The 72089-nt window shown below is 46.5% G+C and overlaps 2 long non-coding RNA genes across 19 annotated transcripts; one reads left to right on the forward strand and one right to left on the reverse strand.

Moving 5' to 3' along the window:
• Nucleotides 1–41198: 41198 nt before the first annotated feature.
• Nucleotides 41199–52894, forward strand: LOC123053533 (uncharacterized). 5 transcript variants are annotated; one of them, XR_006425674.1, is made up of 8 exons: nucleotides 41199–41659; nucleotides 41779–41915; nucleotides 42364–42523; nucleotides 50430–50580; nucleotides 50702–51740; nucleotides 51826–52028; nucleotides 52102–52179; nucleotides 52664–52894. It is a non-coding gene; the product is annotated as an uncharacterized lncRNA (long non-coding RNA). The 5 variants fall into 5 exon arrangements; XR_006425677.1 differs by lacking the exon at nucleotides 52664–52894 and having other exon boundaries at nucleotides 50702–51480; nucleotides 51662–51740; nucleotides 52102–52342; XR_006425672.1 differs by lacking the exon at nucleotides 52664–52894 and having other exon boundaries at nucleotides 52102–52342.
• On the reverse strand, nucleotides 42440–50985 carry LOC123053550 (uncharacterized). 14 transcript variants are annotated; one of them, XR_006425695.1, is made up of 6 exons: nucleotides 50752–50985; nucleotides 49884–50006; nucleotides 49686–49757; nucleotides 43949–49618; nucleotides 43576–43652; nucleotides 42440–42570 (listed from the first exon to the last, which is right to left on the reverse strand). It is a non-coding gene; the product is annotated as an uncharacterized lncRNA (long non-coding RNA). The 14 variants fall into 14 exon arrangements; XR_006425697.1 differs by lacking the exon at nucleotides 42440–42570 and having other exon boundaries at nucleotides 42926–43652; nucleotides 43949–49112; nucleotides 49541–49614; nucleotides 49909–50006; XR_006425699.1 differs by lacking the exon at nucleotides 42440–42570 and having other exon boundaries at nucleotides 42926–43652; nucleotides 43949–49112; nucleotides 49541–49618; nucleotides 49909–50006.
• Nucleotides 52895–72089: the final 19195 nt, after the last annotated feature.

The raw sequence follows: 72089 nt of genomic DNA on the forward strand, positions 1-72089 counted from the left end.
AGCCTTTGGACCGTATGAAGCCTTTGGTCTCAGGTTTGTCTTCTTCACGTGAGGTGTCATGATGACATTCACAAGAAGACTCTCCAGACACTTTTTCGGAACCCAGATCTTCTTCACCGGCGGTCCATTCCTGCAGTTAGTACCAATATACCTGGCAAACACTTCACCATTCCGATTCTTAAATAGTATATAGTTTGCATCAAAGGATTCATCAATGATAACGGGGTTAGCACAAGTGAAGCCAGATATATTGGATGGATCTACTGAAGGTTCCTTTGTAGCAACCCACATGGTTTTGGGGTACTGCTCAGGTTTCTAGTAAGAGCCATCTGCATTCATTTTCCTTACGAACCCTACACCCTCTTTCCTATGGTTTCGGTTCAGAATCTGCTTTTTCAGGACATCACATAGCGTCTGATGCCCTTTAAGGCTTTTGTACATCCCTGTTTCAAGCAATGTCTTCAACTTAGCATTCTCATCACCAATAGCGGTGGTATCCTCAACAAAGGGGTTAGTTACCGCATCAACAATTGAAGATATTGCAACAGCAATAGCACTAGAACATTCAGCAACAGAAGTAGCATTATCACGCTCAATGCATTTAAGACATGGTGGTTCAAATCCTTCCTGAGCGGGACTGATCTGTTTGGCGCGAAGTGACTCGTTTTCCATTTGAAGATCTTCATGAACCGCTCTCAATTTCTCAAGATCTTGCTTCCTTTGAAGATAATCATAGCAAAGCTTTTCATGAGTTGTTGAGAGAGTTTCATGACGACTTTCAAGTTCCTGATACTTAACGTGAAGATTTTTTATGTCTTCAATTAAGGATTCATATCGAGTCATTTCAGCACCTAACAGATCATCGCTTCTGTCTAACAGTTTTTGAATATGTTCCATAGCTTTGTGTTGTTCAGTTGCAATTTTAGCAAGTGTTTTGTAGCTAGGTTTTGAACCACAATCAGAGTCATCGTCACTGGATGTTTGATAGTGAGTAGTGCGTGTGTTTACCTTGTCACCGCGTGCCATGAAGCAGTAGGTAGACGCGGAGTAGTCCTTGTCCTTTGCATCGGTGTTGGTGATGAGGCCATTGTCTTCAGTGTTGAAGATGGACTTGGCAACGTATGTTGTAGCCAGACTTGCGATGCCTGAGTCGGATTCCTCCTCAGACTCCACCTCCGCCTCCTCAGAAGCAGACTCCTCCTCTGAATCCATTTCCTTGCCAACGAACACACGTGCCTTGCCAAATGAGCTCTTCTTGTGTGATGAAGACTTTGAGGAAGACTTGGAAGAAGACTTTGAGTATTTCTTCTTCTTCTTCTTCTTCTTGTCGTCAGAGTCATATTCCTTGTTCTTCTTCTTCTTTTTATTCTCATTGTCCCACTGTGGACACTCAGAGATGAAGTGGCCAAGTTTCTTGCACTTGTGACATGTTTTCTTCTTGTAGTCATGAGCAGGAGCTTCATCATTCCTTGAACTTGATCGGGAAGACTTTCTGAAGCCTTTCTTCTTGGTGAATTTTTGGAACTTCTTGACAAGCATACCAAGTTCCCTTCCAATGTCTTCAGTATCATCAGAACTGCTGTCAGATTCTTCTTCAGATGAGGAGACAGCTTTTGCCTTCAAGGCACGAGTTCGCCCATAGTTTGGACCATAGATCTCTCTTTTCTCCGAAAGCTGATACTCATGTGTGTTGAGCCTCTCAAGTATGTCAGACGGATCAAGTGTCTTGAAATCAGGACGTTCTTGAATCATCAGGGCCAGGATGTCAAACGAACTATCAAGCGATCTCAGCAGTGTCTTGACGACTTCGTGTTTGGTAATCTCAGTGGCGCCGAGGGCTTGAAGCTCATTTGTGATGTCAGTGAGTCGGTCAAACGTGTGCTGGACATTCTCATTGTCATTTCGCTTGAAGCAGTTGAAGAGGTTGTGAAGGACACTGATTCTTTGATCTCTCTGGGTTGAGATGCCTTCATTGACCTTGGAGAGCCAGTCCCAGACCATCTTGGATGTCTTCAAAGCACACACACGGCCATACTGTCCTTTGGTCAGATGACCACAGATGATGTTCTTGGCAGTAGAGTCCAGTTGAACGAATTTCTTGACATCAGTAGCACTGACACCTTCCACAGCCTTGGGAACGCCATTCTCGACGACATACCATAGGTCGACGTCAATGGCTTCAAGATGCATGTGCATCTTATTCTTCCAGTAGGGATATTCAGTTCCATCGAAGACAGGGCACGCAGCGGAGACTTTAAATATCCTTGCAGTTCACATAGCTAAAACTCCAGGTGGTTAAACCGAATCACACAAAACAAGGGAGCACCTTTCTCTGATACCAATTGAAAGTGCGTTATATCGACTAGAGGGGGAGGTGAATAGGCGATTTTTATGAAAGTCTTCAAAACATGGAAGTTATGAAGACAAACAGTAGAGATATGCCTATTACTATGCAGCGGAAGGTAGACTACACTAGGCAAGCCATGGTCAAGTATCAACAGAGTGAAAGCACAGTGACAAATAGATGCAGTGTAATAAGGATCAGGTAGGAAGATATTATGAAGCCAAACAGATCATACACTCATGTTGTGAAGACAAAAGATAGAACAGACATGCAATGACTTCACAATGAGTAATCAGTAAGTAAAAAGAAGTGAAGATGAAACCAGTGACTCGTTGAAGACAATGATGTGTTGGACCAGTTCCAGTTGCTGTGACAACTGTACGTCTGGTTGGAGCGGCTAGGTATTTAAACCTTAGGACACACAGTCCCGGACACCCAGTCCTGAACACGTAGCTCAGGACACCAAGTCCTCACCGTATTCTCCTTGAGCTAAGGTCACATAGTCCTCGCCCAATCACTCTGGTAAGTCTTCAAGGTAGACTCCCAAACCTTCACAGACTTCGTTCACTAGCAATCCACAATGTCTCTTGGATGCTCAGAACGCGACGCCTAACCGTCTGGAGGATGCACAGTCCTCAAGTGTAATAAGTCTTCAGATCACACAGACAAGAAGACTTAAGTGATGCCCAATTTTCTATGGCTCTGGGTGGTTAGGGCTTTATCCTCGCAAGGAATTCTCTCTCTCAAAGGCTTCGAGGTGGGTTGCTCTCAAACGAAAAAAGCCGTACTCTCAATCTGAGCAGCCAACCGTTTATGGTTGTAGGGGCTGGGCTATTTATAGCCACTTGGCAACCCGACCTGATTTGTCCGAAATGACCCTGGGTCACTAAGGAACTGACACGTGTCCCAACAGTCAGATTTAAAACTCACACGACAACTTTACCTGGGCTACAAGCAAAGTTGACTTGTCCGACTCTGGACAAGATTCACTCTCATTGTCTTCACTCGAAGACATAGGTTTTTGGTTTAGGCATCACTTCAGTCATTCTGACTGGTTCTCCTGGACCCCACTTAACAGTACGGTGGTTCCTATGACTCAACACAAAAGAAAAAGAACTACGAAAGATCTAAGTCTTCGAGCTCCATAGGCTTCATATCGTGTCTTCTCTTGTCATAGTCTTCAATGTGAATATCTTCATATACCACCGTTGACTTCAATGTCTTCATACATTTTTAGGGGTCATCTCTGGTAGTAAAACTGAATCAATGAGGGACTTCTACCTGTGTTATCCTGCAATTCTCACAAACACATTAGTCCCTCAACTAGGTTTGTCGTCAATACTCCAAAACCAACTAGGGGTGGCACTAGATGCACTTACACCAATGTATGGTAGTAACTGATTCTTGAATCACACATACAGATCTCAGTTCTTAAGGACGGCCTCAATGAAACAACCCACCATGTACTCCTACATGGCCTCTCATCGATACCTTTACCAAATCATGTTCAACACACTTAGCTCACACACAGAAGGACATGTTCACAACTTTCCAATTCATCCCCGATGAATCAAACCTGACACAACTCTAAGCAATAGCAGGCATGACAAGCGAACATGAATGAGTAGACACATCAGGGCTCAAACAACTCCTACTCATGCTACTAGGTTTCATCTATTTATTGTGGCAACGACAGGTCATGCAGAGGAAAGGGGTTCAACTACCGCAGCATGTAACAGTTGAATCGTTGTTGTCCTAATGCAGTAAAAGAGAGCAGGAGCGAGAGAGTGGGATTGTATCAGAATGAACAAGGGGGTTTTGCTTGCCTGGCACTTCTGAAGATAGTAAAGCTCTTCATCGGTGTCATCGAACTCATTGTCGAAACCACGTCTATTGAGAGGGGACAACTTCCGGCAATAAAGAAGGAAACACAATCAATGCAATGCAACAATATGATGCATGCTCATGACATGGTAATATGCTGTTGATTGAACTAATGCAACTAGCAACCATATTAAATGAAGTTGGTTTGAACCCTAGGTTCAAATTCAAACCCCATATGTGCTTTCTTAAATGCCATGTAATTGAATTGTCCTAAACATAGGATATAAGTTTCTCTAACATGCATGCAAATGCCATAAGCAGATTCTTTGGATTTTTCTGATCATTTTTCATATATAATTTATTTCATTCTGAGCTATGGTTGATTTTCTATGATTTTTTGAAGTTTTAAACATTTTCTGGAATTTTCTGAATTATTTTGAATCCAGAAAATGTTTAACTATGTTAGCATTGTGCAAGCATGACGTCAGCGAGTCAACTGACGCTGACCAGGTCAAACCTGACAACCGGGTCCCACATGTCATTGGCTCACTGTTAACTTGGAGTTAATCCCATGTTGACTAGGATTTGACCCACTGCAGGGCCCGCCCTGTCAGTGTCTGTTAGGGAGGGATTAGTGGTGATTAGCGCCAAACAAAGCGACCACGTCAGACCGCCGGGGATCGGCTGGCGGCGACCTCAACTATGGCGGAAGCTCGCCGGAAACATGCTAGGGGCTGCGGTTTGTCGCTCGGGAGGCACCGGGCATGAGCTCTTTCTCTCGCGCATCTGATGGACCAGGCGGGAGGCCACGGGGTGGCCGAGATCTTGCCGGTGACGAGGTTCAACGGTGACAGAGCCACGACATTGTGCGGGACGAGTCTATGGTGCACCATTTTCACCACTGGGCAGTGCTACAGACACCTATGAGCTCAACTAGCACGGCTACAAGCTCAAAAGCGGGCGGAGGCGGCTGTGGCTAGGACAACGACATGGCAGGGTGGCGGCAAGCTTCCGGCAAGGCGGCGCTAGTGCTAGAAGACATGCGGGGCGACAGGGATAGGGGAGAAATGAAGAGGGGCTCATCCCGCATAGTTTGGAGACGTCGGTGAGCACGGAGGAAGCTAGCCGGCAACTAATCGACGTCGGCGATCCAGGGCGGCGGAGGAGGAAGATGGTGATGTTGCCGGTGATGCAGGGCATCGGGGCTCGCGTGGTTTGGTCGTGAAGATGAGGGGGACGATGGGGGAGCTCTTGAGCCAGTCAGGGAAGCGAGGGGGAGGCGGTGGCTGCGGTGGTGCACGTCGGCGGCGGCGGGCGTGTTCGGGTGGTGAGAGAGAGAGAGCCAGGGGAGGGGAAAGGTTGTGGGTGAGAGAGAGAGAGAGGTCAGGGGGTCTCTGGGGGTGTCGTAGCGCTCGTAGTGGCATCGCGGAGGCAGCAGGCAGGAAGGAGGTGGCGGTGCGCATGCGTGCGCGCCGCGGACACGCGCCCCTGTCCTCCTGGCGAGAGGAGAGGGACGACTGGTGTGGCCAGTCAGCTAGGCCGAACTACTGGGCCGGCTGGTAAGTGGCCTAGGTAAGCCTCTCCCCCCTTTTTTTCCTATTTTGTTTTCTTTTCTATTTCTGTAATTTTGTTTATGATTTAGTAAAATACTAAACCAATTTATTTTCTTCTGAAAATTAATATAGGAACTAATTGGATTATTCTAGAGCCCCACAGTAAAAATCAGAATTACTGGACATATATAATATATATAACACATATATATCCAATGCAAATATTTATTGGATTGACTCAAATGGCCAAAAATATATACTTCTGAGCTCCCAAAAACTTTGGTTGGAATTTTAACTCTGGCCAATATTATTTCAGAAAAACAGGAACGTTTTCTTCGGCCAAATGGAAGCAATTTTTATCTTGATCATTTCCAAAATGATTTCTGAGGCTTTCACAAGTCCCCATTTCAAATTCATTGAATTTTAAACATGATGCACACATGACTAGCTAGCCCCGAGCAAACCAGAACTAGGGATGTGACACGTGGACCCAGCTGTCAGCCTCTCCACGTACAGTACTCTTTCGATGGAATGTCATTGACCACGTTGACCATGCGGCACCGAGAGCACCAAGGCGGTGGACGACGGTGAGGCCTAGGAAGGGGACGACGCGGAGCCGGGGAAGACGCGGCAGTGGATGCCCACACGGAGAGGAGTACGAGGGTTCACTGGTTCGGCTGCGGTGTGAGGCTGCCGTCGTTGTAGGGCCTGGCTAGCGGTGGGAGTAGTAGGGGGCGATGAGGCCTCATCGGGAGCACAGCCGGCCACTGGAGGCAGGAGCCGGCGGTCTCCCCGGCACTGGTTTGGGCGGCTGGTGCAAGAAGAGCAACGATTGAAGAAGCAGCAGGATTGTTCGATTCAAATCAAATGGTTACTGCTGCTAGAATTGTTTGTTGACTAAGTTGACAAGCCCTGCGCACGCGTCAACTTAGTAGGCCCACAGGTCAGCCTCCCAACCGGTGCGCCCCAGATATCAGTGGGAGGATTCATTTTTTCGCGTAATAAGGAGGCAGTTGATTGCACGCTGCCAGGCCATCAGAAGGAGTAGGGTGGGCCAGGGAAGTCTGCGCGGCATCACAGCGGGCCACAAGAGGAGGGAACAAACAGTCCCGCCGGTGCTAGTTTAGGCGGCCGGAGCAGGAAGATCAGAGATTGAAGAAGCACGTCGGCCGTTGGATGGAAATCCAACACTAACTGCTGCTAGAATCGTGTGTTCACTGACAAAGCCTTGCGTAAACAAGTTAGCCTCGAAATCTGTGGCGTGTACATCCCATTTGCTATTATTTTTATATTTTTTACTCATTTTCTAACTCATATGGAATTTATTGCAGCCCATTTTCCATTTTTAGAATTGCTGGCCATTTTCTGGTCAGTACCAGGGTCAAAAAATTAACTAAATATGTGGGAAATTTTGAAAATTCGCAATTTTTTGCTGGGGAGCGAAATATTCTTAATACGAAAATTAATAGCCATACTAAAACAAATTTAAAAATAAATTAGTACTATGTCATGTTAAATCCAATGAAATACGTATAAGATATCAGTGAAGAACAAAAACAAAAAAAGAAACTTATATCCCATTTGCTATAAATTTTTTGGAATTTTCAACCCCTTTTGATATTACTTTTAACAGACATTGACCATACTCTTAAGCCAGGCCGGAATGCATCCCTCCTCGTATTCAAAGATTTGCAGCCCAGTAATTCGGAGAAAACAAATAGGCCTAGCTTGGGTATTCTTCAAAAAGAAATACTGGGCTACCTATTTTCCCAAAGAACTGGTGCATGAGCATTTAGCTTTATTTATTTATTTACTTATTTTTGTTTAGGGGACCATGAGCATGTACCTGGGATGGATTCATGTGAGAGTCTCCCTTCCAGTTAATAATGGGCTTCTCTATTGGGCCTTCATCAGTGGGCTGCATGTTATCAACAAGTGGAAAATGTGTTCCGAGTTTCAAAAAAATGTGTTCCGTACGATAAATAGTATGCGCTACGTACGGTATGGGGCACTAAAGGATCGAACCGTGCAACGACTTCCAAAACATTGTGTTTGTCGTTCTAACAACACATTTATTCAACCAACAGATGAAATATACTACTGATTGTACATTGAAAATAGCAGCAGCAACCATGGCTGGGCGTGCAACAGAAGCAGTAAGCAGGCCAGAACAGTGAAGACGCAGCTCTCTCTTCCAAACCAAACATCAACCATCATTACAAAAGGGCTACCAAAAAAGAACAAGTGTGTGCATCAAACTAAATAAAGATCCTACTACACAAAGTGTACGCATCTAACTAATTGGATCAGTTAGACATTACTATTTATTAAGCTGTGGAGATTGGCCAACGGCTTGAACCAGATGGGTGCCTGACGGGGGAAACTCCAGCCAGCAGGTCAAAGTCTGATATTTGCGACCCTCTCTCCTACTTTGGGCTGCAGAGCGTGGCGGCACATATCAGGGTATGGTGCATGCAGAGACCCATGGTACGCTGTGTACACACAGTTTTGCCTGATGAACGAAACCACGCTGCCATCATGATCCTTGCCATCGGTTATCTCCTGGTTAATCGGATAATTCAGTCCGACAAACAGAGAGCGTGTACCAAGGCTACTTACGAGCCTCCAGTCAAAAATTCCTGAAGGCCCAGAGAAGCTGGGATCTTGCTCAAAGACCTTGCAGTGACTGTGATTGTATTCCACGAAACAATACGTCCGGTACATGCAAACGATCATCAATCTTTCACCGTCGTCTGATCGAGCCAGGTACCACCTGCAACTGCCATGCCACTTTTCTTTGAAAGGTTCTGGGATTGGGAAGGGTAGGGACAACAGGCGGCCTACAACATCATATCAAGTTGGAGTCAAGTAAAAAAGGGCTCTTTGTTTAGTCAATCTTAAGAACACCATGTTATGAGCATGAATATTTTTTCAGCAAATGTTGACAGTAATATAAGAAAGCCATCATGATATCATAGGAAAGTAACATACTGCTGTAACAACCGTTTGTAGTGATGACTGGAGTAGGCCAGCAATATGTCCAGCCATAGAACGAGTCGACAACGTAAATGAAGCCCTTGTGTTCAATGGCATCAGAGAACCATGGAGGATGTATGATCCTGCGATGGACGTGCAGATTTATCCACTTATCGTAGTCACCTGTCAGACAGGCGAGACTGCGGTTGAAGAACGTAATTAGCCTTAAGTCTTTATAATTCGCAGATCTTGTGGGCACTTGGCAGATTACAACCTTGAGCAAACCACACATGGTATCATGTTGGCTACTGTAAGATTCCGAGTATTCTGGGTCGCGGTGCCAAAGCATTGCAGTGTTAATCGAAGGAAGGGGGATCAATCGCCGGGTGTAGACCTCAACGAGCATCCAGCTGCCGCGACCGTCGACGAGCACCATTCAAGGCATGTTCATGCCGACCCAGTACATACTGTTAATGTAGTTGAGGCTGACGGGGATCGGATCGCAGTCAAGGGGGTTGATGCTCACCATCCTACGATCGTTATGCTGCGTGACACGTCGTTTCTGAAGATCAGGCGGCATCAGCAAGCAAGGAGGTGGCTTAAAAAGCTCCGGCCTGAGGGCTTTGAGTAAACGGTACAGCCCCGACGAGCACGCGGCGAGCGGCATGGTACTGAGATTGTCCACACGCGAAACAATGAGCTTGATTACCTTTATGTGGTGCGAATTCCAGCCACTCTTTCAGCGGACACTGCTCGGTTCTTCCATTGTTAGTGCTTGGGTTTCGGACGAGGGGGGAGGCGCCTTAGCGGGGATGGAAGATTGGACGAGATTATGCGCGGACAAAGATGGAGAAGCGAATATGTGCTGCGGGAAGTGGACAGGTGATGATGACTACATCACGCCGCTTGACTTACGAGACACATACCAGCAGTGTAGGGTCATGTCGATGCTAGACAACTTGCTTGAGTGATCATAGTACTGGTACTCCCTACAATGCTATGCCCTAACTTGCTTGAGTAGAGTAGTAGAGTACGACTCTGCTCTACTACTAGCACCAGAGGAGTAGTATATTCTAATCTAAAATAGTTACAAACTTTAATGCCTGAATGAGGAACGACTACGAACTGTGCTCAAAGACCGTGTCTACGTGGTGTTTGGAATGGGCGACAACCTCAACGCCAACGGTGCTGCTCCCGTTGCACCGTATGTGTTTCTGTCCTTCCTTTTCGAAATCATGATAGAATTCATGTTTCTACTCTGTATCCTACTACTATGCTAGTCCACATTATTAGTTTCATCTCTGTTATAGCCGTCATGATTTATTTTGTGCTTATTCGGATTCAATCTTGTAGTAACTTGCTCACATATTCAACTGGCTCAACGTCCCCTACAGCCACTCCCGTTTCATGGACGGCACGGTCGATGTTGAAATTTTGCTAGTAGGCCTACACGCGAAGAGGAGACCTACACGCACGCTCCTCCTCCTCGCTCGCCTCGCCACGCCACACCTCGTCACGACGCGCCGCAGGTTGCCGGATTGAGCCGAGCCAAGGACAGAGCTATACTCCCACGACCTACCCGGCCCGCACTATATAGTTTCTCACCACCGTTCCAGATCATTGCGCCGCCAAGCAAGTCTTCTCCATCCCTCCTTTCGGTGTGCACTGGGAGAAGGGACAACAGGCCTATGAAACCCTGCCTCTCATGATCCTGTACGGGAGAGTGGCGATCAGGTTTTTGGGGAGCGCACTCGCGCGACTGCTGGCAGCGACGACTTCGCGAACGACAACTTCTTCCCTGACCTCGGCAACCTCATCCTCGACATGGGCGACAACTTCAACACTAGCAACTAGTGAGATACAGGGTGTAGGAAGCGGTTTGGGAATTTGCATGCCTTTCGAACCAGTGAGATACTCCGTACAAAGTACGACAGAGAAATAACCACAGAGAAGGAAGCTAAAAGTAAACAATCAAACGAGCATTTTTGCATTTGTTTTGCATTGAATCGTTTCACAAGCTTGACTAGTGCTGTTATTCTACTTTTACAAAAACCGCATCGTAATGTTAAAACATGCATTTGCATGTACATAAGTAATAGTAGTAGTCCCTCCATCTAGGTGTATAAGTCTTCCCTCCTTCTTGGTCATGGTGCACAACCGAAGTTGACTTATTGACCTGGACGGAGGGAGTAGCAAAGTCTGCAAGCATATATCGAGAGAGACGTCTAGTGCGATAGTATATAGTAAAGTTTGTGCTATATGCACGTACTTGGAAAATGTGTATGAATACACAAGGTTTCCAAACTTTCCCTTTTACATACTTAATTAAGTACGCTAAAAATTCCTGAACGCTTGGGATTTATAATTTGCGTCCCAAAACTTATGAGATCGCCTTACGAAACAAAAATTATACTCCTCGTAAAAGCCATGGCGCTCGCAGGAGCGCTTGCGGCGCGCCACGAGTGCCCTGGTGCGCGGCCGTTTCCCAGCGCGCCGACACAACGCCTCTTCTTGAGCCTCACAACTCGCGAGGTGCTGATTGGCGGCTTGCCGGCGGGCGAGCGCGATCTCACCAGTGTGGTGATCTGGCGCCAATAGGTACTCCCCCTCGCTGGAAGCGTGCACCTAGTCCATGTACCACCAAGCGTAGATGAGGCGCTTGGGCCCGACTGCACTCAGAGCGTCGGCACGGGCGTCCTCCGCCACCCTCACGGCCCTCACACGAGCATTCTACCAAAGAACCAATTGCCTGACTCTCTCGAACGCGACATAGGCCTCCCAGGCAGCTTGTTCTGTGGTGCGCTTCTCTTCCTCGGCCTTCTTCTCCGCCTCTATTTTGGCGCGCTCTACTGGAGGCAAAGCCTCCCACAAGGCGACATCCTTTTCTTTCCAAAGCTCCTCAAGGCTGGGGGCTCGGCGGGCAGGGCGGTGTTCTCCTCATAGCGGGGAGCCGACCCGTCCTCTGGTGCGCGTGCTGGCGAGATTGGGAACGCCGACGCATCCACCTCGACGCGTCGCGGCGAGGAGCGGAACACCGACGCGTCCTCCTCGACTAGTGGCGGCGAGGAACGGAACGGCGATGCGTCGCGTCACGGCGAGGAGCGGAACACCAACGCGTCCTCCTCGACGAGTGGCGGCGAGGAACGGAACGGCGATGCGTCGCGTAGCGGCAACGAGCGGAACACCGACGCGTCCTCCGCGACTAGTGGCGGCGAGGATGGAACGGTGATGTGTGACCGTCCGCGCGGTGTAGCGAGGGGCTCCTAGGGCTTGGGAGGGGCGATGCCATGGTGGTCGGCGTGAGAGGGAGGGGGAGGAGATAGCGATGAACGTGAACGTGAGGGGGAGGACATAGCGATGTCGTGGGAGGCGCAATATTTATAGCGAGCAATGGCACACCTACATAAGATATGGACTGAGCTGCACTGACTTAACTGCCGGTCCAGTTGCGTCACTGACATGTGCGCCAGACCCCTGTTGGGCCCATATGTCAGTGACCAAATGCACCTGCAGTTAAGTAACAGCTACGTGGGCATATTTGTTAGAGTAAATTACGGGGGAGCGAAGGGGTGGAAATATTGTTGGTCACAACGGATTGGGCGAGCGTGGGGGGAGGAGAGTCATGCATGCAGATTTTTTTCACACGGGGTGGAGTGGTGGGACCGCCGGAGGGAGAAGGAGAGTTTGCCAGGCATATTGTTTCCACACATGGAGAGGAAAAAATTTGGAGACGAACGGGCTTCCTGCAGCTATGGGAAACGGTGCATAATATGTCATCTTGCATGCCGGGCTAGGTATAATCTCAAATCATTAAAAACAAACACGCCCCACACATGTTTATATTTCAAGGTGCACTAAATTATTGCATGCGATGATTAAGGCTGGCCATAATGGTGGTATCTTAGCTGGTATCATGCACACGAGAATACCAAACATGCTGATGTGGCAAAGAATTAAAGAAGAGAGGGGGGTTAGAGTAACTAGTGTTCATGCATGCATTGGTAAACAACTTTTTTGTGGAGAACGACAGCACTAGTTGAGTACTTTTGCAGACTTCAAAAACTATTCCACAACGTGTCAACATTCACAATGTCAAATCAATATTTTTACACTCATTATAAAACGTAGTTCTTATACTCCCTCCTTCCATCTATATAGGGCCTAATGCGTTTTTTGAGGCTAACTTTGACCAAATGTTAGAGCAATAATATATGACATGCAACTTACACAAAGCACATCATCAAATTCGTATGTGAAAGGAGCTTTCAATGATATAATTTTCACATTATGCATGTCATGTAGTATTAATTTTATCAATAGTCAAAGGCGGTCTTGAAAAATGCATTAGGCCCTATATAGATGGAAGGAGGGAGTACTCATTATAATCAGTACTCCCTCCGTCTAGGTGAGCAAGTCATCTTAGATTGTGCACTGTGACCAAGGAGGAGGCGAAAACGAGATATCTTAATGTTTATTTGCTAATTAATAGCATTGCATGCAATGAACTAACCACTTCATGTCGTGTTTGGTAGTCTCAAGTCATTAAAAGCATGCACACCCACATCTCCTGTTGGTTGATATGTCAAGAAACAAGAAACGAGGTAGAAGTTAATGCACCGCGCCTAAGTGTTTTTGGAGTATTGTAGATATTGATATTTTTAGTATAAATTTGGTCGTGGGATTTCATTGATGCCTGTCAAAGCGTTGACGGGTCTAATATGCGTGACCTGAAGATGAAAGCGTTGAGCATCTCGAAGTTGATCAACAATCTTCAATTGTCAAAGATTAGCCGTTCTGCCAGTAAGGTGGCACACTTAATCGCTAAGGATGGCACACTTAATCGCTAAGTAAATAATGTACCGCCCTGTGTGGTGAATATTGTATCGAATGAGTGTACTAGTGCGGCTGGTTAATTAATATAAGGTGGTGTTCAAAAAAAGTATAAATTTGGTCAAACACTTTGCAAACGGTTGACAGGAGTAAAAATGACCAGAGGGAGTATCATGCATGCGGAGTATGCAGAAAACTTGCTTGTCTAAAAAACGGCAAAAAATTGCTCATTTATAGTCGGTCGAAGTCTCAAAGGGTGCGACCGCGCGAGGGAGGCGAAGGTCGTGGGAGGCGTGACGTTTGACGAAATTAAGTGACGTTACATCCACGCGCCAGCATGGCGTGCAAACAGGCAGAAGCTATATCATCAGGCCTATGATATGGGTCTAGTAGACATGACATCTAGTGGGTCCCGCATAGTTCTCTAGAACTCTTTGGGGGCTTGCAGCCGTTTATCCACCGGGCAAGCCAGCAACCCCACATTGTTCGCACGCCCTACTCATACCCGTCTTCTACCTTACAACAATTGGCTCCCAGTCGTCTCGTTCTTTCACATTAGTTCGCTCCCAGTTTTTTTTGCAGGGTACAACAATTCAACTTCTCCTAACCCGCCTCCAAAATCCATGGCCTCCCAAATCTCCATGGTCGCCGCTGAGTACCAGGTTAAAGCCATCACCAGCGATCAGTTCATCGTCATCTACACACGTGTATCTGAGACGGTGAAAGCATGGCTTGCTCGCTTCCTACGCATGTTCAACAGTTTAACGGATGAGTGGGTCGCTGGGCTAGATGTTGAGTACACCATAGTCCTGGGACGAGAGAAGGACATAAAGGACGAAGAGAGGAAGAAGCTCGCCGTGATCCAGGTTTGCGTACATAATGTTTTCTTGGTCTACCACATATGCCATGTCGACGTTGAGTGCCAGGATTTTAAGAACTTCCTCAAGGACAAAAGAGTGAAATTCGTTAATTTAGGCTTTAAGAACGACAGTGACGTCCTGCATCGGATAGGTCTCGTTGTAGGCCAACCCTTCGATCTCCAGAAGGCAATCCTGGTGAGGGAGTCCTGGATTAGGGGGTCTCCGGACGACCGGACTATATTCTTTGGCCGGACTGTTAGACTATGAAGATACAAGATTGAAGACTTCGTCTCGTGTCCGGATGGGACTCTACTTGGCGTGGAAGGCAAGCTAGGCAATACGGATATGTATATCTCCTCTTTTGTAACCGACCTTGTGTAACCCTAGCCCTCTCCGGTGTCTATATAAACTGGAGGGTTTTAGTCCGTAGGACAACATACAATCATACCATAGGCTAGCTTCTAGGGTTTAGCCTCTCTGATCTCGTGGTAGATCTACTCTTGTACTACCCATATCATCAATATTAATCAAGCAGGACGTAGGGTTTTACCTCCATCAAGAGGGCCCGAACCTGGGTAAAACTTCGTGTCCCCTGCCTCCTATTACCATCTGCCCGAGATCCGCCGGTTTTGACACCGACATTGGTGCTTTCATTGAGAGTTCCTCTGTGTCATCGCCGTTAGGCTTGATGGCTCCTTCTATTATCGTTAGCGATGCAGTCCAGGGTGAGACTTTTCTCCCTGGACAGATTTTTGTAATCGGCGGCTTTGCACTATGGGCCAATTCGCTTGGCCATCTGGAGCAGATTGAAAGCTACACCCCTGGCCATCTGGTCAGGTTTGGAAGCTTAAGCTACACGGCCGATATCCGCGGAGACTTGATCTTCGATGGATTCGAGCCTCTGCCTTGTGCGTCACGCGGTCATGATGAGTACGATTTAGCTCTACCATCCGATAGTGTTCAGGAGATCGCACCGGGAGCTGCTCCGACCCTCAATTCGGAGTCAGTTGCGCCATGCATGGACGAGTGGATGGACCCCACCATGGAGGCCTTACCCCCATTGGCGATCGAGTCAAACATCGACCTTACTCTGCATGAGAGCCGTGTTGACAAACTACCAGATCTCTCTCTGACCATGGACTCCGAAACGCATGCGCCCGTTCCTAGCGAATCCAATTGGGCGCCGATCATGGAGTTTACCTCCGTGGATATTTTTCAGCACGTGCCCCTTGGCGACATACTGAAGTCATTAAGGTCTCTCTCCTTGTCAGGAGAATCTTGGCTGAACTATGTCCGGCGGGATTGGGATTGGGATGGCGTCAAAATTCACCGCCCACCCACCACCCACTTAGTAGCCAGTGTCGATGACCTAACCGACATGCTCGACTTCGACTTCGAAGACATCGGCGGTATGGACAACGATGCAGGAGACGAACAGGAACCACTGCCCATAGGGCACTGGACGCCCACTTCATCACATGACGTATACATGGTGGACACACCAAAAGAAAACGACCACGAGGAACAGAAGGACGCAATGAAGGGTTGTCCCCTCGAGAAGCAGTCAAAGCGGCGGCGTAAGCGCCGCTCCAAATCCCGCCTCGGTAGAAACAACGATCATACAGACCTAGCGTTAGAGCAGGGTGAACCATCACCAGACCACAGCAACACGGAGGATCAAACCGAACAACCCGATTCTGTCAAAGATAACAGTCTGGATGAGATCACACCAGACAGACACCCGAAGCAACAGAATACCAATCAAAGGCTCGTTGCCACCGCGAGGAGTCTAAAAAAGCAGAAGCAAAGGCTTAAGGCTACGCAAGACACACTTAAAATCAGATGGAGTAAAGTACTCAATACAGCAGCGAAGTACGGCAGTAATTGCACCACCAAGAGCTACCCGAAGCAGAAGTTGCTACCTGAATTTGATGAGGATGCTTTAGATCCCCCGCAACCAAAAATTAGAACAGCCACCTGGCCGGATAGACGATCTCACGGCCAACATAGAGCGGCAAACAACGCCGCACATAAGCCAATACGCGATCCACGCAAGGGCTCGCATCAAAAGGACGGCGCAACCAGATCCATCTATGGACCACGCAAGCGTGCTCCAGCATACGATGCAACACAACAAACATCGGAACAACACGGTAAACCCAGATACAGGGGTGCCGCACGCCCCCTATGTTTCACCGATGAGGTGCTGGACCATGAATTTCCAGAGGGATTCAAACCCATAAACATAGAAGCATACGACAGAACAACAGACCCTGGGGTCTGGATTGAGGACTATATCCTCCATATCCATATGGCTCGAGGAGATGATCTCCACACCATCAAGTACTTACCCCTCAAGCTCAAAGGGCCAGCTCGACACTAGCTTAAAAGCCTCCCCGAAAACTCCATTGGAAGCTGGGACGAGCTCGAAGATGCTTTTCGAGCAAATTTTCAAGGGACTTATGTCCGACCTCCAGATGCGGATGATTTGAGTCATATAACTCAACAGCCCGGAGAGTCAGCCCGAAAGCTTTGGAACAGGTTTCTTACTAAAAAGAACCAAAATGGTCGACTGTCCGGACGCCGAAGCCTTCGCAGCTTTTAAGCATAGCGTCCGCGATGAATGGCTTGCCAGACACCTCGGCCAAGAAAAGTTGAGAACAATGGCAGCACTAACAAGCCTCATGACCCGCTTTTGCGTGGGTGAGGACAGCTGGCTAGCCCGATGTAGCACCAGCGACCCAAGTACATCCGAAGTAAGAGATGAAAACGGGAAATCATGATGCAGCAAAAATAATAAGCACCGGAATAAAGAAGACAGCCCGAAGAGCACAGCAGTAAACGCCGGCTTCAGAAGCTTTCGGCCAGGTCAGCAAAAGCCGCCCCCTAAAGGCGTCAGAGATGAACTGTCCAGCCTGAACAAAATTCTAGACCAGATATGTCAGATCCATAGCACCCCTGTTAAACCCGCTAATCATACCCATAGAGAATGTTGGGTCTTCAAGTAGTCCGGCAAGCTGAATGCCGTACACAAGGGGGAGGAAACACCAAGCGAAGACGAGGATGAGCCTCTCAAGCAAGACACTGGGGAACAAAAGAAATTTCCACCAGAAGTCAAAACAGTAAACGTGTTACACGTGATCAAGGGGAGAAATAAAGCGGCACTCCTAGAGAAATATGCCCTAGGGCCAATCACCGCGGAGTCCTGCCACTGGTCGGCTCAACCGATCACTCTCGACCATCGGGATTACTCGGCAAATATCCGGCATGCAGGATGGGCTGCTTTAGTATTAGACCCAATAATTGACGGATACCATTTCACACGAGTCCTGATGGACGGTGGCAGCAGTCTAAACCTGATATATCAGGACACAATTCGCAAAATGGGGATAGACCCAACAAAATTTTGCCACAACAATACTACCTTTAAAGGAATAATGCCAGGCCTAGGGGCTTACTGCACGGGCTCCCTGCTACTAGAAGTTATATTCAGCTTCCCCGATAACTTCCGTAGCGAAAATTTAACCTTGCACATTGCTCCTTTCCAAAGTGGCTATCAAGCACTACTTGGACGCGAAGCTTTCGCTCACTTTAACGCAATACCACTCTATGCTTCCCTCATGCTTAAGATGCCCGGTCCACGTGGCATCATTACAGTAAATGGAAATATGGAGCGATCCCTGCGCGCCGAAGAGAATGCGGCTGCCTGGGCAGCCGCACACTAAAACGGCCTCACCAACTGAAGTATTCGATAGGTCGTCAAGAGCACGGACACGGTTAGACGAGTCCGGCGCAGCTGTATGTAATTCATATAGGTTTGATGGCCACACCCCTATCACAAATACAAGGGGCTCAACGCGCGCAGACAAGTGGCAATTTTTACTCATCTTGAATTATACATGGTTTTTTCAAAAAACCTACTTTTTGCACGACAACTTTTCACCTAAGTTCCTCTCTTTTACAGATGACCACCGTGCTACACCCGTCAAGGATACGGCACAACGGAGACACAGGCGTAGACATGCAGCAGGGACCCGTTCCAAGGATTCTTTTTAGATTAAGACCCTGCGTCAACGTTTTTTACTATCTCTTGTTGATACACATCCCTCGGATTCTCATTACAATTGAGAAGGATGTTGGCGTCTTGGCATGTGGCCACGTCAGAATAACGCACGTACCTGAACACCAGGGGCTTCTTACAGAGGGCACTGATTAGGCCTGGTTCATACCATAAAGACCGAATACCTTAGGGAGTGTTCGGCGTCGCGAGTTTGGCCCTATATGCATCAGCTCCGAATCATGTCTTGGGTCAAATGTTGGGTTTGACCGGCTCCTATGTTTTGGTACCTTACGTTCCACTCTATCGGCTAAGGTAGCACTAGGAGAACTACTGCGATTGTGCCCCGGGTCATCCGGACGAGCACCTCAGTAGAGAAAGCCGAAAACTGACTGTCATGATATAGCGTGAGACTGGTCAACCACTCGATGACCTATCGGAATGTTAGAATTCCTCTGCCTTAACAAAGGGCCGTTTCCTGGCCAGGCATGTACGCAGCCCGAATTCGGGAGAGTGCGGAGCCACAAGGGGCTATATAGTAGCCCCACCGTCAAACTCCAATGGCTAAGTGAAAGTGTTAAAGCATTATAGTTCGGTTGCCTCGTTCGCTGCGCCATCACCTCCTTAATAGGACCAAGACGTTGGGTTAAGTGTGAACACGCATCTTCTGCGAACACCTCTGCATTATATGCGTGAGGGCTGAAGCCGACGACTACAATCTTTCAGGTTATACACATGTATACATAAACGGGCGCACAGGAGGCATCATATTACTTTCAGGCAAAAGTATAAACAGAACCTTAATAAATTTCATAAAAACATTGTGTTTACAATGGGAATACATGTCACTCAAACATAATATTCTTTGAGCACTGGGCCTCTATCAAACGAGCACCCTCGAGAACCTCTTCAAAATAGTGCTCGGCAGCCACTCGGCCTATGGCCGAACCCTGCGCCGCAACAGTGGTAGCATCCATCTCTGCCTAGTAGGCTTTAACACGGGCAAGGGCCATCTGCGAGCCTTCTATGCACGCCGACCTCTTCATGCCATTGATGTGCAGCACCGCACCAAGGAACTGCTGCACTAAGCTGAAATAGCTGTTCAGCTTCGGCTTTTTCGGCCACAGCTGATCCACGACAGACCTCATGGCGAGTTCGGACAACCTATTGAGTTCGGCGCATTCGGCTAGCTGATTAGTCAATGGAAGCGGATGCTCTGGAACATTAAATCGCGACAAGAACAGCTTGTCCACTTAACGATCTGTTTGATCTCGGAAGTATTTGGCTGCATCGACAGCGCTCGCCGCCAAGTCCATATATGCATCTGCCGAACTCAACAGCCGATCCAAAGGGGCATACCGTGGATCTTTGAACTTCCTCCGCAGCATAAAGGGCTTCCCAGCCGCAATATCCCCGACTTCACGTAGCTCCTCCTTCTTCACTCTCATAGCTGAGCGGGTGTCTTTGTTAGCCATCGTGGCCTTTTCAAGGTCCATTGCCTTCACTCGGTTTTCTTTTTCAAGGAACTGACAACGGTCGGCAGTGTCTTTTAACTTTACGACCATCTTGGCCATCTTCTCTTTGCTCTCGCAATGCGCGGCCTTCTCGTCTTTCAACTCTTCGGCCGTCTTCAAAGCAGCCGCATTACTAATCCTTGCTTGTTCTTTGGCTCGGGCAAGTTCCGCCCGCAGGGTTTCCACGATGGCAGATCCATCTACAGTCACAACATATTAAAGATACTGGCATCATGCTGCTCTTACTATGTGGCATTCACCAAAAAATACCACTTACCCTGTGCCTCGTTAAGCCTCTTGTTTACAAGCTCGATGTCGGCATCCGCCGCATCCAGTTGCCGCTTTAGTTCGGCAAACTCATGAGTCCGGATAGCCACAGGAGCTCCCTCTACCAGCACATTAAAGTGGTATGGTTATTGCCTAGGACTACGATCCTCTGTTTGCTGCCGTTCTCGGCGACAACCAGAGTCTCAGGGGCTACTATCTACACAGGGCACACCTAAAAATGTGCGGTACCATCACAAATGTACATCATTTTACGTACCTCATAGCCCGTCAGTAGACTCATAAAGGCATCATGCAACCCGCTTTCAGCGGATGGAATCCATTCCATCACTGTACCCATCAATGTACGGTGTTCTTCTGAGATGGCCGCTCGCTCCAACGGCTCTCTCAGTACGTCCGACCGCCTACCAGACGGTGCTGGACTCTTCTGTTTGCTCTCTTCGAGAGCCGGACTCTGGGGACTTTGGGTGACTATACGATTATCTTCTGGCCTCACCAGATCCGGAGAGGCCCTCTGTGATGACACTTCAAGGTCGCCCGCTTCTTGAGCGGAGGAGTCCGTGGGAGGCGTTTCGCTCTCCATCATCTCCGGAAGATTCTCTGAAGACGAGCTCTGCTGAGAAGGGCTAAGATCCGAACTGCAAGATAAATACTTCGGTTATTTTCCTCAGAGGTAAGGTAATATATCTTCACTATTAAAGTACTTTTTAATTACTTACAGCTCGTTAGAGGGCTGATCCCCATGCGGACTTTGTGCGGCAAGAGCACCCTCCAAGGCAGGACCCTGTGGTGGAGATTTCTTCTCCCGCTTGGAAACCTTGGTTTCCGGATATTCAGAGGTAGCCCTCTTCCTTCCTCGGGGTGAGAGAATGACAGATTCGTCCCCTCGGTTATCCTCCCTCACGGAGGCGCTCGTTCCCTCGGTCGGAATAGGTAGCGGTGGAGGCCCGCTTTCGCCCTCATTATTCCCCCCTTTGTCTTCCTTTGAGGGCTTCGGGCAAGGTGCTAGCTCAAGCATCTTTTCCAGTACCGGATTTTCCAAACCCTCAGGAAGGGGGGCGAACATCGAATCATCTTCGCCTTTGTTATCCAGTCCTGGTCAAAGAGCGATTTCTCAGAATAACGTCATGATAAATTAAAGATGGTGTGTTCGGCTAGAGGATAACTTACTTGGTCGGCGGTGCGGTTGCTGCTCAGGCCTACGTCCTCGGTAGTATCCGGACACTCTATCTGGGGTCCAAAGAATGATCTATACATCTCCTCGTGCGTCAGGCCGAGGAAATTCTAAATAGCACGCGGTCCTTCTGGGTTGAACTCCCACATGCGAAGAGGCCGGCGTTTGCATGGCTGGATTCGTCGAACCAGCATGACTTGCATTACCATAATCAAACTGAAATCTCCTTCGAAGAGATTTTGAATGCGGCTTTGCAGTACAGGCACGTCCTTGGCGGGACCCCAGCTCGCCCTCTCCTAATCCATAACATCAGTTGTGGTGGAGGGCCTGAGCGGAAAGCAGGGGCAGCCGCCCACTTGGCACTTCTGGGAGCTATGATGTAAAACCACTCATGTTGCCATAATCCGGACACCTCTGGAATAGAACCCTTTGGCCATGGAGCTTCGGCGATCCTGCTTATTAATGCGCCTCTGCATGCTACATGTTGCCCCTCGACCATCTTCGGCTTCACGTCAAAGGTCTTGAGCCATAGGCCAAAGTGAGGGGTAATGCAGAGGAAAGCCTCACATACAATAATAAATGATGAGATGTGGAGAAAGGAGTCCGGGGCTAGATCGTGGAAATCTAGCCAGTAATAAAACATCAGCCCCCTAACGAAGGGATCCATAGTAAGGCCTAGACCTCGGAGGAAGTGGGAGATTAACACAATGTCTCCATTCGGTTCAGGAGTAGGAAAGACCTGCCCTCGGGCAGGCAGCCGATACGAAACCTCGGCGGTCAGGTATCTGGCCTCCCTCAACTGCTTGATATCTTCTTCTGTAACGGAGGAGGGCATCCACCGGCCTTGAAGGCTAGATCCGTACATGATTGAAGGGCCGGAGCACCTGACCTGGGGTTTGGGTGTTAGAACTCGAGGCGGGGGAAGGATTCGATTGAGCACGGGAGGGAAAGAGTAAAAGCCTTGTCCCTTTATAAACAGGGTGAATATCAAGCATCCTCTCCGTAGCCGTTTGGGACTTGCCTATAATCTAGGAGTCCAAGATACGATTGGGTTACCCACGACCGTATTAATGAGGATCCCGTAATTAGGGGAACGCGATGTCTGCTTTGTCAAGACGTGTCAAAAAACTGCCTCACGTTATGTGTGGAGCCGGTTGAAGAAAAACGGTTCGAATAATTACTGGGCCATGGCATAATGTCGTGTTGCCAAAACATGTCAGCAGATTAGATTTGTGGAAATGTTATTCTATCTATGGTGGTATGTGGAAACTTATTATGCAGGGTTGGAAACTATCCTTGTATTCAAATTCGTCCGTGATGTATTCAGAGGAGGAACCCGCCTTGCAATGCCGAAGACAATACTGCGCGCCGGACTCATCATCATTGAAGCCTGGTTCAGGGGCTACAAAGGGAGTCCTGGATTAGGGGGTCTCCGGACGGCCGGACTATATTCTTTGACCGGACTGTTAGACTATGAAGATACAAGATTGAAGACTTCGTCTCATGTCCGGATGGGACTCTACTTGGCGTGGAAGGCAAGCTAGGCAATACGGATATGTATATCTCCTCTTTTGTAACTGACCTTGTGTAACCCTAGCCCTCTCCGCTGTCTATATAAACTGGAGGGTTTTAGTCCGTAGGACAACATACAATCATACCATAAGCTAGCTTCTAGGGTTTAGCCTCTCTGATCTCGTGGTAGATCTACTCTTGTACTACCCATATCATCAATATTAATCAAGCAGGACGTAGGGTTTTACCTCCATCAAGAGGGCCCGAACCTGGGTAAAACTTTGTGTCCCCTACCTCCTGTTACCATCCTCCTAGACGCCACCTGGTGTCCTCCTCTCAACCTTCAATGCTGACCCTGGCAGCAGCCATGATTGATCCTTCGTACGCTAAACTGAAGAAACCTCATCACAAGTTTCATCATGCATGGGAGTCGAAGACATTAGATGAAGATCACATCCTATACGCAGCAATGAATGCCTACCTTTGTTTAAATATCTACAAGGGTTGGATGAAGAAGCAGAGCCCAGTGTCCGATTCAAGCAAAGAAGCGTCGGTGAAGAGGAAGAGGAAGAGGGACGTGGACGAAGTCGAGGACGTTGACTCGGACTCCAAGTAGGTGGCAGTGTCGTCGCTCATGCTGGTTCTACTGCAGTGTCAAGCGGACTAGTTGCTTATTAGTTTATTTTCAAGGGTGTGTTGTGCTAAGGCCCCAGCAGAACTATGTTTATGTTCTTTCTCGTTATTTAAAATCTTTAGTACGTACAGTAGTACTAGTACTATGTCTTACTAATGTTCTTCTTGCAGTTGGTACTACTACTCGTATCTTCGTGTTCCTACTGTCCATAATACGTTTGTACTAGTAGTATAATTTGGGTCAGTTGATTTGTGAAAGAAGTTCGACGGAGCGAATGCAGAAGACAGTAGAAGAGGTGGAAGAAGCCCTTCTAGCCATCCATGTTGCATCAAACGGCTCACCTTAGTCGACTGACCCAAATTGCTCCTTCAGATTGCAGGATCCACGTGGCATTCAAGGTCTCGAAGCTAGATTCCGCGTCCACACCCGGTTTGCGGGCTCGATGCGTGCGCGACCGGCTTCCGCCGTGACAGCCACCATGCGCGCCTCCTCCGCGTGGGCGGAGACGACAATGACACGCTAGTTCCTCCTCGCCGGCATGCTGGAGCACGCGCTCGTCCTCCTCTTCGTACGCTGCGTGCATAGACGCGGCTCCACCAGCCATTCGCGTGCTTGGCAGCGTAGCGGCATCGCGAGGAGGGACTGCAGATGACGTGAGCGGGCGAGCCTTCGGCTTCATGGCACAGGGATGGCGGCGACACGGCGGTGATGGGCGAGAAATTGTTGGCCGGAGCAGGCGGGCGCCGGCATGCGCAACGGCGGCGGCATATTGATGAGTACGCGTGTGGGAGCTTACTTTAGTTTTATATATAAGGTTGGTCAAACTTAAAAGAAAACCGTACTAGTACACATAAACATTAGACTTAGGCAGCACTTTTATTAGTTACTAGCTTATGTTCTTGCCCATTGTGACCAGCCTTAGTACCACGGCCACGATACGGAATCATGTGCAAGCGCGTGAACCGCGGCCGCGCGGTCGATCGAACAGTGCGTCACCGTGTCGCGCTCGAAGGACATCCACCGAACCTTTTTGTGTGTGTGAAAACAATCCTAGAACATTACTCAACTTTTTTTCCCTGTGAAAGTTCATGACGCTACAATATTTCCATATATTTGAATTTAGCTCCAGTTCGTGTTTATTTGGATTTGCACATTTTAGGTGTGCCCTCATTTTTTTTAATACTGATTTTGTGTGTGTGACTGAGAGAGAACGTGTGTATGTGTCCATATGTGTGTTGTGGCGGAAGGGCAATGTGGAGACGTTGTGCGTGTGATACAGACATAGAGAGGTGTGAATGTGCAAATGATTGTGCATGAGTGAGACATAGAAAGATGCCGATACGTTGTGTATACATGAGAGAACGGTCTTCTAGTTTACTTGTGTGTCTATGAGAGAGAGAGAGAGAGAGATAGAGGGAGAGAGAGACAAAGAGAGGAGCATCCGTAACACAACAACAATCTCTCTCGATTCGTCCGTCCCTCGCACGGTCGCATGCAACACATGCATCAACGCGCACATTTTGACACCCTCACCCGGCCCCTGCCCACCTCAAGGCCCGCACAATCTCTTCGTGAATACCCATTTCTCTCCTTAGGTTTGTTTTCTCTCAATATCTGACAAACACACACACACACATATACACACGCAGCACAACACACACACACACACACACACTCCCCCGAGCACACAATTCATCCCCATCCAAGGTTATACGGCGACCACTCTCGCTTGTGCTTCTTTGCACCCCAACATGCACAACACCTCAATCTTCAAAGAGGGCAACGAGTAGATCGAAGACGGCGACCACACCGTGCTAGAGAATGCGGGGTCATTTGGAAGCAGGGTGATGTGACGATGGCTGACTGACTCCTCCCCCACCCTCTCTCTCTCTCTCTAGCACAAAATTACCAATCCCTCTCTCCCCCGCACAAAATTGTCAATCCCTCAACCCACGAGATCCTTCCTCTCTCGTCCATGTTTTTCCTGCTCTCTCATCAAACATGTTGTCTCTTCTCCTTCCACGTATACAGAATCCAGATGCACACGCATCTCATGTATATTACATGTATGCATCTTTCTCACAGACCTAACTTCTTCGTCTCTCTTTCTCTCTCTATCTCTCTCTCTCTATCTCGTTAGGTTTGTCTCCTACTCTCTCGTCCACATACATACAATCTTTCCCGCTCTATCAGCTCCATCTTTAAAAGCTCTCTCTGCACGTTTCATTCACACATTGGGATATGTCAAAATGTTGCTTCTATAATGGCTGATGTAGAGTTATGGTTGTTCTTGTTGCATCCTACAAAGTAATAATTATGAAATGCATTTAGATTCTCATTTGACTAGGATTATGTGAGTTTGAGCATGTTGTGAAGTACTATAGACCTTGTATACATCTTGGGATTCGACAATGATTGTAACTATTGAATTGTATAGACCATTACATTCGAAGTCAATAGCCTAATATATTTATTTCACAATTTCAACAAATGATTAGTTCGCTACAAACTAAGAAAACAAATGTGTACTCCCTCCGTTTTTATTTAAGTCCGCGTATTAGCATTGGTCAAAGTCAAGTTTTGTAAACTCTCAGAAAGCTTATAACAAAAAATATTAACATATACAATAACAAATAAATACCATTAGATTCATTATTGAATGTACTTTCACATCATACATATTTCTTATGGTAAATGTTTATATTTTTCTATAAACTTGGTCAAACTTTAGGAAGTTTGACTTCCGCCAAACCTAATATGCAGAGTTTACTACTACTACTCGCTAGTTGGTTAGCTGAATCACTCAACACGCTACACGGGGAGTCCAGTGTCACAAAATTTTGAGGTCGGTGGGAAAATCTCTCGCGACCCTGATTCGAGCAATGGAAAGTTACCATCATAGCCTTCAGAACAGGCCTACGGATGACGCTTGGTAGGGGGCTGTTTTCGTAACTTCAGGTTCACCCTACCCAGCCAACCCCACCCCGGCACCCAGAGTAGTACACCTGAATAGTCCCCAATTTCTATCCCCACCGCAAAATAGACTTCTCCACGACACCGCAGCCTTCGTGCTCCTCCCCTTTACATCAGCGCACTCGTCCACCGCAGCGCATCTGCCTCATCGATGACCTCGTACGCCACACTGGAGCCGATCCACCGTCGTTGTCGTACACGGAGCCTCTTCCCCGGCATCGTCTTCCACGGTCTCGGATCTGCTTCCCGGAAGCCGATGCCAATGGACAATGAACTGACTCCAGTTGCCGACCATGACTCACAGAGGCCGCCGCGACCATCATTCTCCTCCTCTATTGGTAATGTGTGTATTGAATCACTTAGCAGTACATGTGCAGTTCCAATTTCATTCATACCTACCCTTCAAATTTCCTAGGTGATATTGTTCCTGTAGAAGTAATTGGTTATAGCCTCCATTGTCCAACAAAATATCAGCTTGTAATTGTGCGTCGCTCATGTATCGCGCTGTGCTTGGGTAGGTTTTTCATCTGCAACCAGTAGTGTGGCAAATGATGGAAAGGTTTTTAGAACTAGCAAAATGCCCATGTGTTGCACGCATCAAGATGCATTTGTATGGGTAGTTTATCTTGTTGGAGATGCTCTAACATGGCAGACGAGTGCTTTAATGTTGCCCACAAGATGCGCGAGTATTACTAGTAGTATATTTTTCTTGCCATGTTGAGATTTTAAAACCACGAGTGCGAACATGCAGAGGAGTAATGAAGACCAAACACGGGATATTTGGGACATCTTCAAGGAGCGTGGAAAGTTAAAAAGGAGCTGCACCGAACCTGTAAAACGAGCTTTGGTAAGTAACACCCTTTCAATTACCTTCGTGTAGCCTCGTGTTCTTCGATGTGTATATGTTGTAGTTTATGTTTCTCTTAAGCGTGGTGTTCTTCAATGTGTAATAAGAAGAGTCTTAATCGTCCTAATGCTTTTGTTTTTAGCTTGATGTAGGAAGTGGGTGTTCTCACCTTGTAGTCTGTTTTTATTTATTTTTTCCTTTTGAAGTCACTTCTCTGAGTTCTGTTTATCTGGCTTCTACTAAATGGATCTAGGTTGCTCTGAGTACTGATCTAAAAAAGAAGTAACTTCATGTCAGGATGCAGTTCCTGCGAGGAGGGAGGTATGGTCAACCTCGAGATCATGTTTCCAAAATGAGGCTGGATTACACACAAGGTGCCAGTTCCCTAATGATGTTGGATTAGACACAAGGTGCAAATTCCCAGATGATGCTGGATTACACACAAGCCAGGTGGAGTCGTCAGCTGTTCGTGTCCTTGTGGAATTAGTAAAGGCTGAAAGAAAGCGTGCAACAACCCTTGAGAATGTAGTTGAGTACCCGAAGAAGCAAAAAGAGCAATCAGATGCTCTGTTCACCCAAGCCAAAGAAGAGATGGAAGAAGCCAGAAATAAGCTAGCAGAGGCAGAGCAGGCTAGGCGTCTCCTGCTATCTAAAATTGTTGTCAATACAAAATTTCGTTCATAATAGCTAGGTTCAAATGTTTATCCAGTCAGCATGCCTGTTCTGATGTCCGTGCATCTACTGATGTGGCACAAAATGTTTTTTTGGGTCATGTAATAATAGCAATTACTTTCCAAACAATAACAGACGAAGCATTGGACATGGTATAGTTCACGCGCAAGCCCGACATTCCAAGTTCAACTTCCACATCAAACTCATGTTCACAGATATCTGCACATTCATACATAATGTCCACAACCATGATTCACTTCAAAGCCAAAAAAATGTGAGGAGAGTTATAAATAAAGAAAATCCTCTACTAGTTCCTGCTACCAGTGCGAGCACAACAAGTCAAGACCATGCGTAAATTAATTATATTTTAGTCATTTTTTGTGTTCTAAAATGCTTGCTGGCTCGCGGAACGACGTGTGGCCGGCACACGCGCGGATTCAATGAAGGCAGGCGGGGCAGTCTTAAGCTGGTTGCACGCGGCGAGGAGGCGTGCTCAGCCGGGCCTGCAGCGAGTGCGGCCCTCTTGGCCGGCGCGCCGGTTCAATGCATGCGCTATGAGAGGTCACGTCCGTGTCAGAGCAATCACTCCCTCCAGTCCTTTTTAGTTTGGGTATAACAAAATCTCGTTTTCCATTCACATATTAGTGGTAGGAGTTGTGCGTGTGTGTCTGTGAGAGAGAGAGAGAGGAGACGGTAGTCGGGGTTGTCTTATCGGTAAACAAATGAATAATGTCAGTCTGGGATGGAGACGAAAAGGAGACCGCAACAAATGTTGTGTCTACAAGAGAGATAGAGAAAGTAATTTTAGTGGTATGAGTCATATGTAGAGACATATAGGGTGTGTGAGAGAATCCCATAGAGAGAAAGACAAAGTGAAAGACGAGTGGAGACTGTGTGTTTGGCGGTGAAATAGAAAGCTTAGGTACCGAGTGATACCAGAGAACAGTAGAGACGTGAGAGATAATGAAAACCGTGTAATTATAATGATATGGAGAGTCTGACACTTCTCAAGGGAGACGTCGAGGTACCATGTTTGCGAGGATAGGAGCAACATGAAGTGAGCGTGTGGGTGAGCTTGAGAAAAGAGAGTGATAGCTACCTGAAGGAGCATGCATGCGAGAGAGATGGGCGTGAAAGGAGTGAACAAAAAAGAGATTCGAACATTTGAATTCGAGATGATGATACATGTAATCCATACACGAACCAAAATTGATCTATCAAACATGCATACTCATATGAATTCACGCACATCTATGTTATTTAATATGTAGATATTACTGATCCATACATTTTAGTAGAACATAATTTGGTTAAATTTTTTCGAATTCAACCTTAAGATTTCGAGATCGTTGTATTTGTAAATCATATTATACATATAAAGGAGCATAATTCATTGTTGTGCTTTTGAAAGTATATATAAAAAATGATGTATATAGAATGTAATTCCAATTGAAAATGGATCCCGCCCGAAAAAAAAATAGAATACAAACGGGATTCGAATTGAGTTGGCACGGTAAACGTGCACTCTGCAAAATTTGAACGAAGCGGGGAAAGTCGCAGTAACCGCCCGAAACCAAAATCTGCGAGATGGAAATCACTACTGCCTATCCCTGCCACGCAAAGCCTATATGCTGGATTTCAATAGGTTTCGATAGGGGTACGTTTGTAATTTCACCCAAATGTGACGTAATCGCCTCTCACCCGGATTCATACACGGTGGGCGCCAAAACACAGTGTGTCCTCGGCCGAAATCGACTCCCTCCCTGATTCATATGCATACACGGTGGGAGCCAAAAACAAACTCTTGTCGGCAAATATTTGGTGTATGTGAGATTACCGTCGTATCCCCAACCGACTAGTGTTGTTGTGATGTAGTAGAAATTTGAAACAGGGGCAAAGTTTGTAAATTTCCTCGCATTTGAGACAAGCGCGCCCTGAATACATGGTTCCCCCTTTCCTATCTACCTCCCTTTTCCCCATTCGTACTCCGTGGGCGCCAAAACACCCTCTCCACCCCACCCTCCTCCGTTCGCCGCCATCCGCCACCCCATCCAGCGCCGTCCTCCTCCACCATGCTGGAGCTGATACCCCGACGCCGTCCTCCATTACAAGAGATCGACCTCTCTCATCCATGTCTTCGGATCGGGATCCTTGCATCCCGTCCTCTCGCTTCATCCCCGCCGTCGTCCACCTTGCCAGCGCTGCTCCTACGACCGTCTCGTCCACCGCGCCCCGCCGCCACCGTCTACCCTCCTAGATCTGCTTCCACGCTGCCGACAGCCATCGCTACCGCAACACCGTCAAATTCTCAGCAGATGCGTACACGATGCCGCACCAGAGGCGGTACTCTTTCGTATCTGCTCAACTTATTTATCGCAGCAAGAAAATAGATTGCCACTGCTTTACTCTGATTTCTTGTCTTTGTTGCGAAGCTGCCTTTGTCCGGTTTGCACCTTCAGATCTGCAATGGCACGCTCAACACCTTACTCGCAATGCTTATGGTTTTCCCCTTTTATATTCCACACTAGTTAAATCACAGTAGACTAAATTTCAAAATTGGTTCAGTCAATTTTTCAGAGCTCGCCAGAGTTCGCCGGTGCGATCGAAGGGGCTCAAGTGGGGATGGTGGTTTTGGGGGGCGATGGTGGGGCCTCGTCAAATGAAGAAAACTCGACGCGGGTGGGGGCAGGGGTGGGGGTCGCGGAGGAACACAGGCAGTGGGGCTGGTGGTTCGGCCGGCGACCCGTGCGGTGTTCTGCATGTGAAGCACAGTATGTTCCTTGTCAGGAAGGGGAGCAGGGACATCTGCAGTCAACAGCTGATAGAGCTGGCCTATATGTGTTCGATAGACTTTCAATTACTAGCGGCAATACAACACCGTAATTTCCAGCCAGTTCCACTTTCCCGATTTATATATCCTGGTTATGGTGTACACCTGTTATGTACACTAGGGGTTGTTTGGTTTGTGACTAACTTTGCCAAAGATTGCCACACCTAAGGTTAGGCAAGTTTGACCAACTTAGTTGAGTGTTTGGTTCAAGCCACATCTTAGGCAAGCCACACTTGGACCCCACATGGCATACACACAAAAAGTGTGGCAAGATTCCCTTATGCTTGCAAACTTGTGGCTCTCATTTTGATGAACTAACCTTAGTCAAGTTTGGCAAAATTGTGTCGCAAAGTGTGGCAATGCTAGTCCTAAAACCAAACAGCCCCTATGATCTGCCTAGTTGTTGTGTGCTCTTCTTATCATGGTTTGGCAATAAACTCTCTATATAGTATATTATGAACCTATCATCTACAATCTATCCTTACTTCTGGAGCCTATTTTTTGTGTACTTCACTACTGGAATCAGCTACTTTGCCATCTGCCAGCTCTTTGCCGTCAGCTAGCGGACGACAAAGAAGCTCTTTGCCATCAGCTACCAAAAAGCAGACGGCAAAGAACTGGCTGATGGCAAAGACCTAATTTGCCATCAGCCAGTTCTTTGCCGTCGGCTAGCGGACGGCAAAGAGGGAGGGCCCCACTGACGAGCTGCTAAAAAAACCTAATGGCCTCCCCTCTTTGCCGTCCGCTAGAGGACGACAAAGGAGGGTGGACGACAAAGAGGGAGGGCCCCACTAACATTAACGGCCGTGCCCCACCCTGCCCCTCTCTCTCTTTCTCTCCCCAGTTACTCGCCGTCGCCCCGTCGCCCCACCACCCCGCCGCCGCCCCAGCGCCCCCCCCCGCCCCGTTGCCCCACCATCCCGCCGCCGCCCCGCCCCCCCCCCCCCCGCCCCGTCGCCCCCGCCGCCCTATCGTCTGGGCGCCGCCACGCCCCGGCGCCCCTGCACCCCCGCGCCCCGCTGCCCCGGCCGGGCCCGGCCCCGTCGCCACTGCCACACGGCGCCGCCGCCCCAAGCCGCCCTGCCCCCCTCCTCCACCGCCCCAGGCCGTGCCGCCCCCCTCCTCCACTCAGGTGAGCTCTCTGCCTCCTTTTTTTTCCTTTTTTCTGTTTTTTTAGTTTTAGGTTTATGTTTAGTTTAGATTTAGATTTAGTTTTAGTTTTAGGATTAGTTTTAGGTTTATAGATTTAGTTTTAGTTTAGTTTTAGGTTTAGATTTAGTTTTTTCCTTTTTCTGTTTTTTTAGTTTTAGGTTTAGGTTTAGTTTAGTTTTAGGAAAGAAGAAGAAGAGAAAAATAGGAGAGGAGAAGAAGAAGAAGAGGAGGGGGAGAAGAAAAAAGAAGAAGAGGAAGAAGAAGAAGAAAAAAGAGGAGATGAGGAGAAGAAGAAGAGGAAAAAGGAAAGGAAGAAGAAGAAGAAGAAGAAGGAAAAGAAGGAAGAAAAGGAAGAAGAGGAAGAAGAAGAAAAGGAAAAAAAGGAAAAAAAACCCGACCCGACACGGTACCCAGACCCCGACCCGGCACCCCGACACGACACCCCGACCCCGAGACCCTGACCCCGACACCTGGACCCCGAGACCCCGACCCCGACACCCCGACCCCGACCCCGACACCCCGACCCCGACCCCGACACCGACCCCGACACCCCGACCCCGAGTCTAACCCGACGCCCCGACCCCCGAGCCTGACCCGACACCCCGACCCCGAGCCTGACCCGACACCCTGACCCCGACACCACACCCCGACCCCGAAACAACACCCCGACACCGACACGGCACTACCCCGACATCGACATGACACCCCGACCCCCCGACCCCAAAACAGCACCCCGTCACCGACAGGACACCCCGACCCCCGACACCTCCCGAAAAGGGGTTCTTTGGCCTTCCAGAGGCCGATGGGGTCATATATTTGTGAATTACTAGTTAAGTCATATATTTTTCGATTTTGTTATGAAAAACATCATATATAATTGTGTTGATCATGTAGTTTTAAATGTGCAGTTGTTGCATCGCTGCGAGTTTTGGTGTTCGACGACCTCGCCGTGCGTTTGACGAGCTCTGCCCCTTCGTTCGTGGGTGAGCACAAATGACAAGTCCTCCTCCCCCATTAATTATTTGATCTATTCCGATGAAACTTGATAGCTAGCTATATATGTGTCTTGAATCATCAGTATGCGTAACCAATATGTGTCTCCCGTTCGAAAGCGTCATAGTTATAAATATGCATGCATTTGCATATTTATAACCTTGATTCTTTCGAATTGTCCAAAGCTATCCCTGGACAGCCCGAGTATGTGTAGATTGGGTTCGTTTTCCCATATGCTTTGCTCCGGATCCGACGCATAAATTTCATCAGTGCCTCCCCTGTTGTTCTCCGGGTACACATCCTCTCTGTTTATTGCAGAGACGTGTATCAGGAGAACAGCGGGGAGGTGCTGCCGAAATTTTGCGTCGGATCCGGAGCATAGCATGGGAAAATGAACCCAATCTACACATACACGGGTGGGATTAGGACCTATCATTACCTATTAGAGTGTAGGTTGCATGGACGTAATAAAATTGACAAAGTAGATCAACTGATGAATATATACATGGTGAATTACATATATAATTGTTGTGTGTCCAGTAGCTCTGAAAGTCAAGATGAGTGACCGTGCGTGGATGTATACCAGTCACACTGGTCAGAACAAATGGAGCGCTGAATGGTTCACAAAAACCAAGGGGTTTGTGCAAGCCGCATTTGCAAATGGCCAAAAGAAAACCTGGTGCCCCTGTTTCCGGTGCGGCAATTGGGAAAAGAAGACAGAGGCTGAAATGGGCAAACACCTGTAGAAGAGTGGTTTTACGCCCCATTATACGATGTGGACATTTCATGGTGAGTCTGCCCAACGTGACCGAGCTGAGGTGGATCGTCGTCGCACCGACGAGCATGGTACCGGGATGGAAAACATGGTGCAAGACTATGATGATGCTCGGGATTCGGACGAGGAGATGGAGGAATCTGCAAAGGCCTTCAATGAAATGTTTGAGTCTTCAAAACGTCCGCTCCATGAGCACACTGAGCTTTGTTAGTTGGATGCCATCTCACAAGTAATGGCTCTAAAGGCTCAGTTCAACTTGGGCAGAGAATGGTATGACACAATTATGACAGTATTTGGACGCTTTCTACCCAAAGGCCATGTAATGCCTGCAAACCTATACCAATCGGACAAAATCCTCCGTGCACTGAAGATGCCCTATGAGAAGATACATGCCTGTGAGAAAGGATGTGCCTTATTTAGGCTTGACTATGCGGACTTGAACTATTGTCCCATTTGCAAGTCTTCCAGGTATATTGTGGTAGACAACAGTATGGGTGAGAAGACACAGACGAAAATCCCCGTTAGTGTTCTTCGGTATATGCCAATCGTACCAAGACTTCAATGTCTTTTCATGGTCGAAGAGACAGCCAGACAGATGACATTGCACAAAACAGGCAAAAGAACCGAACTAGATGCAGATGGGAATCTGATGATGGTACACACATTGGATGGTGTTGCATGGAAAAAGTTTGATGAATTACATGCTGACAAAGCGGCAGATCCGAGGCATCCTTGAGTCGGCATCAGCACGGATGGGTTCAGTGTGTTTGGTATGACGGTAGCCCAATATAGTTGTTGGCCCGTATTTGTCTTTCCACTCAATCTCCCCCCGGACAGAGTATGCAAAGAAAGAACATTTTCCTGACGTTGATAATTCCAGGACCCAACTATCCGGGGAAAAAATATGAATGTGTACATGCAGCCGCTTAAGGATGAATTGCAAGAAGCCTGGGATAATGGGTTCAAGACATACGACGCCTTTAGCAAACGGAACTTCATAATGTGTGTCTGGTACATGTACTCGACGCATGACTTGCCGGCGTATGCGCTATTCGTTGGCTGGTGTGTGCATGGAAGGTTCCCGTGCCCCACATGCAAGGGAGCTCTAGAGTTTTGTTGGCTTCAGGCCGGTCGCAAGTTTTCTTGCTTCGACATGCATAGACAGTTCCTGGATCCTCGCCATAAGTTCAGGAAAGACAAGAAGAACTTCATCAGGGGTAGAGTTGTCAAAAACTCTGCACCACCTGCATTGACAGGCCAACAGACCCTGGATCAGTTAAACGCTCTCGAGCCAGATCCACAACGTCCAGGGTACTTCAAGGGGTATAATACTAAGCACGCGTGGACTCACAAAACATGCTTATGGGATCTGCCTTACTTCAAAGACCTCCTTTGCCCACACAACATCGACGTGATGCACACTGAGAAGAATATCGCCGAGGCACTTTTTGGTACATTGTTCGGCATAGATGGGAAGTCAAAGGATAATACTAAGGCTAGAGTCGATCTGGAGGCGCTATGTGATAGGCCGTTACAAAACATGAAAGAACCGAAAGGAAAGCAGAACTGGACGAAGCCAAAGGCATGGTTCAATCTTGGAAGGCCAGCTATGAGGGAAATTCTCTTGTGGGTGCAACAACAGTTGATGTTCCCCGATGGGTATGCAGCGAATCTAAAGAGGGGAGCGAATCTTGATAAACTGAAGATATTTGGTCTCAAGAGTCATGATTGGCACATATGGATTGAGCGGGTAATGCCGGTGATGTTGCGTGGCTTCATCCCTGAGGATGAATGGCTAGTACTGGCAGAACTCAGCTATTTCTTCCGTGTTCTTTGTGCGAAAGAACTATCGCCTGGACGTGCTAGAAGAAATGGAAGAGTTGGCGCCGGAGTTGATCTGCAAGTTAGAGAAGATCTTTCCACCGGGCTTCTTTAATCCAATGCAGCATTTGATTTTGCATCTCCCGACCGAGGCAAGATTGGGGGGGGCCCGTGCAAAATCGTTGGTGCTACCCAACTGAGAGGATGCAGAAGACACTTCGAGAAAAATGTAAAAATAAACGTAGAATTGAAGCATCGATGGCTGAGGCATTCATCACAGAGGAGGCGGCAAACTTCGTAACAGCGCACTACGAAGCCAAAAATCGTCATTTGCATAATCCGAAGCCTCGGTACAATGCTGACGAGCCTAAAAAGGGTGGATCCAACCTCAGCCTATTCAAAGGGAATCTCGCACCAGCTAGTGTTTCACATCCAGTATCTTTGGATAACGAAGAATGGCGGACCATTTCGTTGTATATCTTCAACAACCTGATAGAAGTGCGGCCGTACATCGAGTAAGTTCTTGGTACATTGTTTCGCAACTTCTATTTCCTTTGAACTGCTCTTATTCCTGGATATGTCATACAGTCGATACGTCGCCATATTCTCGTATGGAGCGGAGATCCAAAAGGATTCCGTCGAAGAGTATGAGCTTCTCGCAAAGCAAGGAGGCGGCTATCCCGGTTTCATCTCTTGGTTCAAACAAACGGTAATTTCTATTAGACAATTTCATTTCATTCGCTAATTTGTGCATAATGCAACAATCCTTTCATATTAAACTTGTAGGCTAATTCAGAGTCTATGGATGCCAAATTGAGACAAGTCGCTAATGGTTTTGACTATAAGGTCCGTTCATTTGACAAGTACGACATCAACGGGTATCGCTTTCGTACCTATGGAAAAGAGCTATCTATGGCCGACCGAAAGTCTACAAATTGTTGTGTATCTGCTATCGGCGAAGGAGGTACCGATTATTATGGGAGAGTTGAAGCAATTTATGAACTTCTGTTCTATGGTGAAAACACACCGAATGTCGTAGTCTTCAAATGTTATTGGTTTCAGCCGAAGGAGACTAGAAGGACTCATGAACATATAGGCCTAGTTGAAATCAACCAAAGCACCCATTTACATGTTCCTGATGTCTATATTACGGCTCAACAGGTGACCCAAGTATTCTATCTACCCTGGGCCTGCCAAACTAATCCAAATCTGAAAGGTTGGGATGTCGCTTATGAAGTGCCGCCACGTGCTAGACTTTCTCCCCCAAAGGAAGAGGATTATGAACCTCACATTAACCCACAAAGAGGTGTTGGTCAATGCGTGGTGCTCAAAAGAATGGCTGGCCACCCACAAAGAGGCCAAGGACAAACGTGCCCAAATGGAAGGTGTGCCACACCACCAAGGCAGCTCCAACTTATTTCAGTACGGGCGGAACTAGGTATGTGGTTTGCTTCATGATTCATGCAATTCATTCATCATGCTAGCTTTAGCCCTTTAATTACTAATTTACTTTGTTTCTCTCTTTCAGGCACGCTACAATAAGGCGGATAAGGTGCCAGAGGTGTACGACTTGTATGCCATGGCCCACACTAGCCCTTACAAGAAAGTCAAGGCATTCTCTGCGTCTGACCTCGATGATCTAAAGAACTTCACCAACATCTCCGCCCATGACAAGCTCGTGCAATATAGAGATCAGGGGAAGGCGAGGAAAGAGGAGGACTTTAACCCGAGCCAGGGTCCCATTGATACAGAGCTGCTGATGATATTTGGTGGCGGGAGGTCCCATGGCTACATAGCCATGGGAGATGGACTTATCCGTTGTCCTAGCACTCTCCCGGAGATCAAGGCGCGCCAGTCGAGCTCCGCTCCTGAGATAAGGCCTCGTGAACGGCCAGTCCAACTCGCCTTCAAGGTTAGTTATACGTACTCAGCTATCTTTCTCCATTACATTGTGTGCGCTTCCATCAATGATTACAAATGGTCATGTGAGTGGTGTTGCAGGCTGCTATACAGAGTGAGAGAGATAGAACAGACAAACTTCTGGCAGAGGCGGCGGAGAGGCAGCGGGAGTTGGAGGAGAAGACGACAAAGATGTTGGAGTAGGAGAGGGCACGGAATGACATGCAGGCAAGGGCCATGTACGAGCTCCTTGTGGTAAGTTTCTTCTGCAGATTACTTGCTAGTCTTAACATTTGGTTCTCATTACTAACTAGTATGACTCTGTTGTGAAAACCAAATGTGCAGTCTGTGTGCGAGAAGTCCGGTCAGACCGCTCCGCCGATGCCAGTGATTTCTCCTGGGAGCACGGTGAGTTTAATTTGAATGGAAATTACTTGCTAGTCTTAACATTTGAGTGTCATAATGCTAACGAGACATTGGAAATGATCTTTGGTGCAGCTTAACTCCAGAAACACATCACACGATCCTTCTCCAGCTACCGGCGCGAGCCAGCCTGCTCCTTCTCCAGCTACCGGCGCGAGCCAGCCCGCTCCTACACCTTCGTGATCACAGTAAGTTTCTCTAGTGTTTTGCTTAAAAAATGCATAAAGACCTAGACTTAGATTTATTTCCTCCAATATGCTTACCATAATGACCTAGAGTTAGCTTCTTTTCCTCCAAAATGACTTAATAAGCTTACTGACCTCATAAACCATCCATTCTACCTAAGTTAGCTCTAAAATGACTCATTTTACCTTAGTTAGCTTACAAGTGATCCAATTTATCCAAGTTAACTCTAAAATGACCCATTTCACATAGATTAGCTCCTAGATGATCTATTTTACCTACGTTAGCTTTAAAATGACCCATTTCACCTAGGTTAGCTCCAAAATGACCCATTTCACCTAGGTTATCTCCAAAATGACCCATTTCACCTAAGTTAGCTCAAAAACAATCCATTTTACCTTAGTTAGCTCAAAAACGTGGCATTTCACCTTAGTTAGCTCATAAACGACCCATTTCAACTAAGTTAGCTCCAAAATGATCAATTTCACCTAGGTTAGCTCATAAACGACCCATTTCACCTAGGTTACCTCATAAACGACCCATTTGACCTAGGTTAGCTCATAAATGACCCATTTCACCTAGGTTAGCTCATAAACAACCTATTTCACCTAGGTTAGCTCATAAACGACCCATTTCACCTAGGTTTACTCATAAACGACTCATTTCACCTAACTTAGCTCATAAACGACCCATTTCACCTAGGTTTGGTCATAAACGACTCATTTCACCTAGGTTTGCTCATAAACGACCCATTTCACCTAGGTTTGCTCATAAACGACCTATTTCACCTAACTTAGCTCCAAAATGATCCATTTCACCTAGGATAGCTCATAAACTACCCATTTCACCTAGGTTAGCTCATAAACGATACATTTCACCTAAGTTAGCTAATATATGGCATATACTTCTTCTTCTAGTCTTCTTGTTCTATTCTTTTTCTTCTACTCTAATTCTTCTTCTAGTCTTCTTTTTCTAACTTTCTTATTTGTCATTTTGCAGGTTTCATTCACTTCACGGAAGCCAGCTTCCTATGATGGATTGCTTGCTTTTTCCTGTTTTTTCCTTTGATGCACTTCTTTTATTCTACTCGCTTGCTATGATGAAACTTTGCATATTGTAATATGTAGATCGATGGAACTATGTGCAACCTACTATGTATGTATGGATGGATATATATGTGCTGCATATTTATTATGTTGGATAAATATGTGCTGGATATTTATGTGATGGATATATATATGTGATGTGAAATATTTGTTGTGATAATTGTTGGATATAAGAAAAACAGAACAAAAAAGAGGCAGTGCAGGATCTTTGCCGTCCGCGGCAGACGGCAAAGACCCCTTTGCCGTCGGTGGCAGATGGCAAAGGGGGCACGTGGCGCCCACCTGTGCTTCCTGGGGATGGACCATTTGGCCAATTTGCCTACCGTGGTGGACAGCAAAGCCAAGCTGATGGCAAAGACTTTGCCTTTTCGTCCGCTGGGCGAACGGCAAAAAAGAGCGGGCGCTGACGTATAGCTGACGTCGTCTGGCGGACGGCAAAGAGGCGCTCAAATTTGCTGTCCGCTGGTGGACGGCAAAGGCCGCCGTTAGCCGCCTAACGGAGTAACACTGGCGGACGTGCAACATTTTGCCATCCCCCTTCTTTGCCGTTAGCCGCTGTAGGCAAAGGGCTCTTTGCCGTCCTCCATAAAAAGTAGACGGCAAAGGACCTGTTTGCCGACCCTATCTTTGCCGTCACTGTTTGCCGTTCGCCGCGGACGGCAAAGTGCTTTGCCGTCAGCCGTCCCTGCCTTTGTCGTCCGCCATGGGAGACGGCAAAGTACTGGATTCCTGTAGAGCTTGTGCCAGATTATATACATGCACGCACCATATTACAGCATACATGAGCTCTCTCATCAAAATCCAGTGATAGCACACAAGTGTTTACAGGGGCGTCCCTATATTAGAATATCATCTGCATTACAAAGATAATCTCATAACTATTTATGTTTTCATGGTTCTCAGATATTATACGCAATTACAGCGAATATCAGAATCCGCGCATCAGAAGAATATTGTGGAACACTGCAATGACTTACAAAATTGGCAGCAAGGCATTGAGTGCCATTCTGGAAGCAATGAAACTCGTACGATCCCCACCTATTGATACTTGTTCAGAATATTATCCTAATGACTATTCTAACCTCGAGGAGTCAAAGGCAGATGACCTGTCCTGTTCACCCATCAAGGTGCCTGTTCTAATTTGGCAAGGTTTTATTGATTGCGCGTATCTTGCATATGTTGTCTTGCATTTCTTCTACTTTTTTGCACCGCCATCTACTTAGTTTACTCATCATACTAGTATAATGCCCGTGCGTTGTCACGGGCTTTTGAAATATTTAGGTTGAGTTGTATAAACATAATGCATGTTCAATTTCACATGCAGAGGAATGTCGGTGCCTTGCCATGTGCTATGAAAATATTTTTCTAGAATTATGTAAACATAATGCATGTCAAATTTCACATGTAGAGACAAGATAGCACGGTCAAAGTTGGATATTTATTGAAGTCCAATTCGCTTACAATGTAGATTGATAAAAAAGATAAATTAATGATATCTACATATAGTGATGATCCAACTAAAATTCTATTACAAATTAATATCTAGTTGTTGTTCTTAAGAAATTTTCGCACAATATTAAGAATGTTGTCTTCAGTTTCATTCGCACAGTATTTAAGCAAATATAATAAAGCATTCTTCCTCAGCTTATACACATCCTACACAAGCAACGTGTAACGAGAATAATTCATGTCGAAGATCTTAAAATGTGCAATGGAAAATACTCATGGTACTAACCGGACGAAGTAATTCTTTACCATTCCACCAGAGCATAAAAAACATAATAGCCAGACACATCCTGCAATTTCCTAAATTAGTATTATTTTAAAATAGTGATAACAAAAATAAATGCTTGTATTTTGAATATTGATGGTTTTTGTAGTACATTTCTCGGAAAAGTTACTTTCTATGGTTTCCAGGTTTACCCCTCGCTTACTCACTCACTCACCCACTCGCTCAGTCCCATCTTCACGCTCATTCCCCTTGCTCACCCACTCCCCCAAATCCCTAGCCCGCGGCGGCGATGCACCTCCCCCTCACATGCATCGGCGATGCACCTCCCCCTCACCTGCATTTGCGACTCAGCCACGTCGCTGCCCTTCTTCCCCCACGTCGCCTCCTCGCATTCTCGTCCGCGTCGCCTCTTCCTCTCACCCGCATCCTCTGCATCACAGTCGAGCCAAAGTTAGTTGTTTTAGTGAGGTCGAGTTGGAGCCTGACGAGCACAGGCACGGCGGCCTTGTTCTGCTCAACGACAGCGGCGACGGACGCTGGCACTCCTCGTCGCCATCGACCTACAAGGAGGAGCGTCGTGTTGGACACTGCCATCCCAAACGCTGCTGGTGCTTCATCACTTCTACGAGTCCCTCGTCACCTGCTCCTAGGTCGCCCCCGAAGTCGAGCTCCCCACGCTCGACCTGCAAGGTTTGCATCCTTAATTTTCCCCACGTCTTTCCAATCTCTGGAGCCTATGATTTGGGGAAAGGCAAGGAGAGATTCTGGAGCTGATTGTGATTGTTGCTCTGGATGGAATATGGATGCAGATGTACTGTGGACAAGAACTGCTCTCTGCCGCGTGAGTAGATTGGAAAGGCAAGGCGCAAGGAGCGATTGGAAAGGATGCTGCTGCTCCTGGATGATGCAACTCCTGATACCACTACCTCTTGTCGATTCGGGCATGGTAAAGACCACTCGGTTGCACTACTCCATGTGTAGATGATTGAACTTGGGTGTGAGAATTTTGATGCCTCTAAATTCAGTAAATTCGGTACTCACAGGAGTACACTTTCAGTACTGTAGTAGTACATTCTGCCTAGAGTATTTGCACCACAGGAGTACTTTCAGTATAGTAGGTGTACTTGTATTGTTTCTTAGAGTATTACTTGGAGTAAACGTTGTAGTTTAACTGAAATCAACATTTCTGAAAATCATGTTTATCAATGGGTTGTATATACTGAAATCAACATCTCTGAAATCATGTGTATCGTGCTGTAGTATTATTTTTGTCAGGATTTTAGTACTTTTGCTTGGCTCAAACCAAACTGATCAGATCCACGCCAGCGTACTTTGATTGATCTACTGGGCTCAAACCAAACATTTAGAGTATACTCCATGTTACTCCATTTCAGAGCACATTCTTGGAGTGGATCTGCATTTCAAATAGTTTACAAGTGGGAGTACATGGATTACTACAGATTAAATCGAGGGGAAGATGGTCCCTGCTCCGTGATGATGCCGCCGTTACCTACGACTTCCTCAACCACCACCACCACGACTTCATCGAACATGGTGAGTACTGAGTACTCCTCCAATGCTTGTACTCCTATCAATATTTACTGTTGTAATCATGAGGGAGTTAGCTACTATATGATGTTTCCTAGTAGAATGCCCGTGTGTTGCCACGGGCATTTTAAATAATTAACTTGTTGCATATATAAGCATAAGACATGTCAAATTTTATGCTAGGAATAGAAAGTGAGTCTAAAATTCCAAGCCTTGCAATATCACTGTCCTTGTTGATTCAAATTAGGCACTATAAATCTAAAAAAACTCACCCTAAACTTTGTACTTGACCTGAAGAAAAAATTGCTTAGTTATTCTGATAATATTGCTTGTACAATTATGATAGTTAGGATAATCACCTAGGTATTTTTATTTTTGAAAGGAAAAAATAAACAACAATAATCATGAGGCCCTTAAGAAATCATGACATGATCTTGAATCTGATCTGCTACAAGATATATCCTTCCTAATGTTCACATCTAGTGAGAAAAACTCCTACCCAACAACATACATATAATATAAACAACCATGTTTTTCTGTATTTGCTAATGAATCACGGGAACAGATGATGACTTGGGGCTTCAGGATCCAATAGTATATATACAGGATCGACGCGACGAAGCTAGCGAAGAACATCGAGATGGTTTGAATGTATGATTTGTCTGGATTGTAAGGGAGTTTAGCGTGCCCGAATCCACAAACCCCCACGTGCGCACACATGCAGTCTTTGTCATCCTCACCTAATAGAAGCAACATACATGGCTATGCTGTTTTCGAGAACCTTTGCTTGAACAATCAGAGGAGACTGTAGCACCTCACAACAACATAACTGCACGAGAAAGAGCTTACTACCGCATCCCAAATCACAAATTGCAAATCATGGCATTCGAAATGGGAAACTTAAAGTGCCGACGTATTATTTCTGAACCTTTGAGTAGCTTTGTGGTAACAAAGGTGAAAAGATGTAAATGTAGTCAGTTCATTGTTAGACTTATTAACAATAGCAAAGATGGGCAAAAAGAGAGGCTACCTATAGTCCGCATGCCTGTCTGATTTACCTGAACAAAGGCTATGTGCACCAGCTTCGTACAAACCCAGAACCTATGTGCACCAGCTTCGTACAAAGTTTCTGAAACTGTAGAGTAGAAAGCAAAGTCATTTGTCAGATATCAATCAACCTCTATTCTTAATTTGCATGGGATCTCCATTGCCTAGGTAACTAAACCAAGAAGTTAATATTCTAAACTTCACCAAACTAAATCATTTTGGTAGCTTAATTTCTCTTTATAATTACAAGATTGATCAAGTAAGAGATGATTTTGAGTTAGCTTGTACTATTTCCTACATAAGTCTCCCTGCCAATCGAATCAATCATCAATCAGAAAAAAGAAACAAGAGAATAGGATTATTTATAAGGCCAGAAAAGCTTACTTTGTCCAACAGGCGGTGGTTGCCGGCCTGCTCCAAGGAGTCAAGCACCCTCACGCGAGCGTGTACAATGAGCACGATAGCATCAAGATCCCAGAGAAACGTGCTCTCCAACCACATGGACCCACCAATTTCAGTTACATCGAAGAGATCAACCAAGTCAACGACCCTGCGGTGTTGATCCCGGTGATGGGATCATTTTTCTCTGGTGAACTTTTGTCTAGCAGCGAGAAGGTGGCAAGCTTGTCGTCTGAGAGGAAGGGTCACGACGGAGGTTGAAGACGCGGTTTATGACACTGTCGGCCGAGGTTGAACATGTAGTCAAAAGAAGAGCGTCGATATGCAGCATGCCCTCTTCATTGCCGGTGCCCACCCGCGCCACCGCTCTGTAGGTAGGATCGTTTGTGGAGTGTGACAAGTGTCAGTCCATGGGCGTCACCGCGTCCTGGTCATCCCTGCTACCGTAGAGGAGTGGCCCTTCATGGCGAAAGGTGGACTTGGGCAGACGAGGTGAATATTGGTGACGGTGGGCTCAAAGTATCTCTACTCCTGAACAATATATCCCATTGTAATGCTTCCTATGAAGTGAGTGAAAAAACAAAACTGAACATAAAGTCAATTACTTCAGATCTTGATATAAACAAAAGGTGCAATCTAATAGTACACAACTTATGAAATAAAGTTTGATGTCATAGTAATGGAAAAAGTATCTGGATAATGATGTGCCAAAAATGCATGCCAAAATAATCGACACGTCAGTCTACATAGAGTTATGCCATCATGGAGACCTTCAAATAAATTTCCCACAGTGAAACCATAATTTGACAACACAAGCTGGTAAAGAAAGATTAATTAGTAAATCACCAAATATTAAAAGGAACTTATAACCAAAACGCAAAATGTCAAAGTTCAGCACTATATTGCATAGTTGTTATTCTTTGGAGATAACGACAACACTCGCTATCACCATACTTGTTGTTAATTCAGTTTGTAACCCATGGCTGACAGATGCATCTGGAGACCAGCTTCTCCATGCATGGCCTCAGCCAAAAAGGCTACAATTCAAGAAGACACGAACATGTTCATAAATAAAATTAACCACAGATAGATGGATTCAGGCACCTTACACCATGGATCATTTTGCTGGCTAAATTTTACGTGGGCCTGGTCACAAAACAATGGTGGGGACGCATGCATGCACCGCAGCCGCTCTCGACCCCATCCCCTTCCTGTCGCTAGCCCGTCCCAACGCCTCCATCTGCAGCACCCCACAGTCGCAGCCACCCAACTTGCCATCCTACGCTGCTCATCTTCACTCCGAACGGCCTCGCTCCGCCTCCACAACACCTCGGACGATTGCCGCATGGTGTCGCACCACAGATGACGCTATAGCTCTCGCATCCTGCCTCTGGTCCCCGTTCCATGCTCGCTCATTCTCCATGGCCACCACCGCGCTCGTGCTCCTGAGCTGCCGCCACCCCCTGACTGCTCTCTTCCTCTCTCTATTGATCTAGTGAGTCCATGGCTGGAAAGTCGAAGGCGTCTATCATTCTCGATTTACCGAGCCCATGGCATGAAAATCTGACTACGTGTTTGGATCGAAGACAAACTTTAACTGATGGATTCTCTGACATTGCTCTCTTTTAGAAAACCCTAGGCCCGCATGATTAACTAAAATGCCCCATTCCTTAATCTTCTCCAACTTTATTATGCTATACATGTTACACTGAACATATTCACGGTCATGTCCGTAAATGGCTTAGATATTAAGGCAATATCTACTTTGATCCCAAGACTAAAGGTTTCATAATTCTATCCCTGGGAAAAGTAAAATATTTATCTGAATGTAACATTATGTATGACTAATGTCTTAGAACTAAACAATCGCCTCGGAGCTAATGTCTAACACAGGCGCTAATGTCTCTAATGCTCCATATACATCTTCCGACGCAAGATATGGGCGTCCTGACCCCAATGCCCAGATCATGAAGCCTGCTTCTTCAGTTGTTAAGATGGTATTTACAATGCCGCCGTTCTCTATCAGTGTAACTTTCTTGCTAGCAAATTTAACTGTAACAGTGTAATTGTCAAAACCCGAATGAGTATTGATCTCTTACATTAGTGTTTTCTAGCTCTTGCATATTTCACCTAGTTCAATTAACTCAATTTGCCACCCCCAAAGTAGCATCCCGAGAAGGTGATCATCTCAGGCTTAAATATTTCATGGCTTATGTGTGAAGAAAATCCACTTGTATTACATAGTAACCACAAAAAACCAGACAAAGGTGGGAGGTGGGATGAAAGAAAACCCGAAACGGAGACAACCAAATGCTCCATTACCGAAAAAGGCGCGTGCCCCGCTTTATATATAAAGCAACAATCACCATACAAACCAACACATACAACTCACCCCACAACACACACAAGGCAAGATACAAGGGTGTATATGAACTGCTAGATCACCCCCTCCACTCCAAGCAACTACATGTAGGCAGGGATAGCACCACTTGTAGTCTCCGGAGACCTCAACCGTGAGCGAGTCACTGTGAAGAGAGAGAGAGAGAGAGAGAGAGAGAGAGAGAGAGTTGTGCACGACAAGCCGAACACTCCAAGGCGGTGCCTTCAAGAAGGGCACGACACAGGAGTATCGCCACCGCCCGATCCCAAGATCAAGGTTTCCTTCGGAGCAATCGGAGCATGTAGAGGAGCCGCGACGAAGCCTTCAAGAAGGAGGCGCCACCCATAGGTGATGTCGTCTGCGGCTTGGCAGAGCCAAAGCAGGTTTTCAACCCGGGAAGTCCTCACAGCCCCTGAGGCGAGGCACAACAAACTAGGCCCGCCAGACCTACCCCTCCGGTTGTCGCACCCTGAGCACCACACCCCCCGCATGGTCACGACAGCTAGCTCACACCCGAGCCGTGAGCTTCGCCCATGAGCCCACGCCTCCCACCTCCAGGGCCGCCGCCCCAACACCCATGGTCCCGACACCATCCCCTACCGAAGCTTGCAGCCATGACAGGCAAAGAGACGAGCGGGAAGGCACCTTCTTCCCTGCCCTTCGACGGTCCCCAGGTCCGAGCCCACCCCCGGGCCGGCCGCACTCGGTCGCCACCGCCCCGTCCTGCCAGGCCGTGCAAGGACGAGCTCCCCGGTGTGCCACCTAATAGGAGGCAAGGATGGTTCCGTGGCCCTCCCGGCGTCGGATCCATCCCTCAACTATGGCCATCATTGGGAAAAGTCCAGCCCTATGTCGCGACATGTGCAAGCTCAACAGGGGCTGGATTGGAGCCGCACTCAGACCTGCACCGTGGCTGGACAAGATGAATCTCACCAGCGGCCGCTATCCACCACCAGTGACCACACAGCCGGACGGCGAGGTGTAACGGCGACCCAAGCCGCCGCCTGCCGAGCTCCCGCGCGTGCCGAGCCACATAGGAAACAGCTAAGCTAGCGCAACCCACGGGCACAGCCGCTGCCAGATCTGGGCGCGCACAAACGCAGCCGTTGGCAACATCGCAGCCACCCCTCGCCGTAGAGCCACCCGCACGAGCACCTGACCAGGCGTCGCCGCCCCACACTCAGATGCCACGCTGCCGTGCCCCCTGCTCGCACGCGCCTTCGCCGGCCATGCCATCCTGCGCCACACGCGGCCACACGGTGAAGGGAAGACCCCCTCCACACACACATCGCTGGAGCCGACCGGGCTTCGCCCGGCCTTGCTCGCAGGCGGCGGCAGGGAAGGGGAGAAGGGGAGGAGGAGGGGGTCCCGGCAGCGGCGGCGCTAGGGTTTCTCCCCTGACGCGCGTCGTGGGAGGAGGACAGAGGGGATCATGTTCGGATTCATACTTCTCTTGGCTTTTATTTTCCAGCTGCTCCATTAGGAGTAGAGATATGTCTAGATATATGATTGTAATATTCTAACATTACTTTATTTTCTTCCTTTACCTCACATTGTAAAGCCGAGACAAACAATGTGACCTCACCTAATCTCTGATCCCCACGGCTATTGGGTATCTCTATCCTCTTCTCACCACAAAGCAAAACTCAAAAGACAATGAAAAAGGGAGGGAACAAAAAATTCTCACTCATTGAAGTCTCTTACCTAATTAGAGAAACTAAAAAAGGCCAAAAGGAAGTGTCCATTAAAAGGATAGCAAGTACCATTATATCTAGCTCTCTTTCTGCAGGGCTTGCTGCAAAAGAGATGGGCTCCTAACAATCCTTCCCTCAAACAACAAAAAACAGATGACATGAGTAAACCTGTGGACTCTGTTTCAACAAAGGAGATACATAGATTCTAGTTATCTACTGTGAGGAGTGAGCTTTTCCACTGCTTGGCTTACAAATATTATAGAACTTTTTATTCTTTCAAGCATCAGTTCTAGTAGAATGCACGTGTACATACAGAACAATTTCTAACAGTTATTCACCCACATGTTTACCAGAATGTAAAAAAAGATAAAAGAAACTCTTAGAGCTAAAATGATCTCATGTAATCTAGGTAGTAGGTTTGCTCAGACTCACTATTTAGTTATTTTCCTTACAAACTAATTTTTAGTACTTCCATTTTTATGGGTGACTGGAGTATCAGTGATACTCTTAAAAGGTGCGTACTTAAGTCTAGCATATGAAACATCATCTTCCCCCTAAACATCTAAAAGCAAGTAAAATTTAATTTTGGGTGTATGGCCTAATTACCTGAGATCCTCCATAATGATTCAGTGCATAACCAAGCCCATATCTGGTTTGATAAATCTTCTATAGTTTCTTATGCCTGTTAACTGTGCCTGCATTGCAACTCTCAATCTTCAACTACAACAACAATCAAAGCTTTGTCCTCAGATTGCTTTCAGTAACTACTGCAGAAATATCAGATGATGAGGCATGTGCATAACCACTAACTACACAATAATAAGCACACCAAAGAAATCTACCTAGGAGTATGGCTGGATGAACACCTAATTTCACTAGAGCTGGTGCTCAGAACTTGATGAATGGAGACACCACAATGTAGGTCGCAACTTGAAAGAATTGTCTTATGAACACCTAATTTCACTGGAGCTTACCTTGAATGCATCTTTGTATGTCCTATCATCTTACTCCAGGCAGTTAAAGCAAGAATTCCACAACTTTCACCCTGTCAATGAGAGGGCGGACTTCGAGAACCCTGTAGTTACACACAGATGAACTTTTTCATAGTCCCACGAAACGATAAGTAAAGAGAAGATAAGTGTCCAACAGAACTTTTATAAAGAAATGTTTCTGATAGAAAACTGAAAGGAACTCTTAGATGTAGACTCCCAGGTCGTGCGACACACACACACAACTTGTTGTGTTCCATTATTGCACCATCAACAATGTCCTTTATACTCTCACTAAGATTTTTGAACGCCTAGTCAGCCACCAAGGTGAGCAACCTAAACCATATGGTGTAACCTGGGTCTTTTTTAACCTTTAGACATTGATACACACCTCAACGATTGTGTATTGGAAGAGATTGACCTCTTTACCATGTGAAAGAAAGCAAGTGAGCGATCAAGTTTAGGAAACAGAAGAACAAATCGTGCCATAACAAAATACCAAAAGTTGCTTCACCTTTCGGCATGGTGCCCGCTGAACTCAGAGTTCCTAATAAGCCCCATGATGTCCATTCCATGAGACCATGACGCCTATCTTTAGTACATTCAGTTAGTTTCACAAAGTCAAATATCAAGAGGTAGAGAAAACATGAACCACATACCATGTCATGAGATCTTCCACTGATTATAGTAGTCAGGAGAAGTGGTGCTACATGCTTCACAACAGCACACATCTGTGAACAATAATCTTTAGAAAGTTGAATGGAAAATTCATTAATACTGCAACACATATATGGAACAAATTAAGGTGGAACTATTGTCCAGTGGCTGAAGTCACCCCAGGCATGGGGCTTGAGTACCTTGGGGAAGTAGGGGCATACACACCTTGGGTTGCCAATGAGCATCCTACTACTGCCAGTGGAGCCCAGATAGAAAATAGAAACCTAGGCTGTTGCAGCCTGACAGAGTGTAGACAAAAGGAGCTGAGCAACATGAAAAATAAAATTTCAGAATGACTTCATGAACTCTCAAAAATAGAATAATATGGCAGAGAGCAAATTGAACAACAACAAAAAAATTAAAACTGTACAATTAGTAAGGCAAACCATCCTAGCTTTAAAAAAATAGTGAGACTATCATTCTAAACAATAGTACATTTACTTAGCGCAGCTATGATATTCTCACACTGGATCTAGAATTTCCATGACGACAAATATAGAGTGGTTCTGTCAGTTAAAAAAATAAAATACCAAAATTTGTATAAAGGAGCAAGAAGATAAGATGCCTGTGCGTTCCAGCATCCACACAAAACACGGAAGCATGGCCTTGCATAACTCATCGAACACATGCTTCCTTACTTGAATACATTGGAGTGATGATGACTGGTTACTTTTCTTTTTATATAGGTGGTATCTTTCCGATCAAGATTTTGGAGTACAGAGAAAGAAGACTATGGTGGTACTACTCCTAGCAGGACATACATTAGTACATGAAAAGAAGAACAGTTTAAGAACATAGCAGAAACTGAATGAGGCAATGCATCATGAACTGAACAAGGTCCGCACAGTCCTGCAGAAGGATACCCTTTCCCTCCCTCCCTCTCAATTTTAGCAAGGGATCCCATGGCCTCAATCCTCATCTCCGTCTCTCTATCCTGATCTGATTCTCTCTGTCTTAGATCTGATTCTCTCCGTCTTGATCCAAATAGAGAAAAGAGGGAAGATGAACCTGAGGGAGGAATTCGATCGCATGGTGATATACAGGATCGCCGGCGTCTGCTAAACGGGATCATGGCGCCGTCTCCTGCAGCGATCCTGAAGCAGATCGTATGATGGACGGGTGGCGGCTTTGATGTACGAGGGCTGCGGCGAAGGTTAGGATCGGCCGCGGCACAGGGATGGATCGGCCGCGACGGGGGCGAAGGTGTGGATCGGGCGTGCGAAGGGCTGGTTGGCGGCGGAGAACGATCTACTGTGGGCACGAGGGATCGATCGTAGGTTTTTTTTGGCACCGGTTTTTTTCGCAGGAGGGTTGCGAGTTAACGGAGGTGGGAGGATGACGAAAATAAAACGGAGGCGGGAGGATGACGAAAAAACTAGCGAAAATAAACCACGCAGACTATTCACCAACTGCTTCATTAGGAGTAGAGATATGTCGAGATGCCATGCCCATCTATTATTAATACATATTCCATCTGACATCATACCATATGTTTCCAATCAAATGTTGTTCTTGTGCATCAGACATCGAAAAGGAAGAGGGTGATTGCCGAACCTGAAGGAGTACCAGCAAAGTCCTTGAAAAACATGGTGGTGCCGGAGAAATCAGAAAGCACCCCACTTTTATTGGTTGTACAACCAGTGACACAAAACGTAGGACCGACTCCAGCACACTATACCCATACTTCACTGTCCACACCACTAGCCTCACCATACAGGACCTGCACTCCAGCAAAAGGTATACCGATTTAATTTGCCATAGCACTAGTTATACCACAGAAAAATCCCACTCCAGCAAAAAGTCCAGTAAGTCCATCGGCCGAAGACCTATCCCAACTACAGAGACGGCCAATTCTTGCAGATTGGAAACACATTCCACTTATTCCCAATTTAAAAGACAATGCTTTCAATGTTGTTAGGGACTACGTGCATATATTCCAATCATGGGAAGATTATTGTGAAGACAAACACCATTTTCACATCTTGTCCAACTTCCGGGTAAGTGCTATTATTCATGGCTATTATTTTTCTGTTTTCTGCTGATTGAACACATCAATGATTTACATTACATTGTTGTAACTAGGCGATGGTCAATCTGGATAGTCATGACGAGCAAAGTTTGCTTGTGCTTTTCAAGGAAGCATTGCAGTAGTATCGGTGTTACCTGAGAAATCACACTTTAATGGCAAGTGTGTAAACGAATTTCCGGTGAAGTCTCATGTGCTGAATTTAGAAGACATTGAATGGAAAAACCTTGTTTTGCACTGGTCTCGTTCCCAGGATGAGGTACTGTCTATGAAATCACATGACAATTTGAACTTCTACTTTTTGGCATGTGCCTTACGGATCTTTTTTGCAGTTAATCTGCTCGAAGAAGAATTACGGTTTGACAAGAACGACAGGATATCGCAAATATGCCGCCCGCTGCTTTGCTCTTGTTAGTACCTGTTGTCTTGTATCACTGTACTTGCATACATACCTCGTTCATTATGTGACAGGAGTATGCATGATAACTTGCTTATCAGTTGTTCGCTCCAAATTATCTGATCTGTATGAATGGTTACATTAGTGTACAATATATCCAATGTCAATGTTTTTTTAGCTCTGCATTATTCTTGTAAGTACATGCTGTCCTTTATCAGTGTACTTATAATGACAGGTAGTTGTTTATCTACCATCACTCTACAGCTTATTTTCCTTTGCCCTCCATTTTCTACACATCAGATCTATATTTATTCTTACCATAAGGTTGGTACTAAAGAAGTTTAGCTGTGCATTGCTCTTGGCTGTATCTTTTGCCTGTATCGCTGCACTTACATTTATAGTTACTTGGTTATGTAGCATCACTCTTCATCTTATCTTAAATATTCTCCATTTTTTCGTATATTATCACATCTATATTTACTCTTAACAAAATGTAGAATAAAGACAATGTTTTTGAAGAAGATTCTGTAGTAAACTTCTTGAGTTGCCCTCCCCCCCCATCAGCATGGACAAGGTCTTTATAGAGCCTGTCTTCACCAATAATGTAAGTTTGTCCATCTCAAGCCTTCAAACTTTGTTGTATATATTTGGTTAGGCATGACTGCAACAGCTGTTTATTTTTGGTGTTTGCATAAAATTGTTTGTTTAAAGTTTATTATATGTAGCTCATAAACAAAAGTTCGTCCTTTCTCAATTTAAGTTTTCGGTTGTACAACCAATTTTCTTCTTCATACCATGTAAATTAAACTATACAGAGCAAGTGATCTTCTTTTGCACTGCATGTATGCTTCTGTTCTTCATCTTTAATCCAGTGGTGTGGTGAACCTACCCACTACAGCACAATGTCATATTCTGCAATGTCTTAACTATGAAAATGTTATATCATTCTACTATTATTTAAACCATCTCTTTATTTGCCAATCTGAAATGGAATAAATTGACAGCACACTAACCATTGATACTTATGAGTTCTTGATCTGTAATCTAGTGGCGTCGTGAAGCTGCCAACTCCTTCACAATGCCATTTCCTGCCATGTCTTGACCTGAACAATACCATATTGTGTTAATGAAAATTTAAACCGTGTCACTTTATTCGTCAGTAAGAAATGTGATGAATTGTCTGCACTGATACTTTTATGTTCAAAACCTGTCATCTGTCTGCTTGTTTATCTTTCAGAGTGAGGTAGATATAAGTGTTGAACAAGCGCAGTCTCATCATCCTGCTCAGCTGCTTGTGCTGCAGCTCCCCAGCAGGGTTAACCTTTCTTGAACTTTATTGAAGTGCTGTCGGTTTTGTATATTATTTTGTTGGCGTGTTTATTTGCCCTGGCGGTGATTTTTGATGCCCAGTGTATGTAATCTGTTGTCTGCTTGTGCTTTATTATCATAGTGGCGAACTTTGATGCCCAGTGGATGTAATATGCCGTAATTTCTTTATTGTATAGTATAGGTTTTTTCTTATTCACGATGCTACAGTTATTTTATTGTATATATATCCTGTCTTCGAAGTAAACCGGCCAAACCGTAAAATTACGGTACATAATCGGACCGTCATGCAATCATGATGTAGGTTGGGCTTGAAACGTGCCGATCAGCTCACGGGCCGGCAGCAGCCCGAAATGAACCCCAGGGCATGATTGTGCGAATCAAATCACGGGCTTTTAACAGGCCGAAAAACTATCTCAGTCCTTGTTTGGCCCAATCAGATATCGGCTGCGAGCAGGCCGGATGCGAACCGAGTCGTAGTTAGGCCCAACTATATGACGGGCTTTTAACAGGCTGGAACTAATATAGGGCCGAAATGTTAAATGGGCCCTTAACAGGCCAAAACTAATATCAGGCTGAATTACTAAGTGGGCCTTTAGCAAGTGGGCCCAAAAGCATAGTGTCCAGTTGACGGGTCGAATCTGATATGGGCCATAATTAGGCCCAAAACCTCTTAAAGGGCCGAACCTGATCTGGGTCGTAATTTGGCCCAGAGCGTGGTAGGGTTTTAACGGGTCGGATCTCATATGGGCCACTATTAGGCCCAGAGCATGGCACGCCATTAATAGACTCTATCAAATATGGGCCGACATTTGGCCCAAAACATGGCAGCCAGTTAACGGGACGACCTACTAGGGTCCTCAAAATCATGTGGGCCTACAGCTGGGCCGGCCCATTAATGTCGGCGAAATCTCGTGGGCCTTTAGCTGGGTCGGCCCATTATGATCCGCAAGAATTTTGTGGGCCTTTACCTGGGCCGGCCTATTATGGCATACAAAAATCTTGTGGGCCTTTACCTAGACCGGCCCATTATGGCCCGTGAAATCTTGTGGGCCTTTACCTGGACCGGCCCATTGTGGTCCACAAAATCTCGTGGGCCTTTAGCTGGGCCGGCCCATTATGGTCCGCAAAATCTTGTGGGCCTTTAGTTGGGCCGGCCATTTAAACTTGTTGGGCCCTGCCACGTGTCGACGTATCATAGGCGCCTTCTGTCCAATGAGTGGATGACATCTGTCCCGACGATGAGTCGACACGTGTTTCCTCTAGCCAATGATGATTTTACACGTGGAAAATCCCCATTGGTTGGGGCTGTTAACGGGTTATCGGATCCAAAACCCAACCCGATAGCTTAACGGCGTTCCATTACGGTGGATGCCACGTGTCGGTCACCCTTGACGAAAACACTTCTGTGACGCGCGATTTATCGTCATGGAAGTGGACACTTCTGTGATGATAATTTTGGTAATGTCATGAAACACTTCTATGACAGCACAGGTATGACTATCTTGATTCTGTCATAAATTTGTCATGGATGTACATGCATGACAAAAAAAGCGATCTATTGTGACAAACACTTATCATCACGGAAGTGTATTTTTTTGTAGTGGTTCGTGTCATAATAGCACTGCTCCACCCATCGAGCTAAACAAGCTCAGTTTTAGAAATTCAAATATGATATTATGCTGATATTAGTAAAACTGAGAGATGTTTAATTGCTCAGCTCAATGTTCCTACTTAAGTTTTGAAATGCATGTGAGCCACATATGGAGAGACCGGAAGGAATAGTATTTCTCTGCGCGCTCTGGTTCATCATGGGTGGCCAACTGACATTGTATAGAAAGACTTGTAATATCTTCAATCTGCTTGCTCTTCTGCTCTTCTTTAAGATGATCCTCTTCTCTTGCGGTCGACTGGTCATGTCAAGTTATTCTCCCTTAGTATATTTTGAATCTGTCAGGTCGGGTCGACTTGTTCTTCTTTACTATATGTTGAAGCTGTCATCTGCAAAGTATCATCAGTTCTGGAGCTCTCATATTTTGAGCAGTAGGCCACATTATATTAATGCACACACAAAATTACAGCATGCATGGCACCTCTTAGAAGAATTGCAGAGATAGCACAAAGGGGTTACAGGGAGGAAGTATTGGATTAGAATCACTTCTGCATTACAAAGATAATCTCACTTGTTTTCATGTTTTCATGCATGTCAGGTATTGACATTATCAAAATGAATATGAGAATGGCCGCACGAAAGGAATATTGCGGAACAATCCACTGGATAACAAACCTGGCATGGTGGAGGATGGCCTATCTTATTCACCCATCAAGGTGCATGCTCCAACTTGGCAAGGTTGTATTGGTCACACATATTTTGCATCTGACGTCTTGCATTACTTCTACTTTGTTACACCATCTGTTTAGTTTAAGCATCATATATGCGTATATGCCATACCCTATCCATTTTCTGTACCTATTCCATGTGTCGTCATACTATGTTTTTCTCGTCAAATATTGTTCTGTCATAATAGATGTCCAAAATGAAGAGGGTGAGTGCAGATCCTCAAGGAGTATAAACTAGGTATTTTGAAAAGGTAGTGATACCTATTAAATCAGATAGATCAGCAGCCACAGAAAAGATAGGCCCAACTATACCACTAGACTTTACCCCTACTCCAGTGGCCAAACCCCTATTAGAACTGCTGAGAGCCCAGCGTCAGGTACTGTCTATGATATGAATTCAAAATTTGAGCTCCTAAATTTCTGCATGTGCCTTCCTTCTCTCTTGTATGAAAACTAATTTCAGATGAATCTCCTTGCTCAAAGGATCATAGGATCTCACGACAATACTGGGCTCTGCATTGCCCTTGTCAGTACCTCTTGCCCTTTGTCGGCATACTTACACTCATTGCTGTTTGATTATGTAGCATCACTGTAAATGTTTGCTTCTTTATCCTCCCTTTGCTTGACATTATAAGATCTATATTTACTCCTAGATAAATGTAGAATTAACACAATGGTTATGAAGTTTTGGATTGCTCGTGTAAGTTCCTGTTGTCATGGACTCCCTTTGTATCGAATTAATTGTTGATCAATTGGATGTATTTAGAACTTAATAGTGCTAGATACATCCATTTGAGCGACAAGTAATAATGGACGGTGGTGGTATTACTGTACAAGCATCACGAGATAGTTGATTGTCTAGCATTACTCTGCATCTTATCTGCCCTGCCCTCCACTTTCTCCAAATTATCATATCTACATTTACTCTTACCAAAATGTTGAATAAAGCCAATGCCACTTCACACATTGATGTCTGCATTCCTCTTGTCAGTACCTTTTGCCTTGTAATGATGTACTTAATTAATTTCTATTTGATTATGTATCATTAGTCTGCACCTGAGCTTCATTATCCTCTATTTCTTCCAATATTATTTGATCTATGTTTACTCTTTGCATACTGTAGAATAATGGCAACACTTATAAAGAATTTTCTTTGGGGAATTCATTGAATTATCCTTCAATCAACATGGAGAAGGGCTTTGTCCAGCCCGTGTTAACATGTAATGTAAGTTCATCCTTCTCAAGCCTTCAAACTTTGTTCTAGTATAGATTTGGATAGGCATCATTTCCTCCACTGCTGTTTACATCTGATTGGATGTTTGCAACAACTAAAAGTTTTAAATTGTAGTTGTAAAAACATGTTCCTTATGCAGAACATATCCATTTATCTGCTTATATAATTGTGAAACCTGTTATGTGTCCCCTTGTTTCTCTTTTAGAGTCATATCTCTTATGCCAGGCAGAACTTTAGGAAAGATAGTGAGCCAAACCATCTTGGGGACTGCGAGATGACCCCAAGGTCGTGTCTTGATGAAGACAGTGTTAGGACCCAGATTCCAAGTCACATCGATCTAGCCGGTAACACCTCATATCACTTTGTCGCTTCACGCACGGTATCCCCACGGGTGTCGCCTTACCATGGCCTGGGAGCGTTTGTGCCTTTTGACTCACGTATATGATAGTGTCGCTAGCATCCATACGACACAGAACCCGGGCCGACATGGCTAGTCGTGAACCCAAAGCGGCACTAACCTATGGGGACATGCATACATGAATCACATCGAGCATGTCGGTCATCAGCGAGTGAATCCGGGCTGTAGCACCGGGCTAACAGGACTCCGGGGAACCCGGGCTGTAGTAGGCTAGGCGGGACTCCGGATGTCACCGCGTGACATTTCCCCGAAGGGACAGACATAGGAATGAAGTGAAACACATGTCGGCCAGTCAAGTGTCCTGAGCAGTAGTGCTGGGCTAGCAGGACTCCGGTGAACCGGGCTGTAGCGGACTACTATGGCTCAAGGAGCACTAGACTACATTTCCCCATAAGAGAGGCTGCCAAGGATAAACAACTAGATTGTCGGATCCCACACATACCAAGCATTTCAATCATACAAACAATATGCTCGATATGTGCAAATACAACATGGCATCACAACAAAACTCTACAACTCAAGTACTTTATTTAAAGCCTCCGGAGAGCCATACATAACATGTTCATACAGGTAGGGGTCACATGACCCGACACTCAAGTCATACAATCATACAAGCATACAAGCACATGTGGAAGCAAATAGTCTGAGTACATAAACTAGAAAGAAAGAAGGCTTGTCGAAGCCTGACTATCTACATAGGGCCCTCCATGGCCAGAATCACCACCTGGGTGGCAAGTTACTCATCGACGTCAAGGTCTACATAAAACCCATCAGAGGGGGCGGTGTTATCGTCTGAAGGTAACATGAGTACAAAGGTACTCAGCAAGTCTTACAACAGAACCTACTATACATGCTTATTCTCAAGAAGGTGATGGAGTTATTGCAGCAAGCCAGCTTCGACTCTTGGCTAAGCTATCCTACGAGACACCACTATAAAATAGTTTTCGCACACGAGTCCACTAATCACCAACACAATACTCCACTGGGGATCCTCCCTCATCATCCTACGAGAGGGCCATCCTCGGTACTCACACTTATCTTGAGTCTTTTAGTAGTAACCATTAACTTATCTATGAACTATATAGGCAACCAAGTAGTCCTTTACCATGGACGCGGCTATTTGAATACTTTTATACCCTGCAGGGGTGTACTTCGTCACACATGTTTCCAGCACTTAGCGTCTGCACACGACATGTGCTCGGCAGACTTCAAGCGAAAGCCAACCTGGGCATAGACCACGACCTGTCTAACCGCACAAGTCTCTAGTCCAGGTTTATCGCCTATTCGGGGTCCATCCGTATGGAAATCCGGCCGGGGTGTCCTCAACGGCCCCAAACGATGTGTACAGGGTCCCAAGACGCCAAACGGGCGCCCGACATACCCGACCACAGTGTATCTACCGCATCATAGCCCACCCCTAGGGTCAGCGCTACGCACGGCCCCCAACACATAACCTACAAACACTAGAAACTAGTTACAACTCCTGGACAGAGGACGAGAGGGGTCAATAAGTCGAGCGGGGTCATATTTCAGGGCCCAACATGTGGTAGTAGCTGAATCTTAAATCACACATACAGAACTCAGTTCTTATGGACGACCTCAATGAAATAACTCACCATGTACTCCTACATGGCCTCTCATCGATACCTTTACCAAAACATGTTCAATACATCCCTCACATTACCGACATAATCATTTCACTCTAGCCCATCACCCAGATGAACCAGACCTGACACAACTCTAAGCATAGCAAGCATAGCAAGGTAGGAAACACATACATGGCTCAATCAACTCCTACACATGCTAGTGGGTTTCATCTAGTTACTGTGGCAATGACAGGTCATGTACAGGATAAGGGTTCAACTACCGCAGCACACAGCAGTTTGAAACGTTGTTGTCCTAATGCAGTAAGTGAGAGCAGAAGCGAGAACATGGGATTGTATCGATATGATCAATGGGGCTACTTGCCTGATGGAGTAGTAGTAGGGTACTGCCCTTCACCTGGATAATTGGAGATATCCTTGGAGGCAGAACCTACCACAAAAGACACCACATAATACAATCATCACATGGCAATATGAAATAATATGATGCATGCTATGACATGGCAAAATGAGGGGTCCTGCCTAATGCAATGTCAAACAAGTTGAATTGGGTCCATTTGAATCAAAGATTCAAATGGAAGCTTATGTTTTTAAGCTTTATAAGTGTATTATCTTGTTTCACCTAAACAGCAAGGTTAAAATGTTTTGTCCTGCATGAAACCATTATAGATGGAAAGATTTAATTTTTCTGATCAAATTTCATATATAAATCTTTTCAATCTGAGTTATAGATTATTTTCTATGATTTTTAGAAGTTTTTGTTATTTTATGGAATTTCCTATATAAGAATAAATCCAGAAAAGGATTGTCAGGACCCCAATTCCAAGTCACATAGATCTAGCCGGTAACACCTCATATCACATTGTGGCCTCACGCACGGTATCCCCACGGGTGTCGCCTTACCATGGCCCGGGACCGTTTGCGCCTTTCGGCTCACGTATATGATAGTGTCGCTAGCATCCATATGACAGAGAACCCGGGCCGACATGCCTAGTCGTGAAACCAAAGCGGCACAGACCTATGGAGACAGGCATACATGAATCACATCGAGCATGTCAGTCACCAGCGAGTGAATCCGGGCTGTAGCACTGGGCAAACAGGACTTTGGGGAACCCGGGCTGTAGCAGGCTAGGCAGGACTCCGGAAGTCACCGCGTGACATTTCCCCGAAGGGACAGACATAGGAACAAAGTGGAACACATGCCGGCCAGTCAAATGTCCTGAGCAGTAGTGCTGGGCTAGTAGGACTCCGGTGAACCGGGCTGTAGCGGACTACTATGGCTCGAGGAGGACTAGACTACATTTCCCCATAAGAAAGGCTGCCAAGGATAAACAACTAGATTGTCGGATCCCACACATACCAAGCATTTCAATCATACACACAATATGCTCGATATGTGCAAACACAACATGGCATCACAACAAAACTCTACAACTCAGGTACTTTATTTAAAGGCTCCAGAGAGCCATACATAACAAGTTCATACAGGTAGGGGTCACATGACCCGACACTCAAGTCATACAAGCATACAAGCACATGCGGAAGAAAATAGTCTGAGTACAGACACTAGAAAGAAAGAAGGCTTCTCGAAGCCTGTCTATCTACATAGGCCCCTCCATGGACAAGATCACCACATGGGTGGCAAGTCACTCATCAACGTCAAGATCTACATAAAACCCATCGGAGGGGGCGGTGTTGTCGTCTGAAACAGTAAATAAGCAAACATGAGTACAAAGGTACTTAGCAAGTCTTACATCAGAACCAACTATACATGCTCATTCTAAATAAGGTGGTGGCGTTATTGTAGCAAGCCATCTTTAACTCTTGGCGAAGCTATCCTACGGGACACCACTAGTAAAATAGTTTTTCGCACACGAGTCCACTACTCACCAACACAATACTCCACCGGGGATCCTCCCTCGTCATCCTACTAGAGGGCCATCCTCGGTACTCACACTCATCTTGAGTCTTTTAGTGGTAACCATTAACTTGTCTATGAACTGTATAGGCAACCAAGTAGTCCTTTACCGCGGACGCGGCTATTCAAATAGATGATGTTAACCCTGCATGGGTGTACTTCTTCATACACGCTCTCACCACTTACCGTCGTTTACACGACATGTACTCGGCAACCTTCAAGCGGAATCCCAACGAGGGTGTCGGCCATGGCCTACCTAAACACTCAAGTCTCTAGTACAGGTTTATCGCCTATCCAGGTTCCATCCGCAGGGAGTCCGGCCAAGGTTTCCACATACGGCCCCAAACGATGTGAACAGTGTCCCGAGGCGCCAAACGGGCAGCCGGCGTACCCGACCACGGTGTATCTACTGCAACATAGCCCACCCCTAGGGTCAGCGCTACACACGGCCGCCAACACATAACCAACAAACACCAGAAACTATTTGCAACTACTGGACAGAGTACTAGGGTGATTAAGAAGCCGAGAGGGTCCATTGGTTTTGGGCCCTATGTATGGTAGTAACTAAATTTTAAATCACACATACCGATCTCAGTTCTTTGGGACGGTCATAATGAAACAACCCACCATGTACTCCTACATGGCCTCTCATAGATACCTTTACCAAATCATGTTTAACACATTCCTCACATTACCGACATAATCATTTCACTCTAGCCCATCACCCAGATGAACCAGACCTGACACAACTCTAAGCATAGCAGGCATAGCAAGGTAGGAAACACAAACATGGCTCAATCAACTCCTACACATGCTAGTGGGTTTTCATCTAGTTACTGTGGCAATGACAGGTCATGCAGGGGATAAGGGTTCAACTACCATAGCACACAGCAGTTTGAAACGATGTTGTCTTAATGCAGTAAATGAGAGCAGAGGCGAGAACATGGGATTGTATCGATATGACCAATGGGGCTGGTTGCCTAATATAGTGGTAGTAGGGTACTGCCCTTCAGAAGGATATTCGGGGTTATCCTCGGAGGCAGAACCTACCACGAAAGACACACCGAGCACAATCAACACATGACAATATGCAACAATATGATGCATGCTATAACATGGCAAAATGAATGTCTTGGCCTAATGCAAGCTAAAAAAGAAAGGAATGAACCCATTTGAATCAAAGATTCAAATGTTAGTTCATTTAACATAGCCATATTAGTGCATTATCTTATTTTGCTTAAACAGCAAGGTTAACTTGTTTTGTCATGCATGAAACCATTACCAATGGATAGATTGAATTTTTCTGATCAAAATTCATATATAAATCTTTTCATTTGGTGTTACAGATTAATTTCTATGATTTTTTAAAGTTTGCAACAATTTCTGGAATTCTCTATATAAAAATAAATCCAGAAATTAGTTATCGCGTTAGCAGTGCGTCAGGCTGACGTCAGTGGTCAACAGGGACGTCCAGGTCAACCTGACCAGTGGGTCCCGCATGTCAGCAGTTATTTAAACTAACTAATTTTTTTAAAAAACTAATCTGGGTTAATTAGCAGAGGGGGGCCCACTTGTCTTAGACTCAGGGGAGTCAACCTGGGCCCACCCAATCAAGGTCAACGGGTCAAACCTGCAGGCGTTTAGCCGCCGGCGAGGCCAGACGTGGCGGTGGAAGTGCATTAGTGCGTTCCGGCGACCAAATGAGCGGCGGAGGGCATCTACGCATAGCTGGGAGCAAGCCGCAACGTTTGGTGGTTGTAGTTGAGCTCGGGGTGACCGGAAACATCGCCGGCGACGACCTTGGCGGTCGCCGGAGTCGGGTGAAGATGAGCCTGAGGCTACAGGGCACGGCGAGGTGCGTGGTGAGGTGCGTTGGGCTCCTGGGGAGGTAGTGTCACACCCTCAATGCAACTATATGTCCCACGTGTCGAGGCACGACTTAGAGGCATAATCGCATTGAAGGCATATGTCGCAAGTTAGGCAATCTTCACAACATCCCATGTAATATAAATAATAAAGGGGAGATAACATAGTTGGCTTACACTCGCCACGTCAATCAAGGTACAAAAATAACATTACATCATCCAAACACTCATGGTCCAACTACGGCGCCAAAATAAAAGATAACCCAACATGCGAGACGGTCCCGATCACCCCCAACTGGGCACCACTACTGATCATGAGGGAAAGACACATAGTATCGTTGAGAGTCCTCGTCGAACTCCCACTTCAGCTCAAGCACGTCACCTGGAGCGGAATCATCAGGCCCTGCATCTGGTGTAATAGTAATCTATGAGCCACAGGGACTCAGCAATCTCGCACCCTCGCGATCAAGACTATTTAAGCTTAAAAGGTAAGGCAAGGTAAATAAGGTGGTGCTGCAGCAAGCGACTAGCATATAGGGTGGCTATCCTGTTCGCAAAAGAGAGCGAGAAGAGGAGGCAAAGCACGGTCGAACAACTAAGGGGCATCCTGCGGCAAGCATTACTCCAACGTCGTGTTCACTTCCCGGACTCCGACGAGAAGAGACCATCACGGAAACTCACGCAGTTGATTCATTTTAAATAAGTTAAGGTTCAAGTTATCTACAACCGGACATTAACAAATTCCCATCTGCCCATAACCGCTGGCACGGCTGTCGAAAGTTCAAATCCCTGCAGGGGAGTCCCAACTTAGCCCATGACAAGCTCTCACTGTCAACGAAGGAATATACCTCCTCCCGAGACGTTCCGATCAGACTCGGTATCTCGGTTCTTCAAGACACTTCGACAGGTTAAAACAAGACCAGCAACACCGCCCGAATGTGCCGTTAAATCCCGATAGGAGCTGCACATATCTCGTTCTCAGGGCACACTCAGATAGGTCAAGCTACGAGTAAAACCAACCCTCGAGTTTCCCCGAGGTGGCCCCGCAGGCTTCCTGATTCGGACCAACACTCAGAGGAGCACTGGCCCGGGGGGGGGGGGGTTAAAATAAGGTGACCCTCGGGCTCCGGAAACCCAAGGGAAAAAGAGGCTAGGTGGCAAATGGTAAAACCAAGGTTGGGCATTGCTGGAAAAGCTTTAATCAAGGCAAACTATCAAGGGGTTCCCATTATAACCCAACCGCGTAAGGAATGCAAAATCCGGGAACATAACACCGATATGACGAAAACTAGGGCGACAAGAGTGGAACAAAACACTAGGCGAGAGGCCGAGCCTTCCACCCTTTACCAAGTATATAGATGCATTAAGATAACATGGCAATATAATGATATCCCAACCAGTAAAATAATGTTCCAACAAGGAACGGTCTTCAATCTTCACCTGCAACTAGCAATGCTATAAGAGGGGCTAAGCAAAGCGGTAACATAGCCAATCAACGGTTTGCTAGGACATGGTGGGTTAGAGGTTTGACATGGCAATTTGGGAGGCTTGAAAGCAAGTGGTAGGCATCGTAGCATTGGCATAGCAAAAGAGCGAGCATCTAGCAAAGCAAAGATAGTAGTGATTTCGAGGGTATGATCATCTTGCCTGCAAAGTTGTCAGAGTTGACTGGATCCTCGAAAGCAAACTCAATGGGCTCCTCATTAGCGAACTCGTCTCCCGGCTCTACCCAAACAAGACAAACAAGCAACAAGGATACAATCAACCACGTGCAAGGATCAAACAATATGATGCAAACATGGAATGCTATGCGGGATGCGATGCAGGATGCATATGCAAGATTTGACAAGGAATGCATGAACCTGGCCTCAACTTGGAAATCCAAGTGTGCCACTGGATAGATGAGATGAAATCGCTTGAAAACGATATAAAGAACGCCGGAATCGGAGTTACGGTTTGGAAATGCCAAGCGATTCAAATATGACCACGTTCCGTGATTTACAGCAAGTAGTCATTTAAATGCAATGAGATGAACATGCTACAGCATTCAAACATTAACAGGTTCAAGATGCTTAACAAAAGTCTAGCACTGAGCTATGGCCAATTCATCCATTAACAGGTTCAAACAAGTATGGCAAAAATGCATATGGTAAACAGATTTCAGACTTTGTGAAATTAACACTTGTTTGGAATTTCAGATCAGATAGCACTCTTCGTTGCAACAAAACTACATTCTACAGGACCTGGACATGGCAAATTAAAACATGGCATGGAGCTACTCAAAAATCTTAACAAAAGTTCCTTAGTGACCTTGAGCCAAAAGGGATCAGAAAACACAATTGCAAGCATGTGAACATGGCAAAAACATATTCAGTTCTCAGACTTGGTGAAAACTGGAGCATGCTGAAAACAGATATCAAGTAGGCATGTTTATGAGCTTGATGCACTCACCATAGAGCAAGTCATGACAATCTAAGCATACACCCACCAAGAATACACAAAATGCAAGATAGACATGGCAAGAACAATAACATAGCATGCACGGATCAACTACAACATCATCGGCAAAATCGCTAACAAGTAGATAATCTGCCCAGATTCACGAAGTAGCGAAAGTAGAGCTCGATTGACTCAAGCTAGGGTGCTCCATAATTGCAATCAAAGACATGGATGTATATAGCACTACAATATTAACAAAACATCCTTACTGATCATCCTAAAAAGAGGCACGGATCACTGGGAAACAACATGAACATATGGCCATATGAGATGAACAGCTCAAGGACTTAGTGGAAATGCTAAGTCCCGGAAAACAGCATTAACAAGTGTCTCACTTTGCAATCTTGTGCTAGTCACCACACACATCACAAAAATACATGGGTTGCACCTCTGGAAAAATGGCAAAACCCTTAACAAAACATACGTAGAGCTCATGGGCATATCATGCACACAATAATCATGGCAAAAATGACAAATATCTAAATGGAGCAGCAGATCTGACAATTATCTCAAGTAGCACTCTTCCAACAGCATTTCGGGCATCAAGATGAACTCAAATGAACATGATGCAATGGAATGAAATGATGTACTCTCTGAGACGAACATTTTGATATGCTATATGCCAAAAACGGAGCTACGGATGTGGAGATATAGCATGATGATCAGGGCAATATGAACTAGCGTTTCAGGCAAAATTAGGTCAACCTCAAGATCCAGATCTGGATCTAGATCGGCCACTGTAGCGGTTACTGTAGCAACTCGCACTGAGGTCGCCGGAAATGGCCGCGGTGGTGGCCGGACTTGACGGGGAAGAAGGGCGGCGAGGCGGGTGGTGGTCGGCCGGCGAGGAGGAAGCGGCGCGGCGGGCGGTGGTCGACCGACGAGGAGGAAGCGGCGCGGCGGGCGGTGGTCGACGGTGGAGCAAGTGGTGTGGGGCGCGGCGTCGTTGGCGGTCGCCGGCGTAGGGGAAGACCGACGACGAGACGGCGGGCGGCGGCGCAAGGGAGGACCGGGCGGCGCGGATCCGTTCTCCCCGCGGGCTCGGGCGGCGGCGTTGGATGGGCCGCGGGGGCCGGTTGCGGGCTCTCCGGGCCCGGCGGCGCGGCAAAGTGGGCACCGAGCGGCGGCGAACCAGACAATGACACGTGGCGGTGGAGGGTGGAAACGGACGTGTTCGGCGACGGAATTTTTGTCCGGTCGCGAGGAGAGGAAGAGAGTTAGGGTTTCGCCCGTGAATTTCGGAGGGGGTTCTATATATAGGCATATAGGGAGCTAGGAGAGTCCAAATGAGGTGCGGTTTTCGGCCACGCGAATGTGATCGAACGCTCCAGATGATGGAGAGGGTTTTGGTGGGTTTTGTGCCCAATTGGAGGGGTGTTGGGCTGCAACACACACGAGGCTTTTTTGGTCCCTCGGTTAACTGTTGGAGTATCAAACGAAGTCCAAATGGTACGAAACTTGACAGGCGGTCTACCAGTAGTAAACCAAGGCCTCTTGGCAAGTCTCGGTCCAATCCGGAAATGTTTAATCCCCACATACGAAAGAAAGGTAGAAATGACCACCGGAGGAGAACGAAGCGCCGGAATGCAAAACGGACAACGGGGAAAATGCTCGAATGCATGAGATGAACACGTATGCAAATGCAATGCACATGATGACATGATATGAGATGCATGACAACGAGAACAACACATGGAGACAAAAACCCGAACCCGAGAAAATAAAATAACTTAAAGCCGGAAATGGCAAGAGTTGGAATACATATTGGAGAAGTCATATCCGGGGTGTTACAGGTAGTGAGTGTGCTGGACACGATGGTGTGGCCAGTGGTTGGCCGGAGACACGTCGGCGACAAGCTCAGCAGTGGCGTGTGAGGTGAAGCTTCGTGTAGTTGCTACGGTGCACGAGAAAACAAACGGAGAGGATGGGGAGGTAGCTGAGCTCACGGCGTTCACGTAGGAATGGACGGCGCGGTCGGGGACGAGCTGGTGCGGTGGCGACATCGGGCGAGGTTGTTGCAGAGGCTACGGGGCAAGCGAGCGCTCGGGGCTCGGCTTGCTCGAAGGAGTGGAGGGCGGCGGAGCTTCTGCACATGGTGGCTCGGCGCGGGGACGACGGAGGGCGCGACTACGGCGGCGGTGCGGCGACAGGTGCATCGGCCATGGTGCGGGAGAGCGAGGGAGGGAGGCAGGGGGCGAGTGAGGTGTCCACGGGGTCGGGGCGGCGACGTGGAGCCTATCCAGTGTCCAGGCACGCGAAACGGCAAGCTGCTGGCGCCGTGGCAAACTCGCGCTCACCGGCGTCAGCTCTCTGCCTGCCTGGCGGGGACAAAGCTGCTGGCTGGCACGGGCCAGCACAGCGCTGGGCCGCCAGGTGGGCCGGCTGATGGGATGCGGCCAGGTAAGTTCTCTCCCTCTTTTTTTAATTTCTGTTTTCTATTTTTCTGTAGGTTTGTGGCTTTATTAAAAATAGCTAAGCACTTCTAAAATTCCTGAAAATAATTAGAGGCTCTGTTTAGAATATTTCCAACAGCCCACACTTATCTTCAGAATTATTTGAGCATTTAAAATATTTACTAGCATTCAAATGCCCAAATGCAAATTACATATGATTTAATTCAATGACCTTCTGTTGACCTAGAAAATTGTGCACCAATTTTTCTAGAGGTTCTAACCCAAGACAAAGAGGGTGAACTTTTTAGAAGGGCATTTCAGGTTCATTGAAAATATTTTTAGTAAACCTTGGTTGATTCCAGAGGGGGTGCTGGAGGTTCTGTCTTCCCCAATTCAAGTTTCTGATGAAAGGTAGACATGATGCAACACTCTAATGCATGACTAGCTAGGATGTGACAACTCACCCCCACTCAAATGAATCTCGTCCCGAGATTTAGGATCCTCTAGGAAGAAGGTGGGGTACTCGAGTCGAAGATGATCCTCCCTTTCCCAAGTAGCTTCTTGCTCGGAATGGTGTGACCATTGAACCTTGAGAAACTTGATATTATGGTGTCGAGTAGTACGCTCGGCTTGATCAAGGATACGAACGGGACATTCCTGATATGAGAGATTATCTTGTAAACCAAGCGTTTCGTGGTCCACTCCACGAATAGGATCCGCGAAGCAACGCCTGAGTTGAGAAACGTGGAAGACATCGTGAACTCTGGAAAGATGCAGAGGTAGTTCCAACTGGTAGGCAACTTCCCCTCGTTTGGCAAGAATGCAAAAGGGTCCAATGTAACGAGGAGCCAACTTGCCCTGATACCGAATCGATGGGTTCCCTTTAAAGGTGTAACCCGAAGGTAAGCCTTCTCGCCAACTTCATAAGACATAGGCTTATGCTTGCGGTCATATTAACTCTTTTGGCGAGATTGGGCCGTTTTCAATTTCTCACGAATAACGCGAACCTGCTCTTCTGCTTCCTGGATCATATCCGGGCCAAAGAGTTGTCTTTCCCCGGTTTCTGACCAGTTAAGAGGCGTTCGACTTTTTCGTCCATAGAGAACTTCGAAAGGAGCTTTGCCCAAGCTAGTTGATAACTATTGTTATAAGAAAACTCTGCGAATGGAAGGCATTTCTCTCAACCCATTCCGAATGAGATGACAGAAGCTCGGAGCATATCTTCTAGAATTTGATTGACTCTCTCTACTTGACCACTTGATTGAGGATGGAAGGCAATGCTAAAAGAGAGACGAGTTCCCATAGCATTTTGGAAACTTTCCCAAAATCGATTGGTGAAGAGACTCCCACGGTCTGAGTTAATTTCCAATGGGACACCATGAAGAGACACTATTCGGGAGATGTATAAATCAGCTAGCTGGCTAGCGGTGATACTCTCACGAACAAGTAGGAAATGGGCTACTTTGGAAAGACGGTCGATCACGACGAAGATGGCATTATTCCCTCTCTTGGTCCTGGGAAACCCAGTAATGAAATCCATACTGATTTTATCCCATTTCCACTCAGGAATAGCCAAAGGTTGAAGGGTGCCAGCAGGCCATTGATGCTATGCTTTAACACGACGACAGACGCCGCAATTAGCAATGTATTGAGCGATTTCTCTCTTCATCATAGTCCACCAAAACCTCTGGCGTAGGTCTTGATACATTTTAGTACTACCGGGATGAATGGTGAGAGGGGATTCATGAGCTTCCTTAAGGATCAGCCGCCTTAGGTTTCGTGCCTTGGGAACCACTAAGCGGTTTCCAAAGTATACGACACCTTGATCATCAACGGAGAAACAATTCGCGACTCCTTTCTTAATGTTTCTCTTAATACGGGAGATTCTCGGATCTACCTTCTGTGCCTTGATGATCTGAACCATAAGGATAGGTTTCGCCACCAGGGTGGATAGGAATCCTCGAGGAACAATGTGAAGATTAAGCTTACGAAATTCCTCATGGAGAAGTGGTTGACTTTGTTGTAACATCAAGTTGTTACAATAAGATTTACGACTAAGCGCATCAGGCATGACATTGGCTTTACCCGGGGTGTAAGTTATTCCTAAGTCGTAATCCGAGATCAACTCGACCCAACGTCGTTGCCTAAGATTCAGATCCGGTTGGGTGAAGATATATTTCAAACTTTGGTGATCGGTGAAGATCTCACAACGATTACCGAGGAGGTAATGTAGCCAAGTTTTAAGTGCGTGGACTACAGCTGCAAGCTCTAGATCATGTGTGGGATAATTTTCCTGATGTGGGTGTAATTGCCGTGACGCATAGGCAATTACCTGACGATCTTGCATGAGTATGCAACCTAGTCCTTGTCGCGAGGCATCGCAATAGATAATAAAGTCCTTGGAGAAATCTGGTGGTACCAGTACAGGAGCAGATGTCAGGCGTATTTTCAGTTCCTGAAAGCTGAACTCGCACTGTGGGGTCCACTCGAACTTTTTATCTTTCTTGAGAAGTTCAGTTAGAGGTTTAGCAACCTTGGAGAAATTCTCGACGAAGCGGCGGCAGTAGCTCGCTAAGCCAAGGAAGCTCCGAACTTGCTTGACCGTCTCAGGTGGAGTCCAATCAAGGACGGCTTGAACTCGCTCGGGATTGACAGCAATACCCTTACTAGAGTTTACATGGCCTAGATAGGTCACTTCTGGCAACCAAAATTCATACTTGGAGAATTTGGCATAAAGGCGATGCTCTCGAAGTTTCATCAATACCAACCTTAGATGTTCGGCATGTTCCTCTTCATTCTTGGAGTAGACGAGTATGTCATCGAGGTATACTACGACGAATTTATCCCAATACTCCATGAAGACCGAGTTCATCAATCGAGAGAAGGTGGCTGGGGCATTGGTTAAACCGAAGGACATAACGGTGTACTCGCATTGGCCATAACGAGTAACAAAGGCCATTTTGGGAATGTCCCCGTTTCTGATTTTGATTTGATGGTAGCCCAACCTCAAATCCATCTTGGAAAAGACCGAGGATCCAGCGAGCTGGTCATACAGATCATTGATCATGGGAAGCGGATACTTGTTCTTGATAGTGACCAAGTTGATAGGTCAGTAATCTACAACCATCCTATCCATTCCATCCTTCTTCTTGACAAAGAGGACGGGGCAAGCCCAAGGAGAGGAACTAGGACGGATGAAACCCCTTTTCAAGGACTCATCGAGTTGGTTCTTAAGCTCAGCTAGTTCTAAGGGTGCCATCTTATAGGGTCTTCTAGAAATTGGGACGGTTCCTGGAACAAGGTCTATCACAAACTCGACATCCCTGTCAGGTGGAACACCTGGCAGTTCTTCTGGAAAGTCATCCGAAAGTCCCGGACTACCGGAATATCTTCAAGATCTGGAAGGGGGTTGGCATTTAGGGAGTAAAGCTGGCGCTTGGCCACTCGAGTTAAGACATTGACTGTCTTGCCCGATGGGTGAGTAAGTTGAACGGTTCTAGTGGCACAATCAATCTTAGCAGAATGAGCTGACATCCAGTCCATACCCAAGATGATGTTTATGTCTGAGGACTTGAGAGCTATTATAGATGCAAGGAAGACAAGTCTATCGACAAGAATTTCATTCCCATGGCTTACTCTAGAAGTTTGCCATCTAGAGCCAGGGGTTTGAATTTCCATGGTAGTGGGCATGTCACAGAATGTTGTGTTATGCAATCGAGCATAGCTCTCAGATATGAATGAATGAGATGCTCCAGTATCAAAAAGAACAGATGCCAGATGGCAATTAACAAAGAGCGTACCAAGGATGACGTTAGGATCCTCATGAGCCTCCTCGTTTGAGACATAGTTGACATGGCCACGCGCAGTGGTGACCGGCTTGGCGTAGAATGTCTTTCCCGCTGGCTTACCACGACCAACGGACTTTCCAGAATGATTGGGGTTGTTGTTCTGGGGACATTCTCGACTATAGTGACCCGGCTCTCCACACTTGAAACATGTCACAACATTGGGGCGTGGAGCAGCATTAGCAGCGGGGCCACCATAGGGCTTGGACGGTGCAAACTGCTGGTTGGGACGAGGCGCCTCAAGGGATGGCCTCGGAATGAACCTAGGTGGCAGCGCCGTGCTTGGAATCCATACCCGGTGCTTCTGAGATCCAGAGCCGGATGAAGAGCCAAAATCACGAGAGTGCTTGTGTGAAACGTCATAGTCAGACTGGCCTGTCTCAACACTGATGGCTTTATTGACCAACTTCTGAAAGGAGGTGCACTCGTGCAGACAGAGATCGCGACGAAGCTCAGGGCTAAGTCCCTTGCGGAACCTTGC

This window comes from Triticum aestivum, chromosome 1A (genome assembly GCF_018294505.1).
Source record: "Triticum aestivum cultivar Chinese Spring chromosome 1A, IWGSC CS RefSeq v2.1, whole genome shotgun sequence".
In the NCBI taxonomy this organism is placed as follows: Eukaryota; Viridiplantae; Streptophyta; class Magnoliopsida; order Poales; family Poaceae; genus Triticum; species Triticum aestivum.